Source organism: Bombyx mandarina, chromosome 07 (assembly GCF_030267445.1).
Source record: "Bombyx mandarina strain Sakado chromosome 07, ASM3026744v2".
Taxonomy (NCBI): domain Eukaryota; kingdom Metazoa; phylum Arthropoda; class Insecta; order Lepidoptera; family Bombycidae; genus Bombyx; species Bombyx mandarina.
This window is the reverse complement of record NC_143214.1, coordinates 9,670,396-9,742,484: the sequence shown is the minus strand read 5'-3', so window position 1 is coordinate 9,742,484 and position 72,089 is coordinate 9,670,396. Positions and strand designations below refer to the sequence as shown.

At 41.8% G+C, this 72,089-nt stretch overlaps 2 protein-coding genes and 1 long non-coding RNA gene across 4 annotated transcripts; 1 reads left to right on the top strand and 2 right to left on the bottom strand.

The window, feature by feature from the left end:
* Positions 1-38,770: 38,770 nt before the first annotated feature.
* On the bottom strand, positions 38,771-61,291 carry LOC114239320 (apyrase-like). 2 transcript variants are annotated; one of them, XM_089728742.1, is made up of 11 exons: positions 61,006-61,291; positions 58,284-58,506; positions 56,205-56,402; positions 55,482-55,612; positions 54,746-54,893; positions 53,803-53,929; positions 52,735-52,889; positions 51,606-51,696; positions 48,417-48,563; positions 47,040-47,206; positions 38,771-38,925 (listed from the first exon to the last, which is right to left on the bottom strand). In XM_089728742.1, exons 1-11 carry the CDS (start codon positions 61,101-61,103, stop codon positions 38,788-38,790), a joined length of 1,623 nt encoding a protein of 540 aa, XP_089584868.1. In that variant the 5' UTR covers positions 61,104-61,291; the 3' UTR covers positions 38,771-38,787. The 2 variants fall into 2 exon arrangements, with proteins under 2 accessions (XP_089584868.1, XP_089584869.1); XM_089728743.1 differs by lacking the exon at positions 47,040-47,206 and adding an exon at positions 45,028-45,194.
* On the top strand, positions 51,612-52,969 carry LOC149502668 (uncharacterized). Its single transcript, XR_016323334.1, has 2 exons — positions 51,612-51,947; positions 52,656-52,969. It is a non-coding gene; the product is annotated as an uncharacterized LOC149502668 (long non-coding RNA).
* Positions 61,292-62,679: 1,388 nt separating the features above from the next.
* On the bottom strand, positions 62,680-70,682 carry LOC149502667 (apyrase). The gene is made up of 11 exons (XM_089728744.1): positions 70,519-70,682; positions 69,462-69,684; positions 68,536-68,733; positions 67,643-67,773; positions 67,225-67,372; positions 66,665-66,791; positions 65,956-66,110; positions 65,347-65,437; positions 64,676-64,822; positions 63,718-63,884; positions 62,680-63,010 (listed from the first exon to the last, which is right to left on the bottom strand). The coding sequence occupies exons 1-11, from the start codon at positions 70,614-70,616 to the stop codon at positions 62,873-62,875; spliced, it is 1,623 nt and encodes a 540-aa protein (XP_089584870.1). The 5' UTR covers positions 70,617-70,682; the 3' UTR covers positions 62,680-62,872.
* Between the last annotated feature and the right edge of the window lie 1,407 nt (positions 70,683-72,089).

Below are 72,089 nucleotides of genomic sequence, written 5' to 3'. Positions count from 1 at the left end.
CGATATAACAGCTATCTATACCACATCACCACAGCCTTAATATCCTTCGAAGAAATAAACAGGATATTGAATCTGTTAAAATCACGTTAAATACGTTAATATACGGTCTATTGCCAATAAACGCCAATAATCGCATAAAAGATTATATAAAAGATAGAGAGCAATAATAGGGTTAATGATGTAAACATTGTCGCCATAGTAATATTGCGACGTGTGGCCACGCCGCAAAGTCAAATAAAACATAATGAAATTTTGTTATTGCATAAAGATGCGATCACACTGTACTAGTTCGCCGAAAACGAGGACAAACAAAAAATTGTTCGAGTTGTTTTTGCCTGTACACAAAATATTTATATCGTACATACACAAAAAGACAGAACATAGAAATACAGAAATACCAAAACTGCCCCTGATTTGAGTTGAAAAAATCACTACCAAATCATAATTTGCACTTTTTTCAAGTCAAGCACTAAGATTCCCTATGGGAACCAGATATCGGCTTATGTATGTACATACATAAATTCGTTTGTTTGTATACACAATTAAACATTAAAAACCCAAAAAACAACCAAACCAGCTCAACGATAAATAAATGGCGAATACCTTAATAACTTAAAACTAATTTTACGGAAGTTTCTAATGCTTCACAGTTTTTGTAGTCAAACAGATTAAGCCATTAAAATAGTTCTACATATATCTTCGACTTCGACTTGCGAAAACCGGAATTTATTATTCTACTTTAGACTGGTAGATCTGATGGCCCAACTGGTCGGTTTTAGCCATCGACTTTGCCCACTACAACCAGTTGAACTCGACTTAAGAACTCAATTGATACAATATATCCCGTTATACAATAAAACCGAGACTTCGATATCATATGAGATTCTCTAGAGAGCTCATCTATTGTAATAATAAAAAAGATTATTTTGTCATTTAGCTGTATTGAAAGTAGTGTAGAAAGCGGCCTCACCCTACTGAAGGTTACGGGGTGACCTGAGTTTCGCCACCGCCACGCGCCGCGCTGCCTGCAGAAAAGCAACTGGTTCCGACCTGGCAGGCTGGTTCAAGTCCAGCGGAATATTACGAAACAAGCTGCAACGCCTATTGTGGCCTGAAAAGCTACCGTACCGTGATGACCGACTATTGTCTCGACAAATCCGCGGGCCAGGCATCATTGGAGCCAGCTGCGAGATAGGTCCCCTACTTTGCCCGGGTTCTATCTCGAGTGAGGATTGGGCGTCGAGCAAGAGTGCAGGGGAATCAGTTAATGGGTGGGCCTTTAAGCTCTTCGGCCACCGAGTACCACATATACAGCGCGCCCGCTAAGAGGCTCGGTCCCCAGCCCATAAAAAGGATTGAAAATCAGGCAATTTTCTCCCAACCGAAAATAAAACTAGACGATTCACAGCTGATTTAATAAATTCTGCTTAATGATACTATGTACTTAAGATAAAGTAGTATTTACTCCCTTCTACGCTATTGTTCTATATATAAGGATATTTCTAGATAAAATAGATAGCAATTTCGTGTGTTGATGTGATCTTAAAGTTTACGGTAGGAGGTTAACCCTTTATTTTACCAATTCGGTTCCGGAGCGAGAGTAACTTTGCCAGAAAGAACGTATTTAGAATATGAATAAGGAACTAAAATATTTTATGAAGGTCTTAAAGTTTTTGTTTCGAGATATCTGCACAAATGGGATCTTGAGATGCTCAGTCGTAGTGATTTTAATGTACTTTAGGTATAGCTATAGCGCTTAATGGATTTTTCATGACTTGTCAGTTTCCAAGTCGTGTTCACCTTATACTGTTAATGCTATACCTGCCAGTCTGAATGTTGCTTTCACTTACCAAATGAGGTTGAAATCTGATTTTCACTAGCATGTTTAGATACTCAAAGTGTCATAAGAAAAGCACTTGTTGATAACTCGTCTAAGCGTTAAACGTATAAATTGTTGCTTTAAAGCATCCATCGCCTAATCAGTGAAAAGTTGTACTTATGACGCAATGAAATTGTAAATCGGATAGAGGTATTTATATGATGAAGGAATAACTACCTACATCGTCTAACAAAAAGATCCAGTACAAACAGAGGACCGATAAGGTATCCCATATATTTTTTAGGTCTGAACGAAATTGTCGGACAGAGTTGAATCCTGTAAAAACCCTTGTCGCTCAATAACCGGCATCTGGACATCGGACGAGACGAAATTCATTCGCCCTGGCCCAGATTCCGAAATAATTGTCTCTTAGTTATTTCTAGGGTTTTTATCCCCTACAATTTCTTCTGCATTCATCCTTTCTTTCTCAATTATAAATTTAATCAAACACTAACTTCCTTTCATTCTTCCACTGGTACCCATTACATTTCCAATTCCGTCCCTATGCTACACAGAAATGAAAACATTGCAGTAGACCGTACAAGGTTAGCACGGACCCGTAACGAGCAAGTTACCAACTACGTGACAACAAGTCTCGCATTACCTGAATTCTCAATATACGGGAGATGGCTACTCCGAGAGGAAATTTACCGACAGCGAGGTCAGGTTAATTTGTTTTTATTTTTGGCAGGTTTTTGGGAAGTCGTTTTGAAATCTTAGCTATTGAATTTATGTCAGAAAATTTTATGGATACAAACTCTGCAAGGTATTTTGAGCGATTTTACTTGCAACTTCGCTCACAAATATGTAGCGTAATGTATGTATATATTATTTTACTGGATGGTAAGGTTTTCTATGACCTTATTTGTAATTGCGTATGCAAATTTTAAGGGTAATCGGTAATTAATAAGTTCACTTTTGCACTTCTAATACTGTAATAATATTCCGGGCCAAATAAAGTGGGTTCGATTCGCACATTGAATAAGAGCTTTGCTCTTTATCTGTGTGCTTATTATCTTTAAATGTATATTGAAAATATATACATATGTAAGTATGTATGTATATCAGTATATAGTTCCCCTACTACATGGTATCCCAGTTTGGGGCCACATGACCGCGTGTCATATGTCCCAAAATTAAAGCGAAACGCATTACTGCTTCACGGTAGAAATAGGCAGAGTAGTGGTAGCCCGTGTGGGCCACCATTATCTCGTATCAAGCGATGTCGTCCCGTTTGCGAGAAGCTGGAATAGCCCCTTAGGCTACCACCGAATTTCATCTTTCTTTCCTATTACCCTCGGGGTGTAGGGCTCGAATCAAATCCTTCCGTTTACATTGGTCTTGGGCAGTTTGTTTTAACTCCTCCTACGTCATGCCCAAGGCGCCCAGCTCTTGCTCCACCGAGCAACGCCAAGATATTCTGGGACGGCCTGTCTTCCTTTTGCCAGACCCTTTTCAGGTCAGTGCTCTCTTGGATAGGCGGGCTTACCACCAAATGGGTAGGTGAAAAAACAACTAATAACATACTACTAACATACTAATAGCATACTAACAAGATATTTTTCTTGCTTTTATTAGCTGAACCCGTTTCAATCTATATAACCGAATATTTCAAAATAATTTTCACTAACTTCGAGTTGTCTGATTAAACTGAAAATTGGCACGCGTATCACTCCCGCTCCCAGGCTGAAAAAAGTAAAAACTCATTTTAGTTCTTATACGGTATACGGTACGGTCACTCATATACGGTAGGCAGTGGCTTGGCTCTGCCCCTGCCATTGCTGAAGTCCATGAGCAATGGCAAACTCTCTTTTTTTTTTCTTAGATGGTAAAAAAAAAAGTGTTTGCGAGCTCACAGCCTACCTGGTGTTAAATGGTTAGTGGAGCCTATAGACATCTACAACGTAAATGCGTCACCGACCTTGAGATATAAGCTCTAAGGTCTCAATATAGTTACAACGGCTGCTCCGCCCTTCAAACCGAAACGCATTGCTAGGCAGGGTGGTGGTACCTACCCGCGCGGACTCACAAGAGATCCTACCACCAGTAATAAACTCACCGTCACTCACCATCACGTGGGCCGTATGCTCGTCCGGCTACAAGGGCAATAAAAAAAATAGTTTTAATTTTATCTGTAATCAAAGCGTGCTTTTCTTGTTTTTAAACTAGATTTCTACTAGTAAAATATCAGTACGAACGCCTACGTCACTAAAATAGCAATATCGTAACAGCGGCTGCATTTTAAATTCAAAATCGATACAAATCCAATACCTCGGATTGCCGAGTTCGTTTGTGTACGTTCCGTAATCGATTCAAGCGAGATGAACGATTTGTTTCCTCTGCCCTGTGACAATTCGAATTGCATGATTCAGATATAGATGGAGGTGGATTAAAAAAAAAAGTATGCCGTCACGGGACGCCTGGCAGATGTGAAACATCGACATTATTTTGTAAAAGTAATATGCAGAAAAGAACAGATTGTGATAGGAACTAAATATGTCATAATGATAAAGTAAAATGTTACGAAAAAATAATTTGTTTTCAAGTAAACACACAGGTTATGTGTACTGTAGTAAAGAACACTATATACACTACGGAGTATACACTATAGGTATCCGAGCTCAGTGTAGCGAGAGAGATGGCTTAACGCCGGATCAAGTGGGAGAGAATCGCACAGTCGATTGCGCATGGCGACGCGTCGCCACACCGTACACACTACTCCATATAGACTGTATATATATACCATAATATTTTTTTTTTTTTTTTTTTGGTCAGGAGGAAATCGCCGGACTTCCGCCCTTTTCTGGGGATACTGGGCGGGGTATGTCAGAGTCGAACTGACTAAAACCTCCTGTCGCTCAACAACCAACGTCCAAACCTCGAATGAGACAGAACTCATGACAAGGCAAAGGGGGGAAAGTGAAGCGTTTAGTGCGGAGCACATCTCTCCCATCACCCTCCCCCTCGGGACGCCGGACTGGCGGTCGTCGGCGCCACGACCACCAGCCCTCTCGGTCGGCAGACTGTCCGAAGCCCGCCTAGATGGCGCCGGTTAGAGTGGGTTACCCTACGGAATACCCCGCTGGGCCAGAACCAGCGTGGGTCGAGGATAGCCGGCCTTCCATCACCCGGATGCTCTTGCGTAAAACGCGTGCAGAGCAGCTTGCACGTCGTCTTCTTAGGCCCCCCTCGCCGGTCCCCAGACCGACATGTGAGGGGGACCCGAAACACTTAGAGGGCCAGGGCTTGGGCGAAATCCGCCTCCCTGGCCCCCGCTCGACGGCGGCGGGATTGTGCGTCTCTCACGCGCCCCGCCGCCTCCTTCTGCGAGATGGTGCACTCGCAGAAGTCGAGCATCGCCTTCCACGACTCGTCGTCGCCGAGCATCGATGCCACAACACTCGGCAACGACAAGTCGGTTCCTATTTTTGCGACGAGGACACGGCGCCACCCCTCCCATGCGGGGCAGGCGACGAGCGTATGCTCTGCCGTGTCCAAGTCGCAACCACAATGGTGGCACTCTGCCGTCGGCTCGGCTGTGATCCGGTGCAGGAACTCACCGAAACAACCATGCCCAGTGAGCACCTGCGTAAGCCGGAAAGTGAGGCGTCCTCTGTCACGATTCACCCAATCCACAAGGACCGGGCGAATCGCCTCGACGGTCCTACGACCAGCCGAAGGATCAGCCAGCCGTCTGGACCACGACTCCAGCACGGACCGCCGAGATTGGGCCCTCCGTGCTCTGACCACACTGGGGCTGGGACGCGCCACGCCCCGGGCACGAAGTTCAGCCCGCCACCTATAGTCAGCGGCGAGCGCCTCCGCTTCCAGAACCCAAGGCGGCGTCCCAGCTAGTACACACGCCGCCTCAAAGGAGATGGTGCGATAACCACGGATGACCCTGACCGCGATGGTGCGTTGCGGCCGTTGCAGCAGCTTCGCCACCCCCACGGCCAGGGACTGGCCCCACACGGGCGCCCCGTATAGGGCCATTGATCGCACCACCCCCGTATAGAGACGGCGCGTCACCTGGTCAGGCCCCCCGATATACCATAATATAGCGTGGAGACGCGTCGCACTGTATGCGTCGCCACGCCAGAAATCGGTTTTACGTGCGGCTATAGATGTTTCACATCAAAAAAGCGTAAATAAAGTTAAGTGGGTTTCATCATAGTCGGTTGCTCTTGGCAGAGCAGTCGTGGTCATCTGAAATTCTTGTTTATTAAAGCTGTGACAGATGTTTTCCATAGTTTACAAACTGAGGCTTGGCGCACGCATTCGTTAAGTGGGGTTTCAGTAAGGTCTTTCACCTGATCAGTTCAGCGTATGCGGATTCGTCCACGAGATCTCTTACCATTTACCCTACCCTAAGTGGGCTTACGTGACTTAAAAGATAAAAAACTTAGTTTATTCGTATCGCGCGATCTGACGTGATTCCAACTGCATTAGAATCGCAAATTTTATAAATTAGCATTATTACTACGATCTGTTTATACCTTCGCGGCTTTATATATATTATGAACAGTACCTACTATTTAACTGTTTGCTGCCATAATTTTTATATTTAATTTGCAGAGGGTCAGACTTCGCATACCCGATTCTGCGGACCGAACGTTAAACATCGTCGCCCTAAGCACGTCATTTCGGATCCACCGATCCATTACTGGTACCTCAAGCACCGGTCACCATTAGCCCCCAAACACAGCCCACTGAGTTTCTGGCTGGATCTTCTCAGTGGGTCGCATTTCCGATCCAGTGGTAGAACAATGTGTGAAGCACTGCTTTTGCTAGGGCTAGTATAAGCAACGTCATCAGGCTAGAGTCTCGTGAGGTCACCTACTCGGTGAATTTAGTATGATCCCTCGAGGTCACTAGAATTGGGAGGAAAAAAAATGCAGTTACCGCTATTTCCGAACCGCGACCCAATGAGAAAAATCCGGCGAATAATGAATAGCGGTGAATCTAAAGGCTAAACATCACGTTGCTCTGCAGGGAATTTGACGAGTGCGGTGACCTGTGTTTTGGTTTTTGCGACTAGTATAGTCCAGCGCACTAAAAGTGAATAATCAGTTATAGGATTTGTTCCTTTTTTCAACAGGATTACAATTTAAATCATGTTAATAGTTTGGACAATTTATCGTACGCGCAATTCATCACATTATGACCGATAAACTGTTTCTTATTTATTTAGATTTATGCAAAAGAGTACAGTGGCAGACTTAATGCCTAAGGAATTTTGTACCAGTCAACCAAATGTGGTCTAGAGAGCCCTGTGCTGTGTTCATTCCTTTATGAAATTAAGAGATAAATAATAATGATAAAATATTATATACATGTTTCTTCTAGTTCAAATTAATATTTTTATATGAATAGATTTAGTAAAATTTCTCAATTTTGTTTGTCATATATATTTACATATTTGGGAAAGGTACTTGATGGTAGTAACACAACATTCATATACCTTAGTCGTTGATGACCACGAAAACTGTAAATTATCATCATAATGACATTAAGAAAACGAGAGATTTAACCGTACAAATATGTAGTTTTAATTATGTCTATGACTCGTGAAAATCGTGAAATAATAAATACCCTAACTATCGTGTCTTGATATGAATATACAGTCCTTATCTGATAAGCAAGTATTTAATTAATTCACCTTTAACCAAGAAATTCTTTAGGGTAATGCCCAAGCTAAACCAACCAGCTAGAGCTTGGCTACAAAGTTAAACTATATCTATACTTCTATACTAATATTATAAAGAGGAAAGATTTGTTTGTTTGTTTGTATTGAATAGGCTCCGAAACTACCGAACCGATTTGAAAAATTCTTTCACTATTTGGAAGCTACACTATTCCCGAGTGATAGAGGCTATAACCTTTTTTGAAAAAAATTACGGATCCTTACTAAAACTCCAATAATGTAACCCAAGGTGTAAAAAAATTACCTAAAATATTCTGTACATCATGTGCCCTGCGAAAACTATTGATGACAGAATAAAATAATGTACTACGACTTTGTAGAACACATTACTATTTACAAAAAGTGTTGCGACAGCATAATTATGTCTAACTATTATAGTTATGTCGCAATAAGTATTATTTTATTTAAAAACATAAAAGAACGTCAAATACCTTTGAAATTTTTGTTAAAGACCCGAGCGGAGCCGGAGCGGGCCGCTAGTATATATATAAAACTCTTTTCACGAAACGGAATGGTGATCCATAAAGGAGACGTCATGCCCTAAAATCACAGTTCAGTCTTAAAACACGTGAAAGGTGAGTGATTTATTACGCGCGGTACATGCTCTATCAAATGGACGGTGTTAAGCCAACAGAAGCCACACAAAACCATCTTAAACTATTTTCTAATGCTATTTGACGAGACGTAGACAACACAAAAAAAAAAAATCTGTGTAATTTTACAAAAAAAAAAGAACGTAATTATCTACGCTACCTAGCTATTATCTAGGCTACGATAACCACTCACCATTAGGCGGGCCATATGCTCGTCTGCCTACAAGGGCAGTAAAAAAAAAAAAATATTGAACAATATCCAGATGTCGATGACTAAATAGGAACTTAGTCGTCCCAGACCACGAATATATTCGTTCGGACTACCAAATTAAAGAGCAAATGGTCTTAAAAGGATTATGTAGGTATCTTTTTTATTAACACATTAACGCTGACAAATGTAGGAAGAATCGAAGCAAACTTTAAATTACAGTTTCTTAATATTCTATTACGATATAGAATGCTTAGATGTAACGTACAACAGTATATGAAAGGTTAATACAATTTGACCAGAATTTGACGAGAACCGACGATTCGCTTACAACAAACTAATTGAATTTTAGTCTCACTACAATCTGAAATGGATCAGCCTATTCCAGAGGCAAACTTTTTAGGGAAGATTAAAAAAGTGAAAAAACGTTTTGACAAACTAAATAATATTAATGATAATATAATCTCAGATCTATAAGCTTCCGGGTACTTTCTAGGGTCGCATACGCAAAATGTGAGTGCATGAGAAAGGGATGAAATTTAACAGATATCTCTGAATATTTTACACCTTGTTTGGTTTCCGGGTCGGGACCGCTCCTCCTACGAGGTCCCCGCGCCTAGGAGACGCGCGTGGTAACTGGGACGCACTGCAACATACCTGTCGTATCTTGTCAGAGTTTCCCTTGAAGTGCCTGGTTGTACTAGGCCTCCAGCCACTCGCAGTTGACTGTTTTGTACCCTATATAATATTCAAAACAGATCTGACGGGACGCACTACACGGAAGACAAACAATGCTGATTTTTATCACTTGTTTGAATGGAAATAATGACAACACGCACTTATATACAAAAACTAATTGACAATAATACTGGCCGGTACAAACAGCAGGCGATATGACGTTGACGTGATTGTATGTCATACGATGTAGAGCTGCGTTTAGTCCATGGTTTAGTCGTGTGCGAGTACTTGCTTACTTGCTACATCATAGATAAAACCAGCTGTCTAGAAAAGATCGATTTTACCCGATAGGTAGCCGATAGACAAGACCGTTTCTTCTAAAAATAAATTATGTCTACCTGTTGATTTATTTTCAATGTTAATTTTATTTTGGTGCACAATAAAATACTCTCCGAGGTGAAGTAAAAGTTATACACTCACCTTATGGTGATGTTAGACCGACTATATTTATAATTAGTTTAAACAAATAAAATTTTAGCTACCGTTTTGTTGTTGGTTTCTTGCGGCATAACTACATCCTAATGCGACTTCATTCGTTTCGTATTGGGTGAGTTTTTTTTTCTGTCTTTAATTAAGTTGATTAATACCCTGCGTGTCTAAAACTTCGGATCTATTAATACGCCTAAATAAAATAAAAACTGATGGTTCTGTTAATGGTATAGAACAAAAAAACTGTTGATCATCTCTCATTATCAAAACTAAGCAGACACAAGAAACATGTACCTTAAGCTTTTTATTTCATAATCTATTAAGAGCGGAAATATTAAACTCATATATATCGTCGAATAGATAATTAAAAACAAAACTTAATCTACAGCGGCAAACATGTTTACGAATAATACACCTTCACCCTATAAGACAACAAATTCAAATAATCACTACAGCGAATCCAAACTAAAACGCTGAGATAAACCCAATCTTGTCACCTCGTTTTAAAGCTTAAATTCGCCCGCTAACATGATCTCATCGTCTAAATTTCCACGTTAATCGGGGTTCATGTAGTTAAAGATATTATCACTGTCCACGTCACTAGGTTAACATAAAAGTTAACAAGACGGCATATTTTACGAAGCTTACGGTTGATTCACACGCAGTTTCAAATTATTTTTTTATTGCTTTGATGGTTAGACGAGCTCACAGCCCCCCTGGTGTTAAGTGGCTACTGGAGCCCATAGACATCTACAACGTAAATGCGCCACCCGCCTTGAGATGTGATCTAAGGTCTCAGTATAGTTACAACGGCTGCCCCACCCTTTAAACCGAAATGAATTACTGCTTCACGGCAGATATAGGCAGGGTGGTGGTACCTACCCACGCGGACGTTGTGGCCTAAAGGGTAAGACTTCCGGTGCATTCGTATCTAGCGATGCAGCAGTGTTCGAATCCCGCAGGCGGGTAACAAATTTCCTAATGAAATATGTACTTAACAAATGTTCACGATCGGCTCCCACGGTGAAGGAATAACATCGTGTAATAAAAATTAAACCCGCAAAATTATAATTTGCATAATTACTGGTGATAGGACCTCATGTGAGTTCACACGGGTAGGTACCACCACCCCGCCTCTTTCTGCCGTGAAGCAGTAATACGTTTCGGCTTGAAGGGTGGGGCAGCCGTTGTAATTAATAGTAGTAGTAATAGTAATTGTATTGAGAAGTGTTCTTAAAACTGACTAATCCAAAGGCCATTGCAACACATCTGATGAATAAACACTCTATTCGTTCCCATCGACTGCGTTCTCTTTATCTCCTTAGAAAGAACAATCTATGGCACATCCACTTACAGGAGCATTTTTGTTTGGACTTGTTTCTCCATTATTTCCTATCCTCTGCGCAGTGGATAGGGCATTGATGTCCAATATAGCCTTGATTTGATCGGACCAGCGCATAGGATTACGCCCGCTTGCCCTCTTTTCTTCCACTTAGCTGGTGATGAGTAGTTTTGAAGTGATCCTTCTTACTAGTAATAACAAACATTAAATTCATGAAGTTTGCTGAGAATTACTAATCCGTCCTCACGGCAACACGTCAGTCACCGATGAAATAGCATCGAATCTGCGAATGTTTTGGGGTTTGAATCATAAAAGCCTGATGGCTCATAATTTAGGAGTGGCGTAGGTAGATTTCTTCCATAAACCAAGCCATTGTCTGACACTGACGTGTAGTATCACACGTTGGCGATTGACTGTCATTGTTTTTTTACCCAAGTCACAGTAGCTTTAGTTTTTGGGGGTTGGTGCTTCCCGCTTCCGTAGGTTTAACCCGCGATTCCCTACAAGTGACCCCTGGGTGGTGCTAAACGGGAGCCGAAAACATAACCGGTGGTAGGACCTAGTCCGACTGGCTGGCGACCACCCTCCAACTAGAGTCCGCCGCCAAATAGCCTAGCTGTGTTCCGGCGTGTGGGTTGGAGAGCCAGTTCTATCCCTCCCCTTTCCCCTTCCTTGTTGGGGGTGAGTCTTGGTGACGCCTGGAACTTGCGGAGCAGACGTGCGTGCGAACTCACGGGGCGTGATTGTTTGACGGGGGTATAGGGAGACCCAGTGAAACGGTACCCGCTGCCGCCCGCCGGTCAGTAGGGGACCTGAACCCGGGTGTCTCTACTAAACTCCGCCCCGGGAAGCTGTCCCGCCAACCGGTGTAAAATCCTGTCGTGCGGTCGTCGTGCCGGAGTCGGAGACCGGAGTGGATCCCGGCGATCGCACGCAGAGTGGACTGGGGGCCCTTCCATGCCCTGCGTCGGTCTCTCACGCAATCCGTGGTCGAGCGCGTACTATGCTCCGCGCTTCATTCAGGTGTTGCCTCGATCTCACCTCCAACATCCTACCTCTCCTAATCCTACTCTCCGAAAATTTAACAACTATGAAGTCGACAAAAAAAAAGAAAAGGGTTTCACAGGCGGTTCCCCATTCCACATTTAATGTGGATTTCAGCAATGTCAGGGGCCTACATAGCAACCTTGACGCCGTACACCACCACCTTGAGACGGCGCAGCCTGCCCTGCTTTTTTTAACGGAGACGCAGATATCTGCTCCGGATGATACCTCATACCTTGAGTACCCCGGCTACGTATTGGAGCACAACTTCCTGCGTAAAGCCGGGGTGTGCGTATTCGTCCGGGCTGATGTCTGTTGTCGCCGTCTTCGGGGCCTCGAACAACGGGACCTGTCCCTCTTGTGGCTGCGCGTAGATCACGGGGGTCGTAGCCGAATCTACGCGTGCCTGTACAGGTCCCACAGCAGTGATGCAGGTTCAGCTCTGTTTGAGCATGTGCAAGAGGGGACTAACCGCGTGCTTGAGCAGTACCCATCTGCGGAGGTGGTGGTTCTTGGAGACTTTAACGCTCACCACCAAGAGTGGTTGGGGTCCAGAACCACTGACCTCCCGGGTCGGACTGCCTACGATTTCGCCTTGGCCTACGGCTTCTCCCAGCTGGTGACACAGCCCACCCGTGTCCCAGATATCGAGGGGCACGAGCCTTCTTTGTTGGACCTTCTGCTAACCACAGATCCGGCCGGATACAGTGTGGTGGTCGACGCTCCGCTTGGATCGTCTGATCACTGCCTTATTCGTGCTGCCGTACCACTCTCTCGTCCTGATCGTCGAACGACGACCGGGTATCGAAGAGTTTGGCGGTATATGTCAGCAGATTGGGATGGATTGCGTGAATTTTACGCATCCTACCCATGGGGGCGGTTCTGCTTTTCCTCTGCTGATCCTGACGTCTGTGCGGACCGTCTTAAAGACGTGGTGCTCCAGGGGATGGAATTGTTTATTCCCTCCTCTGAAGTGCCCGTTGGGGGTCGCAGCAGACCCTGGTATAACAATGCCAGCAGGGATGCTGCACACCTCAAGCGGTCCGCATACGTGGCATGGGATAATGCCAGGAGACGTCGGGATCCTAACATCTCAGGGGAAAGGCGGAAATATAACGCCGCTTCCAGGTCCTACAAGAAGATAATTGCCAAGGCGAAGTCGGAGCACGTTGCTAGAGTTGGCGAGCGATTGAAGAGCTATCCCTCCGGGAGCCGTGCTTTTTGGTCGCTCGCCAAAGCTGCAGAAGGAAACTTTTGCAGGTCTAGTCTCCCACCACTGCGCAAGTCCGATGACAATCTGGCCCACAGCGCGAAAGAGAAGGCTGACCTTCTGGTCAAACTCTTCGCCTCGAACTCGACTGTGGACGACGGGGGTGCCACACCACCGAACATCCCCCGGTGTGATAGCTCCCTGCCGGATATCTGCTTCACACAGTGTGCAGTCAGGCGGGAGCTCCGACTCCTGGACGTCCATAAGTCGAGTGGGCCAGACGGCATCCCCGCAGTGGTTTTGAAAACGTGCGCCCCTGAGCTGACACCTGCGCTAACGCGTTTGTATCGCCTCTCTTATTGCACTAACAGGGTTCCGTCTTCATGGAAGACCGCCCATGTCCACCCTATCCCCAAGAAGGGTGACCGGTCGGACCCATCGAGCTACAGGCCTATCGCGATAACTTCCTTGCTTTCCAAGGTGGTGGAGCGAATTATAAATACACAACTCCTGAAGTATCTTGAAGATCGCCAGCTGATCAGTGACCGACAGTACGGTTTCCGTCACGGTCGCTCAGCTGGCGATCTTCTTGTATACCTTACTCACAGGTGGGCTGAAGCCTTGGAGAGCAAGGGCGAGGCTCTTGCCGTGAGCCTTGATATCGCGAAGGCCTTCGACAGGGTCTGGCATAGGGCACTTCTGTCGAAGTTACCATCTTACGGAATCCCCGAGGGTCTCTGCAAGTGGATCGCTAGCTTTTTGGATGGGCGGAACATCACGGTCGTTGTGGACGGTGATTGTTCTGATACCATGACCATTAACGCTGGCGTTCCACAAGGTTCGGTGCTCTCCCCCACGCTTTTCATCCTGTATATCAATGACATGCTGTCTATTGATGGCATGCATTGCTATGCAGATGATAGCACGGGGGATGCGCGATATATCGGCCATCAGAGTCTCTCTCGGAGCGTGGTGCAAGAGAGACGATCAAAACTTGTGTCTGAAGTGGAGAACTCTCTGGGGCAAGTCTCCGAATGGGGTGAATTGAACTTGGTTCAATTCAACCCTATAAAGACACAAGTTTGCGCGTTCACTGCGAAGAAGGACCCCTTTGTCATGGCGCCGCAATTCCAAGGAGTATCCCTGCAACCTTCCGAGAGTATCGGGGTACTTGGGGTCGACATTTCGAGCGATGTCCAGTTTCGGAGTCATTTGGAAGGCAAAGCCAAGTTGGCGTCCAAAATGCTGGGAGTCCTCAACAGAGCGAAGCGGTACTTCACGCCTGGACAAAGACTTTTGCTTTATAAAGCACAAGTCCGGCCTCGCATGGAGTACTGCTCCCATCTCTGGGCCGGGGCTCCCAAATACCAGCTTCTTCCATTTTACTCCATACAGAGGAGGGCCGTTCGGATTGTCGATAATCCCATTCTCTCGGATCGTTTGGAGCCTCTGGGTTTGCGGAGGGACTTCGGTTCCCTCTGTATTTTATACCGTATGTTCCATGGGGAGTGCTCTGAGGAATTGTTCGAGATGATACCAGCATCTCGTTTTTACCATCGCACCGCCCGCCACCGGAGTAGAGTTCATCCATACTACCTGGAGCCACTGCGGTCATCCACAGTGCGTTTCCAGAGATCTTTTTTGCCACGTACCATCCGGCTATGGAATGAGCTCCCCTCCACGGTGTTTCCCGAGCGCTATGACATGTCCTTCTTCAAACGAGGCTTGTGGAGAGTATTAAGCGGTAGGCAGCGGCTTGGCTCTGCCCCTCGCATTGCTGAAGTCCATGGGCGACGGTAACCACTCACCATCAGGTGGGCCGTATGCCCGTCTGCCTACAAAGGCAATAAAAAAAAAAAAAAAAAATTTGCTCTTGCAATTGTCTACTCCAATTGCAACCTTTTAGGAGTATTCAATAAATGAGTTTGCGTAGTATACTAACACAGCCTATCAAATGGTTGGATGAATACTTAGAAACCAAAAACCTCATGTGGCATGTGTAAGTAATAATAAATTAAGATACACTGTGCATGAGGAGGTTTTAAGTATTCCGAATAATTTCTACTATGACGATGTGATAGTATACAGTAAGATGGCGAAACCCCAACAAATTTATATTTATTTAAAGATATGTTTATTTATTTGGTATCATACTTAGAAAAGAGTCTTCTAGTGTGGATTAGCCGTTAGCTGCTCAGGTGAGTCCCGGCTCTAATTAATTGTAAAGATAATCTTGATTTAGTGAGGTCGGCTTTAGGAGTTTATAGCGGGAACTTTGACCTGTATTAGCTTTTAGGAAATTAATTGTTGTCCAAATCGTTGTAAACAAAAGTATCTTATCGTTGCTCTAAATTTGCAATGGAAGATGGTGCTGCTAAAATGTTTGTGTTAAGTAAGGTTTAAAGCTATGATAGTTTTGAACACAATCGTAGCAATGTGTGTACGTCTGGTACTACCAACGCCCATAAATACACAGCACTGTAACAGACGACCACAAATAGAATTGAAATGTACCCCGTTTTTATAATCTGTATTTAATACCATATGTATTTAATATCATATTTATATGATGAATATTATATGTAGTAAAAACAGTCAACAAAGGGCCAACAGGTTAATGGCACCAGTCCTTCGGCAAAGCGATTGAGGCAAGCTATAATTGATGATTACTTTCTTCGACCATTACAATTAATATTTTTTAAAGATATATTTTTTTTTATGACGGAAAAATCCCGAAGATCGTTTCAAAAATGCGTACAGCGACATTCATTGACGAAAAACTAAGAATTTTTTCTTAAAATATATCACCTTTTTACCAATACTTTATAAAACTATACTATAGTACATTTTTAGATACAATATCTGAGAAAACACAGTGCATTTCCCTGCCAGTCTCTAAAAGAGCCATAAAAATATACTGAAGTCGAACTTCTAACAAAACCAGCAGAATTCAATACCGTGAGCATAAAAATGCATAGCGTATTCCCGTGGCTTTTATGTAAAACAGCTTTCAGAACTTAAACGGCGTCTTTTTTTTCTTTCGTCCGAGGAAATTCTAAAAGCTTTCCCTAAGAAATTTGCTTTGCATCTCTCTTGATTTATTCATATTTTTTTCTACTTTTCCGAGATGATTTAGATAAATGTTGTTTCAATGGATTTAAGGTGTTCTTCTGAAAGCATGAAGAAATTATTTTTCTTTGATTGTTGATGATAATTTTTTTTTTCTGAAGCTGGAACTCTCTTACCTCCTTATTTTAATATATTAATGAGTCCATAAACATCATAACGTGAGTGCCACTACTAACCTTGAAGTCAAAGTTTCAATTGTATTGAGTTTTTTGTTGCAAAATAGGCAAGTGGTGATATTCACATGTGTAGGGCCTACCAACATTAAAATTGATATCAATTATTTGATGATTTCTAGTTAGAACTAGGATATACCACAAAAGATCGGTATAATATGATATTATGGCGACAAAGCCCTCTTAACTATAGCGCTATAAACGAATCTCTTAAAAGGTGCATTATGAATCTTCGTTTTAAATGGCCAACCGGATTGTCGATAATCCCATTCTCACGGATCGTTTGGAACCTCTGGGTCTGCGGAGGGACTTCGGTTCCCTCTGTATTCTGTACCGTATGTTCCATGGGGAGTGCTCTGAGGAATTGTTCGAGATGATACCGACATCTCGTTTTTACCATCGCACCGCCCGCCATCGGAGTAGAGTTTATCCAGACTACCTGGAGCCACTACGTTCATCCACAGTGCGTTTCCAGAGATCTTTTTTTCCACGTACCATCCGGCTATGGAATGAGCTCCCGTCCACGGTGTTTCCCGAGCGCTATGACATGTCCTTCTTCAAACGAGGCTTGTGGAGAGTATTAAGCGGTAGGCAGCGGCTTGGCTCTGCCTCTGGCATTGCTGACGTCCATGAGCGACGGTAACCACTCACCATCAGGTGGGCCATATGCTCGTCCGCATATAGGGCAATAAAAAAATAAAAAAAACCATTTATTAAGAAATTGTTATCATAGAAATATGTATATAAAATTAAAGTTCCACGGGAAGCTTAAATAGATTTTAATTTACCGATTTAATAGCTTTGCATTTAGGAATGCTCCGGAATTTAAACCAGGTGGTTACAAATGAACTTGTTACACAATAGTTTGTTTGTTGGCGGCTAATAACGTAGAGAGCAAAGCACAAGTCAACAGTTCGCACCGCCAACTAAAATCAGACTAATGCCACCATGATTTTGGTAAAATTTAGATAATACTATAAACTATAGTGGAGGAGGCCTTTGCCAAAGTTGGGCAAACAGACGAATTTGTCGATGTCATCGACTCGGCAGAGTCGTTAATTTAAATTTATTATTTGTAAATATCCTTTGCGTCTGAATAAAGGCTTTTATTATTATATTATTAATATTATTATAAACTAGCGACCCGCCCTCGCTTCGCTTCGGAAACATTAAAACACACATGAAACCAAAAAAACAATTTTTTTTTTTTAAAAAGTAGCCTATGTTCGTCAGGGACCGGGCCTCCGTGTTATTTGTTACGCGGACGACACTTTGGTCGTGGCCCGGGGGGATGATTATAGAGAGTCTGCCCGTCTCGCCACAGCGGGAGTGGCCCTCGTCGTCGGGAGGATAAAGAGACTGGGCCTCGACGTGGCGCTCAGTAAATCCGAGGCCTTGTGGTTTCACGGGCCGCGGAGAGCGCCACCTGTCGACGCCCACATCGTGGTTGGGGGCGTCCGGATAGGGGTCGGGGTGCAGTTAAGGTACCTCGGCCTCGTGTTGGACGGCCGGTGGGCTTTTCGTGCTCACTTTGCGGAGCTGGTCCCCCGGTTAATGAGGACGGCCGGTTCTTTGAGCCGACTGCTCCCAAATATCGGGGGGCCGGATCAGGTTGTACGCCGCCTCTACGCTGGGGTGGTGCGATCGATGGCCCTGTACGGTGCGCCTGTATGGGCTGAGCCGCGCAATCGGGCTACTATGGCTCGGTTCCTGCGCCGGCCGCAGCGCACCGTTGCTATCAGGGTCATCCGTGGATATCGCACCGTCTCATTCGAGGCGGCGTGTGTGTTGGCGGGGACGCCGCCATGGGAGTTGGAGGCGGAGTCGCTCGCTGCCGACTATCGGTGGCGCAGTGAGCTTCGTGCTCTGGGCGTGGCGCGTCCCTCCAAAAGTGAGCTGCGGGCGCGGAAGGCCCATTCTCGGCGGTCCGTGCTCGAATCGTGGTCGAGGCGGTTGGCCAACCCCACGTGGGGTCTATGGACCGTCGAGGCGGTTTACCCAGTGTTTTATGACTGGGTGAATCGTGGCCGAGGACGCCTCACCTTCCGTCTGGTGCAGGTGCTGACTGGGCACGGATGCTTCGGAAAGTACCTGCACCGGATAGGAGCTGAGCCGACGACGAGGTGCCACCATTGTGGACACGACCTGGACACGGCGGAGCATACGCTCGCTGTCTGCCCCGCATGGGAGGTGCAGCGCCGTGTCCTTGTCGCAAAGATAGGACCGGACTTGTCGCTGCCTGGCGTCGTGGCGTCGATGCTTGGCGGCGACGAGTCTTGGAAGGCTATGCTCGACTTCTGCGAGTGCACCATCTCGCAGAAGGAGGCGGCGGGGCGAGTGAGGCAAAGCTCTCCTCACTACGCAGAAACCCGCCGCCGCCGAGCAGGGGGTCGGGACCGGGGTCCCGTCCGTAACCCGGCCCCCTAAGGGCTTCGGGCTCCACCCGCTTTGTGCGGGGAGCAACCTAGGCGTGGGGCGGCGTGGTAGGTCGCGTTCCCCCGACCGCTCCGGGGGAAGGTGTAGCGCGGCGCTATCAATCGGGCTCTTGGCCCGTCGACCGAGGGAACCGGCGGTCGTGTTGCTGGCGGCCGCCGGTCCGGCGTCTGGGGGACGGCGGGATGGATGTAATGTGCACTGCGTAAACCCTGTCCCGCCGTCTCAATAGCTCCGACTGGGTTCCCACCCGGTCCGGGGTAGGGCGCCGGCTGTGAGCGGCAGGAGTTTTTAGTGAGGTTCGACTCCCACATACCCCACCTGCTGTGCGGGTGGGGATCCGGCGATTTTCTCCTGTGAAAAAAAAAAAAAAAAAAAAAAAAATGTTCGTCAGGGACAATGTCGGCTTCTAATGGAAAAATAATTTTTCAAATCGGTCCAGTAGTTTCGGAGCCTATTCGAAACAAACAAACAAACAAATCTTTCCTCTTTATAATATTAGTATAGACTATAGTATAATAATTAAAGCACTTTTATTAGCTTGACCTGTATCTATATACTTTGTACCTGAAATTTTCAACATAAATTCCACATATTATGACGACCGATCATATTAACATGCGTGATTGTGATAGTCGCGCCCCTTGTCTGCCTATTTAGAGTAATAAGGAAACATTCACCAAATATCACTGGTGGTAGGACCTCTTATGAGTCCGCACGGGTAGGTACCACCACCCCGCCTATTTCTACCGTGAAGCAGTAATGTGTTTCGGTTTGAAGGGTGGGGCAGCCGTTGTAACTATACTTGAGACCTTAGAACTTATATCTCAAGGTGGGTGGCGCATTTACGTTGTAGATGTCTATGGGCTCCAGTAACCACTTAACACCAGGTGGGCTGTGAGCTCGTCCACCCATCTAAGCAATAAAAAAAATTAAAAAACATTCATCATCATCATTCTCCTGCCCTTCTCCCAGTCACCTGGAGTCGGCGCAACATGTTTTCTCCTTCCATACTCCTCTATGATCGTCTTTCACGCAATCCATCCATTTTTTTTAGGTCTACCTCTTCCTAGAGTAATAAACAAATATTGTTTATTTATTTAATCCGCACGTATCGGGTCTTTGCGGGGCTACCTACTTATTCAGAGTAATGATCACATGTAGCAGTATGATGTGGCATATCTTTCCAATACAATTCACCCATAGACACAGCCCACTGAATTTCTCGCCGGATCTTCTCAGTGGGTCGCGTTTCCGATCTGGTGGTAGATTCTGCGAAGCACTGCTCTTGCTAGGGCCAGTGTTAGTAGCACCCCCGGTTTGAGCCCCGTGAACTCACTTATTAGCTCAGTGAATCTAGAATAACCTCTCGAGGTTACTAGAATAGGTAGGGAAAACAAAAGATATATACGTCAACGGCCTTATCGTCTGGTGTTAAACGGTTGCCGCAAAAGCTGAATCGCGCTATCGTTGTGTTACCCACGAAATTATATCACATATTTTGATAGTACATAAATTGGTGTTTAGACTTCTTACTTTAAACACTACACAAGCGCAACGTGTGAATGTGTTGAACGCGAGCTACTTAGTAGGCGTTGTGAGGGGTGGAAGGTTTTTTTCGTTACGGAATTTCACGATTCCGCTCTCAAGCCGCGCTCAAGGCCCGCGATAAAATCTATGCAATAGCTTAAAAAAAAACAGCATTCCAAATTTCAATCAAAATATGGTCACACTGTAGCAAATTAAGCAACACGTACGAAATTTCCGAAAACTCACAAAATCCGGTAATTGTTAAAGTTTTAAGGACCGCACGTTGCTGTACTAACGGATACTTTTCAATTAAATCCAATGCGGTTGGCGTTTGTTTGTTTATTTTTCGACGAAAATAGCTATTCTTTCCCAATTTTTTTATTATTATTTTTCATTATACTTAGAAACGCAAATAGAAACAATTCAATTGTAAGTCTGATGACTAACTGTAATAATAGAATGGTTCATTGACACTTCACCGAGTTAACAATTTTGTTTGAAGGTTAAATGAGCCATATTTAAAATTTAACTAGTCATAAAACTACAATCTTATTTCTTTTTAATGACGATATTCAAGTTACTTTGATTATAGTAAAAAAGGTCTTTATTCCATGCAATTACAGGTTTTTTAAGTATAATTATGTTATATGCATGGAAGGGTGCAGGTCTCATGTGAAGGCCTCCTCCAAAGATTTTCATAATTTTTTTTCTGGCGTCGTCTCTCAATCCAGTGTGGTCCAGCAACTTTTCTAACGTCGTCCTCCCAACGCGTGTACGGTCTATTGACGCGCCGCTTGGTCTGTGAACCGTCCCATACAGTTACGTTAGATATCCATCTCCCATCTCCGAGTCGTGCTACGGGCTTTGATTATAATCTGCGGTAACTACTCCACACTAGGTGCAATCCTAGCTGTACATAGACAGAATTAATCTTGTTAAGTTCTTATCTTGTGAATCTAAGTCAATAGGCCATCAAAAATATACGTTTTTCTCAATTTAAAGATTCGAAGCTCGATGATATACTTATCGATTATGAGCGAACACAACTTTTTAAATTTTTATTCCTTTTTAAATGATTTTTTTTATTTAAGTACGGAAATAGTCGCAGTCTTTCTTTAAAATGTGTTCATTAGCATATACACCGTTAAAAGTAAAATAGTTTGTGGTATATTCAAGAGTTCGGTCTTATCTTGTATGGCGGGTCTGGACTTAAATGAGTATGACACACGAACCCTTAGGGATCTCTTGTCTCATCTACGATCCTTGCTCCACAATTATAAATACGGTCGCATGAAATCTCCTATGGTATTAGGGAACGAGAGTCCGTAGACATCTTGTTACCCAAAACCTAGGAAATTCAATAGAATCCTCCCAAGGCTGTCGTCCTGATAAAGTCCGCTGTTTCCACCTGCACCTTACAGATCTGAAAGTTGCATTACCCCAGTTCACATTAAATATATGCTCTCTCGAAGGAATGATGGTTTTACTTTTGAAAAGAGGCTTCATCATTAAGAACATTGAGAATATTAAAAAAATAGCTATACACTATTCTATACTGGTACATCTTAGATCCACAAAGACAGTGTTCAATTGTAAAAGTTTCTCTACAAAGTTTCTTGTTAAAGTAATTGCAGCTTTGAGCTTTTATTTTCTACTAAGTCAATAGCCACTTTGTGACTGAATTGAAACTTATTCATTGAATGCAAGCACGAAATTGGACTTATGAAACTTTGTAGTCTTTCAATCAGTTTCAAGTCATTAAAGCTCTATAAAATGAATATCTTCAGGGTTTTTATTATGTGAATTGAGCATTTATCTGTCATCACAAGGACAGAATGGCTTATAAGATAAAACACGCAGTGCAAGCCTATCAAGTGATACGATAATACTGGATTTCAAATCCAGCAAACGGCTACCATTTTTTTATATAAGGAAATAAAAGGAATATTAACGATATAAATTTAAAAGCTTAACATATATTCACGAACATACTCACGAATGATATATACATATAAATAAAATTGGAGTGTCTGTTTGTAATATTGAAATAACTGCTTTTTACCACATGCATATGAATATACACGGTACGTACACCAAACTAACATTTTTTTACCATTTTTGTCTGTTTGTTCCGGTTAATCTCTGGAACGGCTGGACCGGTTTTAACGCAACTTTCACTGATATATAGCTGATGATATAAGGAGTAACTTAGGTTACTTTTTTTAGACTAGCTTCGCCCCGCGGCGTCACCTACGGTACAACAATAACCACGGGTAACATCGCGGGACTCAGCTAGTAGTAAATAAATGTATAAGCCCACACGGCTTTGTACTACAATTCGTATTTCTATAGTTACCACAGTGTAGTCACCCATCAGCTTAAGCTATAGTTTAAAATATATATCTGTGGTTATCTACGTTGCCAGCAATGGAAATAATGGATACAATTTCATTTTTAATATATTACAAAAATTACTTTTCGGTTTGAAGGGTGGGACAGCTGTTGTACTGTAAAAACTGAGACCTTAGGACTCATGTTTTGAGATGATCGGCGGCATTGATGTGGTTGAAGTCTATGAGCTCCGTTGACCACTTAACACCTGGTGAGCCGTGAGTTCATCGAAAAATCTAAGCAATAAAAATACAAATATTCATTCCGACGCTTATTTAAATTATTTATCCGTATACACATTTATTACACATTTCAATTGCCAATCATCGCAGTTGTGTATACATAAAAACTTTGAAGAGCCAAATTACAGACGTCTAGTTTGAATTAGAGCATGAAATGATTTCAATTCAGCAACCATGTTCAATAGCCTGGGAAATCGATGTTACGGCGTCTTGATAGCGTGTTGTAAGTACTCGCTTACATTGTATCATACAGTCGTAGAGTCTATTCAACGATATCTATACATATGAATAAAATTGGAGTGTCTGTTTGTAATATTGAAATAGCCTCTTTTTACTACATGCACATGAATACGGTACATACACCAAAATAACATTTTTTACAGTTTTTGTCTGTCTGTCTGTCTGTTTGTTCCGACTAATCTCTGGAACGGCTGGACCGATTTTGACGGGACTTTGACTAATAGGTAGCCGATTATAGAGTAACTTAGGTTACTTTTTTTAGACAAGCTTCGCCTCGCGGCACTTAGCTATCAATAATAAAATTAATTGTTTTCGAAGCGAAGCGAGGGCGGGTCGCTAGTATCAAATAAAGTTAAGAAGAAATTTAGACGCTTTTTCCTATTTTATTTTTTTAATCTGTTCGCTGATTCGCTTCGAGTAGAATTGATTACTTACTGCTTCCATGTCATCTCTGCAACGCCTTTTATGCTCGACACGACAATTCTAGAATTATCGAGAACATAACAGTTAAGGCGAGTCGTTTCGATATTTGTTTCCGCTATTATTATTTTTTGCTTAGATGGATGGACGAGCTCACAACCCACCTGGTGTTAAGTGGTTACTGGAGCCCATAGACATCTATAACTAAAATGCGCCACCCACCTTGAGATATAAGTTCTAAGGTCTCAAGTATAGTTACAACGGCTGCCCCGCCCTTCAAACCGAAACGCATTACTGCTTCACGGCAGAAATAGACAGGATAGTGGCACCTACCCGTGCGGACTCACAAGACCTCTTACCACCAGTATACTATACAACAAATTTGTAAACCCGTAACCACATGCGAAGCAATGATAAGCTAAGATGACCCGCTATTCTCAGTGTTTGATTTTCAATTTTAATACATTGCGTGCCGTCTACCACGCGTCTTCGTTCTGGACAACCGTTCGAATACACAGTATAATATTATATTGTCCGAACGCCACGGCAGTGTGTTCATGCGCTCCGAAGCTCGCAAATTAACGCGTACATACTTTGCAATTAGTTCGCTGCCGGTTTTAGATTAAAGGCCGTGTGTAACATGTAGACTTGATTATTTAATTCAAGTTCTATTTTGTAGGTAGTTTTATATTTAATACAGATAGTGAGTGTTTCGTAGGAATTACTTTGGTGCGTTAATTATTGTAAATTCTTGCAAAGATAGTTATTTCGTTCAAATTTAATATTTTATTTTTAGTTTTTATTATTGCTTAGATAGGTGGACGAGCTCACAGCTCACCTGGTGTTAAGTGGTTACTGGAGCCCATAGACATCTATGACGTAAATGCGCCACCCATCTCGAGATATACGTTCTAAGGTTTCAGTATAGTTACAACGGCTGCCCTACCCTTCAAACCGAAACGCATTACTGCTTCACGGCAGAAATAGGCAGGGTGGTGGTACCTACTCGCGCGGACTCACAAGAGGTCCTACCACCAGTAAGATAGAACAGAACCAGTAGGATAGAACAGAATATATAAAAATATTCACTTTGTTAATAATTTCTAATGTTCGCAAAATATAAAATGTTTATTCAATCTTCATTTGACAACTATGGCTTTCACAAATCACCGTGACCACATTGGTTTCCCTTTGCGGCGTTGACAGGATCGTGAGTTAAAAAATTATCTAGAATCTATCTATCTTTCAGCCTACAGATGTCCACTGCTGGACACAGACCTCTCCCAAGCTTCGCTACAACGCTCAGTTCTGGGTTATTTGCATCCAGCGGATCTCCGAGAATCTGAATAGGTCTTCGGTCCACCAGGAGGCCTACCCACGCTACATCTTCTGTATAAATCTAGAGTCATCGCATTAATATTAATCACTCTACATAGGTATTGGCTACAAATAACTTTGAATGCGATTAGTCGCATTATTTGCTAGAAAATACTGTCATTCGCACTGCGTACTACAGGGATCTCTTCTTTTTTTTCCTACCTAAGCTAATAAATAGCCTAGAGAGACCATGTCAGCGTCGCCGGGCTAGTAGATGAGCTCGCGGGGCTCAAACCAGACGATGTTGCTAACACGAACCCTAGCAAGAGCCGTGTATCGTAGAATCTACCACCGTATTGAAAACGCAACCCACTGAGAAGATCCGGCGAGAAACTCAGTGGGATATGTCTGCGGGTTAATTTACTCGCCGAGCCCTTTGTCGTAAGCGACGGTTTCGACGAGACCGATGCCGGTGCTTGGGGTACCTAAAGGCACTGTTATTGGATCGGAAGGATCCGAGATGACGTGTTTTGAACAACGTCGACTGTTTACCGTTCGGTCCACATGATCGGCTATGTAGTTACCGGCGGCCACGATGAGAGGGTTCTCGTGTCGTGCCGCTTTATCGAAATGGAGGAATTTCTTCAAACCTTACTCGAATAAGAACTTTTTTTTTAATGGTTAGATCGGTGGACGAGCTCACGGCCCACCTGGTGTTAAGTGGTTACCGGAACCCATGAGGTCTCAGTTTTCACAGTACAACGGCGGCTGCTCTACCCTTCACACCGAGACGCATTACTTCACGGCAGAAATAGGCAGAGTATTGGTAACTACCCTTGCCGAGTCACAACACGTCCAACCACCAATAAACTTGTTATTGCGCCAAGAAACGTAATCTTTAGACTAGAAATTTATAATTACGGAACATCGTGATTACAGTAAACAAAACAAAATATCACCGAAAATCATAACATAAAAACCGACAAGCATTTACTTCGAGCCACCCGGATAACGGGTTAACCTTAAAAACCTTGTAAAAACGCTTCACGTTCCACATATGACCGGTAACGTTTGGACGAAAAGACACGTGCCGACCGCAGTCGTTACCGTCCTACGTGTCCCGTGCTTGCGGCACATTACAACACCTGCGTACTTGGTAACAAACTATTTTCCTTTTCAATTACGCTTACAACCAAATGTATGTAAAACCAGCACAAAAATGTATGTTTGAAATAACATTAGGTCAAGGTGCTAGGCTATATGTATATAGGTCCCTTGTTGGGCTTGTATCGAGTAATGCGACTATATTCTGCTTAAAATGCTACAGCCGGTGAATAGATACGTCTGCCGTAAAATATATGTATCGTTACACAGGTATAGTAACGCCATCTGTTGCCGAATCGCAGAGACGAAAAAGAACTAGTGTTATCGAGAAGTGTAACTCCATCTATTATCAATAAGTCGTTGTGGCCTAAAGGATAAGACGTCCGGTGTATTCGTATGTAGCGATGCACCGGTGTTCGAATCCCGCAGGCGGGTACCAATTTTTCTAATGAAATACGTACTTAACAAATGTTCACGATTGACTTCCACGGTGAAGGAATAACATCGTGTAATATAAATCAAGCCCCCAAAATTTTAATTTGCGTAATTACTAGTAGTAGGACATTTTGTGAGGCCGCACGGGTAGGTACCACCTCCCTGCCTATTTCTGCCGTGAAGCAGTAACGCGTTTCGGTTTGAAAGGTGGGACAGCCGTTGTAACTATACTGAGACCTTAGAACTTATATCTCAAGGTGGGTGGCGCATTTACGTCATAGATGTCTATGGGCTCCAGTAACCACTTAACACCAGGTGGGCTGTGAGCTCGTCCATCCATCTAAGCAAAAAATAATAATAGCGGAAACAAATATCGAAACGACTCGCCTTAACTGTTATGTTCTCGATAATTCTAGAATTGTCGTGTCGAGCATAAAAGGTGTTGCAGAGATGACATGGAAGCAGTAAGTAATCAATTCTACTCGAAGCGAAACAGCGAACAGATTATCTGAAGTTAAGAAATGAATTACGAATTGTAAAGTATTCTAAGCGTTTTTTTTTTTTTTTTTTTCCTACCTAAGCTGAGAGCCTTGAGAGGCTATATCAGCGTAACCCTAACTTTTGTAGGTGAGCTCACGGGGCTCAAACCTGATGACGTTGCTAACACGAACCCTAGCAAGAGTCGTGCTTCGCAGAATCTACCACCGGATCGGAAACGCGACCCACTGAGAAGATCCGGCGAGAAACTCAGTGGGCTGTGTCTGAGAGTTAATTTACTCGTCGAGCCCTTCGTCGCAAGCGACGGGTTCGACGAGAACGGTGACCGGTGCTTGAAGTACCTAGAAGCACCGTTAGTGGATCGGGAGGATCCGAGATGACGTGTTTTGGGCGACGTCGACTGCTTTCCATTCTGTCCGCAGGATCGGGAATGTAGTTACCGGCGGCCACGATGAGAGGGTTCTCATGTCGTGCCGCTTTATCGAAGTGGCGCATCGACGCCGACTGCATATACTTACTGGTGGACTCTAAGTCCAGGTCGTCATGGAGGTCGACGTTCCTGACGAACCACGGGGCTCCGACGGCTATCCTGCAAAAACGGGATTGAATGACTTGGAATGATTTCAAGTGTATGCGGGCCGCGTGAGCGAACACTACACTTGCATAGGTCATGACGGGGCGTATGCAAGTTTTGTAGAGTGTCACCTTATTTCTAAGGGACATTTTACTTCGCCTACATATCATCGGGTAGAGACGTCCTAGAATGAAGGCGGCACGATCGCGTACCGTCTTGATGTGTGGGCGGAATGTCATCCTACTGTCGAGGGTGACGCCTAAATATTTGACCTTCGGGGCCCACGATATGGGCTGGTCGAACATCGTGATTGGGCGAACGGCGGGGGCGGAGGTGTTGACGCGCCTAGTCGGGAGGGGGATGCTCAGCGTGGTGTTCGGAGGGCGACCCCTTTTGAAGAGCACCGCTGTGCTTTTCGTGGGGTTGATGTCGATGCGCCACTTCCGGAACCACTGTCCCATGGTGGTGGCTGCGGTCTGAAGTCGTCGATGAAGCAACGCCTTCTTCCTACACGAGTAGTAGATGGCGGTGTCATCGGCGAAGAGCGCCAGATGGGTCTCCGGAGACCGGGGTATATCATTGATATACAAACTAAATAGTAACGGGGAGAGGGCGGAGCCTTGCGGGACTCCGGCTGTGACGTGACGGGGCCGGGAACGCGTTCCCTCGACTCTATATCGGAACGAACGGTTCGACAAGTAGTCTCGTATGATGAGCACGAGTCTGTCTGGCACTCCCATGTTATACAGTTTGTATATCAAACCGTTGTGCCAGACTTTGTCGAACGCCTTCGCTATATCGAAGAAGAGGGCTCCTGTCGGAATGGGTTTCCGCCTGTTCAGCCCTAGTAATATGTGCTCCGTGAGGCGGTGCACTTGATGGACGCACGAGTGTCTGGCGCGGAATCCAAACTGCTCGTCTATAAGAATTTTATTCGCGGATACGAAGTCCCAGAGGCGTTTACGAAGGAGCCGTTCGTATAGTTTGCCTATCGCCGGGAGGAGACTGATGGGGCGGTAACTCGCGGTTTCGTTCTTCGGTTTGCCCGGCTTGTGTATGCCGATAACGTCCGCTTCTTTCCACGCCGCGGGAAAGATGCAGTTCGTCATAGGAGCATTTAATATGGTGGCCAACATCGTTATCAGTTGGGCTGGTAACAATTTAAGCGCGCGGTTGCGGATGCCGTCGGAGCCGGGAGCTTTCCGTGGTTGTAGGCTATCGATCGCCTCCTTAACCTCGGAAGTGGTAATGGGGGGTAACGCGTCCGAGGGGGGCAGGGAAGCTCTGCGCTCGACCTCCCTGTCGACGAACTCGGTGTGTTCGGGGTCTGCGTGTTGAGTGCTGGTGGTGCACTGCTCTTGCAGTGCATCGGCCAGCAACTCTGCCTTGTCATCGTCATCGTAAGCCGGTGGTTGGCCTGAGGGGCGTACGAGAGGCGGCATAGTGACGATAGTTTCGGACTTGAGGGTCCTAGCTAGTCGCCAGTATGCTTGGTGAGTGGGCGCGAGTTCTTTTAAATAACTATCCCAGTTTTCGTTTCGGGCGTCGCTCAAGCGGGATTTGACCTCCCGCTGTAAGCGACGCATCCGAGTCCGGTTTGAATCCGTGGGATATCGATCGTAGGCCCGGATTGCCGCGTTCCTAACTCTTACGAGGTCCCTAAGATCGGGGGAAAGTCTGATGCGGTGGAAGCTATCCTCCACATCGACTTGCTTTGAAGATCTTGTGATCGCCGTCGAGACGTGATCAGTGAAGATGTTTATGGATTCGACGGTGTCCTCGGGGGATGGAGTTGAATCCGGGCCGCAAGGGAGGATTGGTGGAGCGGTGTCAGCTAAGCACGTGCCCAGCTTCTTCCAATCCACCATGGTCCTCGTATCTGGTTCGCGGTTGAGGGGGCGACCGAGCTGCATGACGACAGGTCGGTGGTCTGAGTCGAGTTCTGACATTGCCTCGATGGAGCGCAAGCGCAGAGTTACGTTCCTCAGCAGTGCCAGATCTATTGTGCTCGGACGACGCGCGGCGTTGTACGGATAGCACGTGGGGGTCGGGGGGTTGAATATTTCGAATGTGAGGTCGTCTATGAACGCGTCGAGACGCCTACCGTTCACATTCGTGCGATGGCAGTTCCACCTAGTGTGGTGGCAATTTAAATCGCCTGCCAGAATGACCGAGTCCCCCATACCGAGCAGTGTCTCGAGGTCACTGCTCAGGAGGGGTTTGTCAGGAGGGAGATATACGGATGCGATGACGATCGGCTGGTGTCCCGTCAGCGCGATGCGGCACACTGACGCCTCGATATGTAAGAGCGAGGGAGTATCGAGAGGGACGCAGTGCAGGGCCCTCCTATAGTAAATGACAGTCCCGCCCTTGCGGGTGGAGAGTCTGTCATTCCTAACCATGACGTAATTCGCGACTTTGGGGTCGCGACGCGAGGGCTTTAGGAAGATCTCCTGCACCAGAAGGATGTCGATGAGATTGTCACGTAGAAACTCATAAACCTGGTCGCGCTGACGCGCGAGTCCGTTAGCATTGTAGAATGCTAACTTCAAGGAATGGGGTTTTAATCTCGCGTTGCACGCCATTGATTACCGGTAATCAAACCAGCGTGCGCTGGACGGACTCGATGACGTCTATATATTCGAACGTCGCGTTTAGGCGGTCTTCGGCCGTGACTGCTCTCCGCATGGCGTCGGCGAATGCACGCATGCGGTCGATGTTTATCGCGGCGATGTAGTCGCGAATAATCGTAAAGTCGTTTGAGTGCGCGGGGCCGGGGCGAGGCGCGGGACCGGGTGCGGGCGCGGGGGCGGGGCGCGGCGCGAGTAGAGGTTGCGGCGCGTACCGCGGTTGGGGTGCCGGTGTCGTTCCTGCCTTCGTGAACGGCAACGGTTTCGCCCACTCGGAGACGGTGGGCACCGGAGCCGGTACGAAAGCCGGTTTCGGCGCGCGGGGCGCCGAAGTCTTTGGGCCAGCGGTTTTGGGGGGCGCGTTTGCCGGGCGCTTCCGTGGAGCCTTGGGGCATCCACGGTAGTTGGCCGTGTGTCCCTGCTTACGGCAGAGTACACAGCTCGGCGGTTCCGTCGCTGTCTCCTTTACGCGAGAGCAGTCGGTGGTCGCGTGGTCGTCTAAGCATTTTACGCAACGCGGTCGCGCGTTGCAGTTACGAGCTGAGTGTCCGTACAGCTGGCAACGGTGGCACTGCCCGGGAGCACCACGTTTGTAGGGGGCCTCTACGGTGACCCCCGATAAGCCGCACACGGTGCGGAGACATGAGGCAATTTTCTTGCCCTCCGGTGTGGGTTCCAGTGCTACGAGCACCATATCATACGCGAATTTGTCGCGCCCGCTGTGCATCCGGTGCACACTTATGACGGGGTAGGACTGACCTACCAGGTCGTTCTTAATTTGCTCGACGTCGAGCTCTTTCGGGACTCCGCGTACTACGACGCGGAGTTCACGCTCCTCCTGGAGCGCATAGGTATGATAACCTATGCGTTCCTTGCGGAGGTATGCGGTGACCAACCTGTGGTCGTCGGGCGTGGCTACCTTAATTTGTATTCCATGCGGGATATTCCTCGCATGGACTACATTTATCTTGTTGGCCTTAAGGGCCAGGGATACGCGATCCCAAGAAGACTTTTCCCGCAGTATGACCGGCGGCGGCGCGGGAACTTTTCGGACGGGCGCGGGCCCGGGGCGCGGCGAGGGGAGTCCGGGGTTGTGACGGTCTTAGGCCGCGAGGCGTTCGCGGCCTTGGGTTGCTTGGGCGCCGTGGGCGGATCCACAGCGCGGGCGCGTTTTTTGCCGCGCGCGACGGTTTTGAACCCATCCGAGGGTCCGGGTTCCGGGCTGGCGGCCGACTCGAACTCCATCTCCGACTCGGAGTCGGAGCCGGAGCTCGATGCCGCGATCGACGCGGGTGCGGGGGTGGGGGGCGACATCGGCGAGTCGCGGAGTTCCGGCGCGGGGGGCGATAGCGGCGAGTCGCGGAGTGCCGGCGCGTCAAGGCCGGCCTTGTAGGCTTCGAATTGTGCGATGATGTCCGGACAAAAATCGCGGACGAACTTAAAAAAGAGCGCGCCGTTGGCGTCACTCATGGTGATTGTGCCCGGGGGGGGCGTCCCCGGGACTTAAGCAAACTCGCCGAAAGGCGAGTCCCCTGAGTGGGAGTTATACCCCCTGCGCTGTACTTGCCAGCAGTGATTTGCAGGGGGGGGATGCCTATGCCGTGAAAACGGCAGTCAGCTGGGATTGGGGTGGAGAGTTTGGGAAGGTGGGGCCCCACTGGGTTGTGAGTGCCACAACAAGCGGTGATCGCAGTGGGGGTTAGTCTCGAAAGAGACTGTTTTTTAAAATGATAGATAAATAAAATTAATAATGACAATGAATTGGATGTTTTGGTGATAATATGAAATTGTCGTTTTCGATTGCAGAACTACGAACTCGAAATACGCTTTTCTGATTCAAGGTCGCGATGGCAGCGACAGAGCGTCCGGAATGCAAAACAAAGTCGCGATCAAAGCGACAACGACGATGTCGTGCAAACCAAACACACAATCGCGACAGCAGCGACAATTTCTCAGGAAAACGCGTCCGGGCTCAACAGCGTTGCGATCGGAACTGATCTAAGTGTTAAATAGAGTTTTAATTTGTACTTCGATGGAAGTTTTATTTATCTAGAACCCCAGCGCGTAATAGTATAAAACACGTATTTATAAGCAACAATGAAGACAATATCGCGCTATACAAATAAAAATAGTGCAGTCTAATAATTAGAGCAATTACTAATGGCACGGCGTTTTGAAAACCCATACGGGGCAGTTATTTCCGTCACGTATATCTCTGCCAATATGCAGTCAGCTGTGCCATGTGTGAGCCAAACAGATGGGCACTACCCTGCTTATTCCTGCTATGAAGCAACAATGCGTTTCGGTTTGAAGGGTGAAGCAGCCGTTGTATTGAATTTGAAGTTGTCGTGGCCTAAAGAATAAGACGTCCGGTGCATTCGTATCTAGCGATGCAACGGTGTTCGAATCCCGCAGGCGGGTACCAATTTTTGTAATGAAATACATACTCAACAAATGTTCACGATTGACTTCCACGGTGAAGGAATAACATCGTGTAATATAAATCAAGCCCCCAAAATTATAATTTGCGTAATTACTAGTGGTAGGACATTTTGTGAGGCCGCACGGGTAGGTACCACCTCCCTGCCTATTTCTGCCGTGAAGCAGTAACGCGTTTCGGTTTGAAGGGTAGGACAGCCGTTATAACTATACTGAGACCTTAGAACTTATATCTCAAGGTGGGTGGCGCATTTATGTCATAGATGTCTATGGGCTCCAGGAACCACTTAACACCAGATGCGCTGTGAGCTCGTCCACCCATCTAAGCAATAAATAAAAAAAAACCTGAGATTTAGAACTCGCGTCTGAATGTGGGTGGTGGCAATTACGTTGTAGATGTCTATGGGCTCCAGTAACCACTCAACACCAGATTGGCCGTGTGCTCGTCCACTCATCTTAACAATAGAAAAACCACGAAATTTCACATTAAATATCAAAATAGTCAACCTAAACGCAAACCCGCATACAACGTTAAATATGTACATAATTTTTCACATGATATATTTATATTGGAAAACATTACGATATTTGATTAGACATTAGAACGTTACGTTTATTCTCGCGTAAAATTTCCTTGTGAAGCCTCCAGAAGTCCTAAGTAAACACCATTTAATTTTATGTTGATAAAACAATATCTCGTAGCGATTTCGTTCACAGAACCAGATGCTTACATTTAAATTGTTTTTATACGTGGCGTGCTTGAGGAAGCTTTGAATAATTTAATCTAAAATAAAAAAAAACATAGCAGCGCTCAAGAAATCTGTTAAAGAACAGTCGTCGTGGCCTAAAGGATAAGACGTCCGGTGCATTCGTGTTGAAGCGATGCACCGGTGTTCGAATCCCGCAGGCGGGTACCAATTTTTCTAATGAAATATGTACTCAACAAATGTTCACGATTGACTTCCACGGTGAAGGAATAACATCGTGTAATAAAAATCAAACCCGCAAAATTATAATTTGCGTAATTACTGGTGGTAGGACCTCTTGTGAGTCCGCGCGGATAGGTACCACCGCCCTGCTTATTTCTGCCGTGAAGCAGTAATGCGTTTCGGTTTGAAGGGTGGGGTAGCCGTTGTAACTATACTGAGACTTTAGAACTTGTATCTCAAGGTGGGTGGCGCGTCTACGTTGTAGATGTCTATGGGCTACAGTAACCACTTAACATCAGGTGGGCTGTGAGCTCGACCACCCATCTAAGCAATAAAAAAAAAAAATATATTTATTCTTACCATATTAAATAAAAGTATGTCGGAGGAGAAACGCTGAAGGAATGTTTTAAAAAGTATGACGTCACCATTGCTGACGTCACGGTCATTAAGCTCCCGACGATGACTCATGTCTGGGCTTCCGAAACAAAACTTCACGAGAACTTTGTGCGTGGCGTACATTTCACGAGAAGCGTAACAACATTCCACAGAGATCCGTACTGTACTACGGCTCGGACACGAATGAATCCGCGCTAGACAGCACGGCCGTATTTATAGAGCTCTGTACACGTCACTTTGACGTCTGTGTATCGTTTATATTCCGAACTATTGACCCGGATGCGACACGGCCATCCTGTGTTACACACGTCCTCGTGTGTTAATCTGAAGCAAAAGCAAATACCGCACAGTATCATTCACGCTCGGCCATATCTGACCACTCTACTAAAATAAAAGCCTTGTGTCATCACAAATTCTATAACGACATTGAAAGATTACACAAACGAAAATAAGTGATTTACTACAGCTGCAAGTTCTCCCCGTACAATTCATGTACACAGTAACTAAGTCATCCCTGTGACTCCTGATCAACAGTCATCCCTGTGACTCCCGATCAACAGCCATCCCTGTGACTCCCGATCAACAGCCATCCCTGTGACTCCCGATCAACAGTCATCCCTGTGACTCACTAATCAACAGTCATCCCTGTGACTCTAATCAACAGTCATCCCTGTGACTCTAATCAACAGTCATCCCTGTGACTCTAATCGACAGCCATCCCTGTGACTCTAATCGACAGTCATCCCTGTGACTCTAATCGACAGTCATCCCTGTGACTCTAATCGACAGCCATCCCTGTGACTCTAATCGACAGCCATCCCTGTGACTCTAATCGACAGTCATCCCTGTGACTCTAATCGACAGTCATCCCTGTGACTCTCTAATCGACAGTCATCCCTGTGACTCACTAATCAACAGTCATCCCTGTGACTCTAATCGACAGCCATCCCTGTGACTCTAATCGACAGCCATCCCTGTGACTCTAATCGACAGCCATCCCTGTGACTCTAATCGACAGCCATCCCTGTGACTCTAATCGACAGCCATCCCTGTGACTCTAATCGACAGCCATCCCTGTGACTCTAATCGACAGCCATCCCTGTGACTCTAATCGACAGCCATCCCTGTGACTCTAATCGACAGCCATCCCTGTGACTCTAATCGACAGCCATCCCTGTGACTCTAATCGACAGCCATCCCTGTGACTCTAATCGACAGCCATCCCTGTGACTCTAATCGACAGCCATCCCTGTGACTCTAATCGACAGTCATCCCTGTGACTCTAATCGACAGTCATCCCAGTGACTCTAATCGACAGTCATCCCAGTGACTCTAATCGACAGTCATCCCAGTGACTCTAATCGACAGTCATCCCAGTGACTCTAATCGACAGTCATCCCAGTGACTCTAATCGACAGTCATCCCAGTGACTCTAATCGACAGTCATCCCAGTGACTCTAATCGACAGTCATCCCAGTGACTCTAATCGACAGTAATCCCAGTGACTCTAATCGACAGTCATCCCAGTGACTCTAATCGACAGTCATCCCAGTGACTCTAATCGACAGTCATCCCAGTGACTCTAATCGACAGTCATCCCAGTGACTAATCGACAGTCATCCCAGTGACTCTAATCGACAGTCATCCCAGTGACTCTAATCGACAGTCATCCCTGTGACTCTAATCGACAGTCATCCCTGTGACTCTAATCGACAGTCATCCCTGTGACTCTAATCGACAGTCATCCCTGTGACTCTAATCAACAGTCATCCCTGTGACTCTAATCAACAGTCATCCCTGTGACTCTAATCAACAGTCATCCCTGTGACTCTAATCAACAGTCATCCCTGTGACTCTAATCAACAGTCATCCCTGTGACTCTAATCAACAGTCATCCCTGTGACTCTAATCAACAGTCATCCCTGTGACTCTAATCAACAGTCATCCCTGTGACTCTAATCAACAGTCATCCCTGTGACTCTAATCAACAGTCATCCCTGTGACTCTAATCAACAGTCATCCCTGTGACTCTAATCAACAGTCCCTTTATGAGAACGATCGCATAAAATTCCTGAGTTATGAAGCTATTACTAATAGATTTCTCGACAAGAGAACATTCGGCACCAGATTCCAAATAAAAATAAAACGACTCACCAGATTTTTCTCATTTACCAAAAATACCCGACACCACGCAGCCACCGGCACGTCGCTCCGTTGCTGCGTTGCTCGCGGCCGTCGATAACATCGCGCCATCAATTTGCCTCGGCGGCAACTCGTGGCAATGTTTTTGCTTAGATGGGTGGACTATGGACGAACTCACAGCCCACCCGGTGCCATGTAATTATTGGACCCCACAGACATCCACAACGCAAAAGCGTTATCAACCCCGAGATACAAGTTCCAAAGTCTCAGCATAGCTACAACCACTGCCCCAACATTCAAACCGAAATACACCACCGCCCCACGGCAGAAATAGGCAGGGTGATGGTACCCGTGCGGTCGATGACACTATACGGAGCACCCGTCTGGTGCCACCGTCCTTACCCACAAGAACATCGCCGCGCTGTGACGCCGGCAGCGCGCGATCGCAGTCAGTCATTCAAGGATACCTCACAGTCTCCTACGAGGTGGCGCGCCCTAGCGCAAGTGCAGCTGGAGCGCGGGGGCTCCAATCTCGGCAGTCCGTGCTGGAGGCGTGGTCTCGTCGTTTGGCGGACCCGTCGGCCGGCCTCCGTACCGTTGAGGCGATCTGCCCGGTTCTCGCAGACTGGGTAGGCCGCGACCGCGGAAGACTCACCTCCGGTTACTTGTGAAATCCGCGACAACATGATAAGGCACCGCCTTTCAGGTCCTCACTGAAGACTACAATGAGCTATTCACCATCCAGTAGACGTTCATCGAGGTACATATCAACCGTAGCGCACCAAGCACATGGATCGGCATCTGTCTGTTCCCGAATAATTTCTGACCCGTGATCGTAGATACCGTTACTGGTATTCTGATCTGCATCATGTTTTTCCGCTGTACTTCGAACACGTTCAAACATGTCACGCCAGTGAGAGTAGAGTCCTGATCCCACTTCTGATGTCGGAGGAGAAACGCTGAAGGAATGTTTTAAAAAGTATGACGTCACCATTGCTGACGTCACGGTCATTAAGCTCCCGACGATGACTCATGTCTGGGCTTCCGAAACAAAACTTCACGAGAACTTTGTGCGTGGCGTACATTTCACGAGAAGCGTAACAACATTCCACAGAGATCCGTACTGTACTACGGCTCGGACACGAATGAATCCGCGCTTTTTTTTTTTTTTTTTTTTTTTTTTTTTTTTTTTCCTACCTAAGCTGAGAGCCTTGAGAGGCTATGTCAGCGTAACCCTAACTTTAGTAGGTGAGCTCACGGGGCTCAAACCTGACGATGTTGCTAACACGAACCCTAGCAAGAGTCGTGCTTCGCAGAATCTACCACCGGATCGGAAACGCGACCCACTGAGAAGATCCGGCGAGAAACTCAGTGGGCTGTGTCTGAGAGTTAATTTACTCGTCGAGCCCTTCGTCGCAAGCGACGGGTTCGACGAGAACGGTGACCGGTGCTTGAAGTACCTAGAAGCACCGTTAGTGGATCGGGCGGATCCGAGATGACGTGTTTTGGGCGACGTCGACTGCTTTCCATTCTGTCCGCAGGATCGGGAATGGAATCCGCGCTAGACAGCACGGCCGTATTTATAGAGCTCTGTACACGTCACTTTGACGTTTGTGTATCGTTTATATTCCGAACTATTGACCCGGATGCGACAAGTATATATATTTGTATAATATATTATAATATAAAGAAAGTATATGTGTGTGTGTGTTTGTGCGTATTTGTATGTATATATATTGTTTTGTATCTTCTGATATCTATATATTATTATATGTAATGTTTACTGTATGCACTAGGTTTGTGTCCCTAAATCTTCTTTCGTTTTGCGGGCCTACTGGAAGAGATTTCGACATGAAATAAGTAGTGCCCTTGTACTCTGTATCCTTATTGTCGTGTTTTTTCTAACAGCTGTGTGTACAAAATATATTAAATAAATAAAATTTGAGTTCCTATTTAAAAAAGAAAAAAACACGATGGAAAATTATTATTTTGTACGGCTACACTCACGTCGCGTAGTTAATTATTGCAAGTACTCTTGTATGAAAAGGGTTGCCAGATGCGCGGAATATCCGGAACAATTCCGGAAATTTTATAATCAATATTAAATAGTAGTGTGGTGTAGTAGGCAACAGCTTAATAATCAGAAAACGCTGCTGAGACCATTCTCTGGTGAATCACATTTTTCGACACCCACGAGAATAGATAGGAGGACTTAATACTTAATAATTATTTTTTACTGGTGGTAGGACCTCTTGTGAGTCCGCGCGGGTAGGTACCACCACCCTGCTTTTTTCTGCCGTGAAACAGTTATGCGTTTCGGTTTGAAGGGTGTGGTAGCCGTTGTAACTATACTTGATACCTTAGAACTTATATCTCAAGGTGGGTGACGCAAATGCGTTGTAGATGTCTATGGGCTTCAGTAACCACTTAACACCAGGTGGGCTGTGAGCTCGTCCACTCATATACGCAATAAAAAATAATAATAATAATATTGGAAACATCACAACTAACCCTGTAAGAAATGGCATTGAATCTATAGTGAACACTTAATTTATTACGAGTAAATGAAACCAAAGCATTCGAATAAAAGTTATAATATATCACTCCGTACATTGTACTCAGACTATACATGGATTGTCGATGTGTATCCTTCCATCCACGTCCGCGAAAACTGGAGACTGATGTCTCACGTACTTCATCAGCAGGTCATAGTCGACGCCCACGACTGTAACGTTCCTACGGTTGTTTGAAATCATCTGGGAACACACAGGGAAATTGAATGGTTAGCTAAGCGTAAATACTGCTCGTTTGGTAAGCAATGGTCATAGAAAGTTCAACGAACCCGCGCGTTCGTGGGGCCGTTGACCTCGCGCTTCAGTTCGTTATTAATTTGAGAACATTGCGGGTATTCGTTAAACATTTATATGTCGGAGACTGTCAATAGTTTGGTAGCTAAATGAAGTCGGAAACGGTCATTAGTTTGGTAGCTAATGCTATAGATTATATAGATATAGATGCTATAGATATGGAATGTTGTCTTTGACGATCAGTACTGCCCCTATTGCAGTGGGTCCACGGAACTCTGTTCGTGACAGATAGTACTGCCCTATGTGACCGTTATCATTCACGATTGTAATTTAATTAGTTCAGTCTCCATTTTTATAGTTCATTTCAATTAGTGGGTCACGATCGGTGATTATTGAATAGTAATAAATTCCTGATGTCTGAGTCTTAATCTGACATATATTTTAATGTCAAAATGTATGTTAAAATTCACGGTAGGCAACGGTTTGACTCTGCCCCTGGCATTGCTGAAGTCTATGAGCGACGGTAGCCACTCGCCATCAGGTGGGCCGTGTGCTCGTCTGCCTGCACGAATAAATAAATAAATAAAAACTTTTATTTTATCGCAATATGTTTTCTCAACAGCAACACTACAACTGGTGTTCGACGAATATCGATTAAATGAAGGTACAAGAACAAATAGCATATTGTAAATTTCGTTTTAAACCTATTCAGTAAAAAAAAAGTATTTCGTTACGTGATTTTACTAATAACAAAGAGAAGTTGAAGTTTGAAGTCGTCGTGGCCTAAGGGATAGGACGTCCGGTGCATTCGTGTTGAGCGATGCACCCGGTGTTCGAATCTCAGGCGGGTACCAATTTTTATAATGAAATACGTACTCAACAAATGTTCACGATTGACTTCCACGGTGAAGGAATAGCATCGTGTAATAATAATGAAACCCGCAAAATTATAATTTGCGTAATTATTGGTCGTGGACCACTTGTGAGTCCACCGCCCTGCCTATTTCTGCCGTGAAGCAGTAATGCGTTTCGGTTAGAAGGGTGGGGCAGCCGTTGTAACTTAGAACTTATATCTCAAGGTGTGTGGCGCATTTACGCTGTAGATGTCTATGGGCTCCAGTAACCACTTAACACCAGGTGGGCTGTGAGCTCGTCCAACCATCTAAGCAATAAAAAAAAAAAAAAGAGAATTGCAGTTATCACGTTCAAACTGATTCCCAATACCAAATTTTATAAATGGAAACTTTTATGAGCTTCTAAAATTTAAGAGCCGCATAAGGAAGCGTTGGTATTATTTATGACTAAGTTAAGCATCTTGGCCGGGTAATGCAAAGTTTGTTGGTCAATTTGTTGAAACTTAAGGGAATGTCAAAGTTGTCATTTACGCTTTGTGAAATCGTTTATTTAGTAAACCATTCTAGTAGCTGAGTGACTTTAAAAATATAATCATTATTTAATTGCTTGTATATTATTTAATTTACAAAAATGTTATTTGCATAGCTTAGCTAGATATCTGCATAATTTCGTTTAATGATTATTCTTAATTATCAATTCTATATTAATTTAATAAATGTGAATGTGTGTTTGTTTGTTTTTTTGTATTTGTTTGTCATTGCTGTCATGTCGAAACGAAGCTATGGATTGACAGTTTTTTTATGAGGCCAGAACAGTAAATTAGGCAACTTTTTATCTCGAAAAAGCATTTTTTTATTATTATTATTATTATTGCTTTTGTTTTATTCCGAGATTGTAGTTATTGTTTTAATTTAATTCTGGTAAATATATGAAATGTTAATGTTAATGAATATATATGCAAAATCTGAAGTAAATGAAATAAATTAAAAAAAAAAACCTACCGCGGGTAACAACTAGTATATATGGGCGCAAACGCCACTGTTGGCAATAATTAACATAATAATATATAGTTTAGTTTATTATATGTTAATATTTATTTATTATTAGCAACAAAACTGTTATTCTACCATATTTAATAATTAGCAGACACTGTTTTGATGTGAAAATGTTCAGAATATGTTTAATGTTTATATTATTGTTTAAAAACACAAATGACTGTATAAATGATTAAATATGAATAAAGCATAAATATTAATAATAATTTATATTATAATTAACAGTACTAATAATTTAATTAAGTATTGTAATTGTTATGCAATGATGTTGTTGGCGCCATCTATTATTAGGCTGGATAATAACAATGTTAGTTAATATTGCTTAAAAGTAATTCATGTACAGTAAATTAAATGTGAGTCATGTAAAATCACTAAAATATGTATTTTGAATATTAAGCTATGTTTTGTGAATTGTTTCGCAGTAATTACATTTGTTTGTATAAAAGAAGTTGTAGTTGCTATAACCATCACAAAATGGCTAATTGTGTAAGTGGCTTTTTGTTGTAAACAAGTAATGTTAAAGTTTTATAGAATTGTATTGTATTTTCATTGTAAAAGAACTTATGTGTGTAAATCCTGGCTTAACGCCGACATCAGAAGTGGGATCACAGCCCCAAAATTTATCGTAAGCCTCCGAATGAAGTAACCCACTGTTGAACAAGTGATGGGTCTCTCAACCTGTATTAAAAAGGCGAAAAGTGATGATAGCTGCAAATGCTGTACCCTTGTGGTGGCATTATAACTTTTATTTGCCGCCGTTCAACTCCGATGAGGGCGTGACATCAAGACCGATACGGAAATGTGGACGAAACTATCATGAAGCTAATTGTTTCATCGCATGAACATCCAGTTCAAAAGAGCAAGCAAGACATAAGCCGATATTTGGTCTTTGTATTGAACCGTATTGGAGCAAGTGAGGGACGAACTGATCCATGCATTCAGTAAGGATGTGGATATTTAAAATGAGTTCTAGACCGTGGATGTTTTGGAAAAGCTACTGACGCTGAGATGGTAAAAATACTGATTTCAGGTATTTATCTTAAATTTATTCGATCCAAGTTATTGAGAAATACGCTGTGGTATGTATTTCGCTTCCTAAATAATATCGATTCTAAAAACGTTCCGAAAGCGTCAAATATAAATATAATGTTAATAATCTAAACATAACTCAGTTTTATCACAATCACATAATGATTCCTTCAGTTTTCGTGGCACTTTTAGTAACACTAAGGTTTTAAATGTGGCTACTGCGTCACTTGCGTCATTTCGAGAAAACTTGTTACCGCCGTCAAGATGACAAACGTATCACCACAAATAAGACTTAAATCATTGCAGATCTAGTTTAGTAAGCTAAACAACTTCATGTAAAGTTGTTTAGTAAGCTAAACAACTTCATGTAAAGTTTTTGCATAAGGGCATTAAGCATAAGGGGTCAACTGATTTCAAAACAAAGCATTGTGACTTTTAATGGAGAAAAATACTAGAACTATTATAGAATTTCATATGGTAATCATAATCATATGGTAATACTGACAGTCTTGCTGACATCCTAATAGGTTTTAATCTTTTAAAAATAACTTCTCAGTGTTGCACTCTTTGAAGAGAACTTATCTATTTTTATAAGTTTCTATCTAGTGAACGCTCAACTTTGGAGTCATTATTCAATCATCATGTAACTTTTGCAAATCATGTCTCATAAATGGTGATCAGGCAGATAAAAATGGATTTGAAATAATTAATTTGGATAGGAAAGTACAACGCTGTACATACTGTATGTCTCCAGTTTATTGTGAGGAGTTCAAGCATATTACAATAAAAATAAAAATAAACTTGTAATAAAATGCCATAATAAGAGACAGCTCATCCTTGTTCAGTATTACTTTTCCTTTCATAATTATTTATTTTTGGATGAGTGATTAACTCTCTGCACCCTAGGTTTCTAGTGGGGATGCCACTTTATTATTAGTCAAGAAAAAGGATTGCACATATATTTATATATTGATTTCTGCTTTAAAAATCTTAGTTACATTTTTGGAACCCTGTCACTTTTATAAAAATCACCAAGGTAAAAGATAATACAGGAGTTTCAAAAACTTGGGAACAGTATGAAATTCAGTACCACATTATTGCAAAGAGAGAGAGCATGGTCAACAGGCATGCTGAACTATTGATGGGTCATAAATGTCACATGTTTATAAAATATAATTTAATAAGCTCTAACAGGCAGCTTTAAGAATTACAGTTGATTAAAAGCTACAGCACAAAAATAAAACAAAAATGCAGAGGCATTAGGAGGATGTGTTCCCTACCTGCCATTAAAATAAAGCAAATTGGAAATGGTCCGCTGAATGATGAATTAGGGGAAGTTGAATCAGCTGGTGAGAAATGGATGGACGAGCGGTCTCTACCATCGAATGTGTTTTGATAAAGGTAAAGGTAAAGGTTTGGTAATGGTAAAGGTTTGATACAGGTAAATCTATCCTCTTAATGTCAGAGGATTCTGATAACTGAAAAATTGACCGTATGGGCAGAGAGATTTGTTCTGCTGTAAAATGATTGATAATTTGTTAAAGTGGCTACTTTTATTTTCCTATCCAATTATCCTTCCTAAAACGCTGGCGGGCCACCATGCGAATCCTTAATCCTGGTCTTGTTGGCTAGATCCCGTATGGGTGATGCCTTATGAGTTGGCTAGATCTCGTATGGGTGATGCCTTGAGAGTTGGCTAGATCCCGTATGGGTGATGCCTTATGAGTTGGCTAGATCCCGAATGGGTGATGCCTTATGAGTTGGCTAGATCCCGCATGGGTGATGCCTTTATGAGTTGGCTAGATCCCGAATGGGTGATGCCTTATGAGTTGGCTAGATCCCGAATGGGTGATGCCTTATGAGTTGGCTAGATCCCGAATGGGTGATGCCTTGTGGGTTGGCTAGATCCCGAGAGGGTGATGCCTTGTGGGTTGGCTAGATCCCAAGTGGGTGATGCCTTGTGAGTTGGCTAGATCCCGAATGGGTGATGCCGAGTGTGTTGGCTAGATCCCGTAAGGGTGATGCCTGGTAAGTTGGCTAGATCCCGTAAGGGTGATGGCTTGCGAGTTAACTAGACCCGTATGGGTGATGCTTTGTGTGTTTGGTAAATCCCGTTGGGTAATCTTCTTGTGTGTTAGCTAGATCTCGTAAGGGTGAATGGTGCTTTGTGTGTTGGGTAGATCCCAGTAGGGGATATGCCTTGTTTACTGTTATGTGAAATGCTAAAACAGCGCAAGGGACGCGCTGGAATCAGTATGGCCGTATGGGCGCAAACGCCACTGTTGGCAATAATTAACATAATAATATATAGTTTAGTTTATTATATGTTAATATTTATTTATTATTAGCAACAAAACTGTTATTCTACCATATTTAATAATTAGCAGACACTGTTTTGATGTGAAAATGTTCAGAATATGTTTAATGTTTATATTATTGTTTAAAAACACAAATGACTGTATAAATGATTAAATATGAATAAAGCATAAATATTAATAATAATTTATATTATAATTAACAGTACTAATAATTTAATTAAGTATTGTAATTGTTATGCAATGATGTTGTTGGCGCCATCTATTATTAGGCTGGATAATAACAATGTTAGTTAATATTGCTTAAAAGTAATTCATGTACAGTAAATTAAATGTGAGTCATGTAAAATCACTAAAATATGTATTTTGAATATTAAGCTATGTTTTGTGAATTGTTTCGCAGTAATTACATTTGTTTGTATAAAAGAAGTTGTAGTTGCTATAACCATCACAAAATGGCTAATTGTGTAAGTGGCTTTTTGTTGTAAACAAGTAATGTTAAAGTTTTATAGAATTGTATTGTATTTTCATTGTAAAAGAACTTATGTGTGTAAATCCTGGCTTAACGCCGACATATATTATGATATTATTGTTGATTTTTCAGAATGCGTTTCGATTCACTAAAATAATGATTCAATGAAACTACGATCTGTGTTATGTGTGCATATTATCTAATGTTAAATTCCACTAGAGACGACAGGTACCGCGACTGTTGTCCTCATAAAATAAATTCAATTTTTTTATTATTACTACGTATAGTTTACTTTATTTAAATATATTTTCCATAAATTACTCACATAAAATCCGCCTCCACCGTTACCAATGAAATCCGGCGTGACAACCCTATAATAGCGATCTGGTATCAGCGGTTCGTATACCGGAACGCTGCATTCAATGCATCGAATTGTCACACTGATCAACCGGCTGCCTACAGGTCGAGAGCCATCGAAAACCGGTCGAATCCCTAGAATAACCGGGAACTCAGTTATAAGGCGGATCAAATCAAGGCGATTGTTTTTATCAGACGTTATGTTGCGTACTGATTGATTGCTAACGAACTGGTGGTAGGACGTCTTATGAGTCCACACGGGTAGGTACCACGACCCTGTCTGTTTCTGCCGTGAAGCAGTAAGGCGTTTCGATTTGAAGGGTAGTGCAGCCGTTGTACTGTACTGAGACCTTAGCACTCACATCTCAAGGTAGGTGGCGGCATTTACGTTGTAGATGTCTATGGACTCCGGTAAACACTTAACATCAGGTGTGCCGTGAGCTCGTCCATCCACCTATGCAATAAATAAACAAAAGAACTCTGTGACGAAGTTAACTCAGGCAGGCTTGAAATTTATACACCCCTATAAAAAAAACTTGATATAATACGATAAAAGTACCAACTAAAACGAACTGATCCCGAGATAGAAATAGTTATAAATTCCAACATAAATTCAGTTTCCCATTCGTAAGTTTAACATAAATATTTGTCGCAATACCAAGCAGTAATCAGTGATTTCCTATTTGCACCCGCAATGGATAAAGAAGGTGAGCTATTCATTAGAACCGCAATACATTACGTGTCATTAAAAAATTAAAATAAAAACCGACCGATCTTTGCTTTGAATATCGTATCAAAAGTGACCACATTAATTTATGGTGTTTGTTTTAAAAGTAATGAATGCGACAAAGATTTTTTTTACTTGTCGTAATGCCGATCAAACACTATCACAAATAAAATACACATTAAATAATTATTATGAATAAATAAAAATACATCTATATAAACAGGAATTACATGTAAATAATATAAGGTTTTGATATAAATATCATTATGTTACTAATAAAAGTGCTTATAAATAATAATATATATAAATTGTAGGTAACGAAATTATGCAGATATTTCACTAAAAGAAGTAATATCTAACTTGATCTTTTAACAATTAACAAACAATTTCAAACCACAAACAACCAAACTATTATAGTACCTAGATAACTACCTCATGAATTCTAGATTGCTGCTAAAAGTTTGCCAAAAACAGAATCATAATACATCACGTCATCATACACCCTACAAATTTGGGACCATTGACGTTTCACTGGACTAAATCGACGTCAACATAACCAATGGGAAGTTATATTAAATTAGTCCCGTACTGCACTTATAAAACCACGAAGCCACTTAAAGCCTTATATCATGTTATTTATTAAATAACCAACCGCTTGCGACCAATTGCTATTCCAATTGCTATTAAAAACTTCTGCTCAGCTACGACTGCTACCGTTGAATCATCATCATCATCAGCCTATAATAGTCCATGCACAGCTACGAATGCTACCGTTGAATCATCATCATCATCATCATCATCATCAGCCTCTAAAAGTCCGCTGGACAAGGGGCCTCTCCAATTGCTCGCCACTGAGCACGGTCCTCGGCTTCTCTCATCCAGCTCCTGCCAGCCACCCGGTTCAAATCATCACTCCACCGAGCGTGAAGGTGTCCTGCACTATTGAATATTAACTACTAACCGATTGCGTTACTTTGAATATTGTCGAAGGCGACGGACATTGGTTAATTGACGTCTTCAGCTCTAACACAAGGAGTAGGCTTAAGAACCCCGGTAACCGTACTCGTCGAACTCGACAAAGAGGTCGACTTGCAACCTAACCCATGCATCAGGCCTCCTTCGGAAGCGCTTGGGTAGTTGTTAGCAAATCCCACCCCTCCTGAAACTGGAAAGGCCTCCGGGCCACCAGTAGTCTTTCAGTCATAAAAAAAACATTGGTTAACGCGATACATCATCGACCAAACATCACTCACAGAGAATCCATCGCCACCGGTTCCAATGAAACTCTGAGAGACAACTCTGTAATACTTGTCAAGCCCCAGCGGCTCGTATCTGGGGACGTCGCAGGCGATGCACCTGACGGCCACGTTCAGAACGCGTTCGTTAACCGGCCTCGACCCGTCGAATGTCAGCAACAGTCCTGTTTAAAAGTGGAATATCCGACTCGTAGTCCTTGATTGCTATTTTGTCAATGAAAAATGTGTTTTCGTGGATATGCCGATTGAGACATATCCATGAAATTCCATTTTTGGATTGGAATGGAATTGGATTGGAAATAAATAAAACTACAAAGCCGATATTAATAATGGACATCCATGATATGTGAGTACGAAGATTATCTATTATTATTAAGACTAATTAATTATTATGACATTGTCGCTTCAAATCGCAACTTAATGAATTTACTAGAAAAAGTGATTTTAAACGTTCGGATTCAACTTTTAGGTGTGAAAATTGTAAAATGGTATTACTTCTCTCAACATATTCCTATCAACAACACAATATCACCCAATGCAGCCTCTAATGCAAATCTTAATATCAAGAGGTACAGTTTCAAAGAAAAAAAGATAAATTAATCATCTATGGATACTCTAGGCCATTGAGAAAGACAACAAAGTTAAGATTAAGACCCAAACTATTTTAAAACAGACAAACACATATTGTTATAATGATAAATGATAAACATAAATTTGATAGACATAAATAGATGTATATTTTAAAAATATTTATAAATTTAAATGGATAAAAGCATGATCTGTAATATTTTTTTTATATATAACCAAACGGAACAAAATACGTTTAAAAATGAACTACCATTTCATTTTATTTAAAACGCCTCTCATTAAAATGATTATGAAAAGAATAGAATTAATTAATTGTAGCTCCATCATTAAGCGTGCGATCAAAACGAACAGTAAACCGTTTTATCTTCATGGACTGTTAAAATCCGAAAGCAATTAACGAAATTAAAATACTTTTATAACATATTATAAAATGCAATTTACCAACAGTACGCTTAATACAACATTTTCCATACAAAATTCCGTAATTATAAATGAAATTTGGATCTAAAAATGCTATGGGAAATACCAAGCTTATTTATACATTGGGGAGCTTGCGAGTCAATTTGACTTTGATTGATTTAGGAGCAAAAAAATTTTAAGTTCCCTTTCGTATATAAAAGAGTTTAACCTAAATCTTCCACTATGGCCAATATGGGCCGTATGGGTCATTTAGTAAAATAAGTTATAGTGAAATATAGTGAAAACACACTTAATACTAATTCTCTCAATCACTTACTCATAGAAGTTTGAAATCTTAATCACACAGCATTAGTCTAATTTACTTACCAGAGACTTGCAACATTCTCGCACCAGCATAGGGATCATTAGCGACAGAAAACTCAAGCATTTCCATAATGTGGTCTCCTCTTAAATCGAAAACCTCAACGCTATTTTCGAACGGTGTCGATGAGATCACAGATTCGAACGTTATTTCTGAAATTAGAGATATTTGTTCATTAAACATTTCACATCGCGAACCGCGAAAAGGTAAGGGTTTTTTTTGTATTATCGGTGCCGGAGATTTAAATAACAGAAACAAGGACACTCAAATGGTAATAGTACAATGCCAATTACCATTAAAAATGGCAAGTTAAAAATAAATACTGTTACCGAATCCAGGCAACCCCCGACCGAGAGCCAGCGCTAAAACTATAAAAACGATCCCTCGCTGCGCCTTTGCCTCTTTTTTGTGAGTGGCGTTCGCGTGTGCGGTTCTTGTTGAAACATGTTTGGGACTTGTGTAATTTTAACAGTTTTCGTCAATAGTAAATTGAAATCATTTTGTTAGAAGTTTTGTTAATTCAGTGAAACATAATTAGGCCAGTTCTGTGTTATTTATTTCTTTTTGTTAACTACCTCACTTCTGGTCGATAATATCAGAATTGGGATAAAACCACGTGCTTTTGAAAAGTGACGGGACGTCGATGTAGAAAATACAGGCGCGATCATTCTCATCGACGCTGTCATGACCGCTCGAATTCTCGATTTAGGAGTTTGTTGCAATTATTATCGTCGCGATCGTGCTGTGTGTAGGAAGAGCAAGACACTTACACCGCAGGATGTCTCCTGGCATAATTCCGTGGAACCGTTCTTTGGAATATAATTATACTCGTGAGATCGTGAGATTAATGACCACTTTATCTGTACCGTCTACTCGCACTCTTGTACCGAACGCCACGCGCAGTTATTTTTCCCACCAGCAGCAACGGTTTCCGTCGAAGGGGGTGACGCATGTGCACCTGAGTACCCTGGAACAGCGTCATGCAAATCGGCGGGTGTGTGTAGCAGTGCTGGTCAGCAGATGGACGGCGTGACGAACAGGATTATTGGAGCATTGCAGGTGCTATCTAAACTTTGACAATGGAGGCGCCTTCTGTCTGATTTGTTCACAGACGCAGGGCGTTGTCGCCGACGTGTGAGGTCAGTAGCAAGTCGGGGTCGTGCTCCAGCAGGAGAGCGCAGAGCCGTGCAGACTGCACGTGTTGCTCGCGTGCCGCTACCTGCGCGCGCTCACCTGCTTTAGACGTGCATACGGCGCGCACTGCTCGCGTGCCGCTGGGTGCGCGCGCTCATCTACTTCTGGCGCGCACTGCTCGCGTGCCGCTGGGTGCGCGCGCTCATCTACTTCTGGCGCGCACTGCTCGCGTACCGCTGGCTGCGCGCACTGCTCACGTGCCGCTGACTGCGCGCGCTCATCTACTTCTGGCGCGCATACTGCGCGCACTGCTCGCGTACCGCTGGCTGCGCGCGCTCATCTACTTCTGGCGCGCATACTGCGTGCACTGCTCGCGTACCGCTGGCTGCGCGCACTGCTCGCGTGCCGCTGGCTGCGCGCGCTCATCTACTTCTGGCGCGCATACTGCGCGCACTGCTCGCGTACCGCTGGCTGCGCGCACTGCTCGCGTGCCGCTACCTGCGCGCGCTCGCCTGCTTCAGACGTGCATACTGCACGTGTTGCTCGCGTGCCGCTGCATGCGCGCGCTCACCTACTTCTGACGTGCATACTGCACGTGTTGCTCGCATGCCGCCGACTGCACCGTGCTGTACGACTGGCAGTGACGCAGAGGGCGATGTCGCTTAGTCTGCGGCCTGCTGCTGCGGACTACCCAACGGATTATCTATCAGGAAGGTCGAGCGGGACGTCCGCCACACGTGGTGCAGCCTCGCATCGTGGGAGCAGACTGGAGCTGGGACGGCTGCCCTGCTTCCACATCATCCTTACGAGTGGACCCCGGTGACATGCAGCCTTTTCTTCGAAATTAATATGTGAAGGTCGAGGTGGGCACTTCGGTGCTTTACTTCCCATTTTTGAGGTTGAGGTGGGCACGACAGTGCTTTACTTCCCATTTTTGAGGTTGAGGTGGGCACGACGGTGCTTTACTTCCCGTTTATTTTTTGAGCAGTATGGTTAGATGCGGATTCGGCCGGATTTTGCGTCCCTACTGTTTAGCTGTGTTGTGTCTGTAATGTTCAGTATCTGTATCGGTGAATATTGCAGACAACAGCGCGCTACTGTTTTAGACGTTTCCTGTACGGGCTAACTCAGTAAAGGAATCGTGCAGGTGTTTCAAATTGCGCAGTTTGGGACAGTTGTGCGATATCCATTCTTCTCACTTCAAATGTTTATTTTTGGCTCGTCCTCGCTGCAGATGTAAGAGTGCACGCTTGCGTCTGTAGTAGGGATTCTAAATTTTAGAAAGTTTTAGAGCATTAAGGTCTGGGTGTAATTTTTTTTTGTTACGTTACAGAGGGTGACCTTGTTGATGCAAGCTCTGACGTAGCTGGAAGAGATATGCTTCTGCTGAGAGATGAAGCGGTCGAGGACGCCTCGCCATCAGGAACGGCCGTGTTACCGAATCCAGGCAACCCCCGACCGAGAGCCAGCGCTAAAACTATAAAAACGATCCCTCGCTGCGCCTTTGCCTCTTTTTTGTGAGTGGCGTTCGCGTGTGCGGTTCTTGTTGAAACATGTTTGGGACTTGTGTAATTTTAACAGTTTTCGTCAATAGTAAATTGAAATCATTTTGTTAGAAGTTTTGTTAATTCAGTGAAACATAATTAGGCCAGTTCTGTGTTATTTATTTCTTTTTGTTAACTACCTCACTTCTGGTCGATAATAATACATATATTTCTCAGTTAGAATGGGTAGCTGCTGGGATCAGATCGATGCCTCCAATGAACACTACTCTAACTCAAAATTTTGAAATTTTCGTTTTTCACGCCAATCGCTTCACTATTTCAAAAGTATTACAAATTATTATTGATGGGGTTCGAAGCAAGAGTAAATCAGCTAGTTACACAAAAAAAAAACCATAAATATATCTGCAATAATAAAGATTTTATCAATTTTTTTCGTTTAAGCGCTCCTCCTGTAAATCTACGAATTTGGTGTTAGCGTAGTATTTATTGGAGGCATCGAGATGGACGCTATAAAAGATTGCTCGTTGATCAGTGTACGCTAATATCATAACTAACTTCCAGGTTCGATGTCCACTCTGATACCGCCTTGGTTGATAACGCAAAAATGAGCATGATGCCAATTGTTACCCTGAGCTCTGTCCATGACCTGAAACATGACTTATATTAATCATCGCAATCTTTACATTAATCGCAAGATGAAAGGAACTTCATAAAATCTTTACTGATATTTTTTAATAGATGTCACTCTTCCATCATTGACTTCAATCGGGCTTCCCATTGTAAAGCTCATGTCAAATCCCTATGCAGCACGCTAAGTAGATTTTACGCAGACCCCGCATAATGTGGGATAAGTTCGAAGAAGAAGATTCTTCCATCAAGTGGTACATGAATTTTGAGGTACTTGATTATTGATTACCTAAATTTTTGTAGACCGGAGGTTGGCCAATGCATAATATTTTTTTTTTATTAGCACCAGACTATGATATCGTACCTATTTATATAGCCTCAAACGCGTGGTGTTTTTTTAATTTTTTTATTGCTTAGATGTGTGGACGAGCTCACAGCCCACCTGGTGTTAAGTAGTTACTGGAGCCCATAGACATCTGAACCGTCGAATGACTACTTGAACGGTCGAAGGTCACTTGAACGGTCGTTTGTTCTGTTGTTGTCTTTTATGAGAACGGTCAATTCGTTCTTTTCGTCTTTTTGTCCGTCTTTTTCGAAGTCAAAAAATGTACTGCCGTGCCGCCGGTCACGTACGCCCTCGTTCCATTTATTTTCGAATTATTTTCAAATCTCTGTTTTAGTCTGTCTATGTCTAGTTATTATAGGTCTTATGTCATGTCAAAGAGGTTGCACGCCACGACAACATCTATAACGTAAATGCGCCACCCATCTTGAGATATAAGTTCGAAGGTCTCAAGTATAGTTACAACGGCTGCCGCGCCCTTCAAACCGAAACGCATTACTGCTTCACGGCAGAAATAGGCAGGGTCCCGTGCGAACTCAGAAGAGGTCCTACCAACAGTAATATTTAAATTTTCTTTACCTTTTTTTTATTGGCTATGTTTTACACAAAAAAAAAAACAATTTATCTCTTTATAGGCAGGGTGGTGGTACCTACCCGTGCAGACTCACAAGTGTTCCTACCGCCAGCAAAAGATTACATAGGCGCCGTACTCACTTCGTGCATGAAAGCATCGCAGATAAGACTGCCAAGATTACATTCACCGCAAGCACACCTTGAAGACAAGTGCACGAGCGATGAACCTACTTCCACTGAAGCTTGTTCTTCGATCAATGGTTGGTATACTTTAATTTTTTCTAAAACATCGGGCGCTGTGGATAGAATACTGCTACGTTAAATCATCTATACGTACATATAAATAAAATTGGAGTGTCTGTTTGTAATATTGAAATAACCGCTTTTTACTACATGCATATGAATATAACGGTACATACACCGAAATAACATTTTTTACAATTTTTGTCTGTCTGTCTGTCTGTTTGTTTGTTCCGGCTAATCTCTGGAACGGCTGGACCGATTTTGATGAAACTTTCACTGATAGGTAGCTAATGATATAAGGAGTAACTTCGCCTCGCAGCGTCACCCGCGGTAAGACAATAACCGCGGGTAACATCGCGGGACTCAGCTATCAATAATAACATTTTGTATTTCCGAAACGAAGCGAGGCCGGGTCGTTAATATAAAATAAACAGTAAAAGCTCGTCCCAGATACTAAAATGCATTAAATTGAGAAGTTTGTTTCATCATCAGCCATCAGACATCCACTGCTGGGCCTGCTCTTTCCCAAGGTCCGCCAGTGATCGGTCTGGCACTGCCCACATCCACTCGTTTGACTTATATTTTAATATCGTATCTTATAAGTATGTATGCAATACGATGATATTTTAAGATAGCATGGACTGAGGCTTAGACTTAGATTTCATAAGCTTAAATTTTTTGAATTTCGTCTCGACCACTCCATTTGTTTTTTTTTTCATGAATCACACTATAAATTCCATATTAAAATTTCAGAACCGATATCGGTGAAACGGAAAAAAAAACGAAAAGGCATCTTAACAAAAAAATATGAAATACCGTACCCTTTTAAAAAAAATCCTATCAAATGATTCCCCAAGTCACTTCATATACAGCTGCACTCCATTATACTCCCGAATTGACTATCTCATGACAAAATCGCATTAATTTCCCTTAGAACATCGTATAATTTAGCGAAAGGTCAAATACCTTGTTCGATTTCATTCCCAATGTAATGAGGATGACCCTCCCAATCAAGTAGATTGCCTGAGTCATCGAAAAACAGTTTGATCTCGCCAAGATACTGTGTGTGCGCGGCAGCCTGGACGATCAATACCTAAAGAAATGTGGAATGAAAAAGTATTAAAATTGACAAACATCTTCAGAATAACACCGGACTACTTACGTTTTTGGAGGCAAATATTTAGCAATAGTAACGTTGGATTTTACAATATGCCAAGTTGATACTAATAGCCCTGACTGTGGTGTAACGTTTTCATCTATTGAATCTACTGATATTTACTACTTCAAAATGCAAAATGTAGTTTGTTTGTAGCGTTTTCCCGTTTTAAATACTGTATCGATCACGTTAAAGTACAGAAAATGACATAGGGTACCTTTATCCGGAAAAATGGAATTTATCTCTATAACTATAATTTTACACATTAACAAGAAACATCTTAGGGATCATTTTCTCTCTCACATTAGATGCTATTTGATATATGCCACTCCACTAAATGTAATTTTTTTTTTTATTGCTTAGATGATTGGACGAGCTCACAGCCCACCTGGTGTTAAATGGTTACTGGAGCCCATAGACATCTACAACGTAAATGCTGCCACCCACCTTCAGATATAAGTTCTGAGGTCTCAGTATAGTTACAACGGCTGCCCCACCCTTCAAGCCGAAACGCATTACCGCTTCACGGTAGAAATAGGCAGGGTGGTGGTACCTGCCCGTGCGGACTCAGAAGAGGTCCCACCAACAGTAATATTTAAATTTTCTGTACATTTTGTTATTGGCTCTGTTTTACACAAAAAAAAACAATCTGTCTCTTTGGTTTTCTATGGGATTTTATTTAGTATTTCCGTCCACCTATAGAAAAAAACCTCATCGAGAAGGAGGGTACTAAATACTTTAGATTACAATTACCGGTCCGCCGTCAGTATCCACTACGACCGGATAGGGACCACGAGGGACAAACCCGCTGTTCTCTGGAGGCTCACCATTAAAGAGCAGGGTGTGACTATGACCTCCTACAACGATGTCGATGTGAGGACCACCATTAGCCGCTATTTCTCTGAAAAATTATTGTTACCTTTAATTGTAGGGTGCTCAAAAGCTCAGTGAATTCGAATTGTATACCCACCATAGATTTTACATTATCTCGGTTTATACACAATGTTACCTTATTATATGGCATCTAAAATAATAGTTGACGATGGCTACTGGTAAAAGGCTTTTAAAAGCTAAAACGATGAACAACATTTACGTGCACCATTAAGAATCATGATTCTTTTGAGTTTGATCGTTGATTTAGTATTAATTACCTCTGATCGCTCAGTGAGGTGCTGCGTCGATATTAGTATGAGGTAGAGGGACCCAGATCTTCGAATATTTAAATACAAAAAAAATTCTTTGTTCATTGAAAATTGACCAAGCAACCAATTTGCCAAACTTATTTTTCAGGTGAGAAAAATGTATAAGCTCTTGATTGCCATTAATTCCATTGATTAATATTTTCCCCCTCTGTACACACTCTGCGCGATCTCGTGGTGTTAAGTGCTTTTATAATACATGGCTGCCCTACCTTTCTTACAACGCCTGCCCCATCTTTCTTACAACAACTGCCCCACCCTTCACATATCATGCATTTCTATTTTCTTACCTATCAATATCAAGACCGCAATGTGATAGTACTATAATGATGTCGATTCCTTGTTGGTGTAGTTTCTCCGCTTCTGCTTTGACTGTTTCAACTTCATCGGTGAATTGTAGTTTTCCAGTAGATGCCAGTTGCTGAAATTTATGATTATGTTAATAAGGTATATTCCTAATATGATTAGAATAATTAGTTAGTTTGTATAGCTTTTTTCGTTTCTTTTGGAGTAAATCGGCAGTCGAGATCTTGGCCTATATGTTATTGAGTGTTTACTGGAGCTCAGGAGGCATTAACAGGTGGATGCTGCTTCTCACCTTAAAAAACGATGATGAAATATCAATTTTATTATATATTAACTATGCTAATCTTCAAATGCGCGTAATTGCTTTACGATAAAAGTGGCCGAAATAGTAATATGTACTACGCATTAAAAAAACTTATAAATTCAGTTGTTAAGATAGTAATAAAAGTCCTAATTGCTCTCTGTGTAGTAGTTTATCTACAGATTTTTCTGAGGACACTGAATTGGTTATCGCATCTACTATAATTGGCATGGCAACAAAAAAAAACAAAAATTGCAAAGCTAAAGTACTTATTTTTCCAGTAAGCTATACTTCAACATTTAATTTCGAGGTTATCAATATTTACCGCCTTGTTGTATCCGGAAATGTGCCCATATGAACTAAAAATTTACCTGAGGTAACCAATAACTAGTAAAACATAACTCACGTCGGTAATGGCAATAATAACACCGATTATACCAATCTTCCGGCCTCCTCTTTCTACGATAATACTTGGTTTGTACAGCCCTTGGATAGTTGGTTCATCGTCATCAATAATATTAGCAGTGACTACAGGAGAATCCAAGTGCTCAAGATAAGGTACTACGCCTTCAATACCATTGTCGAACTCGTGGTTTCCTAAGACCTAGAAAACAACAAGGTCCCAAATTCTTCGACTTTTTAATTTAGATTTGGATGACACAAGTGAATGGTGAACAAAACAAAAGGTAAGCGAAGTTAAAAAGAAACACATGTAGTGGGTAAGAAAAACGTTAATGGAAGCGAAATATTACGGAAATTTAAAAGAAGTAAAAGAGTATAAAGAAAAAAAAAACTCTGCTCACATATTTTAAATATATATAAACATATCCGCATATTTTCATTGCTACTAACAAGGTGTTCGTCCTTCATTATTTATCGTAATTTAGAACATTCTTATCTGAATTGAGATAATAATACTTATATATCATATATGAATTACATTAATATAATTGTTTAGATAATCTTCTATAATTTCGTGTATTTATAAAACGTGACGTCATAAGAGTAGTTCTATCTGTAATTATCTGTCGCTTTGTGGTTACCAAAGGGAATAAATTCGTTTTTGTACAGTTATTGAAGTTATACTTCTTTAGGCGCGTTATGAAAAATTGATGAGAGTGAAATTTTACGTTGCGCGCTCACCGTGATACAAAATTAACAGAAATGAAGTTGCCCACTAAATCGCTCATTACAGTACGACCGACGTAACTTGGCGAGTCTGAATATAGCCGCAGGTGAACTTTCCGAACCGTACCGAGAATTACCGAATTTAAACGATGTCAAGAAAAGGGATGTCCAATATGCGTGTTTGAGGATGTTGTTTAATCGATTTTTTTTCAAATTGATTAAAATTTAAATAAAAAAAATTAAAAAATTAATAAAAATAAAGTATAACTTCTTACGCGCGTACATAAGTACACGCACCCTTTTTTTTCGTTGATTGTGTGATAAATGGTATAAGTATCTAGTAGATATCTATATCTATACTAATATTATAAAGAGGAAAGATTTGTTTGTTTGTTTGTTTCGAATAGGCTCCGAAACTACTGGACGGATTTGAAAAATTCTTTTTCCATTAGAAGCCGACATTGTCCCTGATGAACATAGGCTACTTTTTTTATTTTTTTTTTTATTTTTTTTTTGGTTTCATGTGTGTTTTAATGTTTCCGAAGTGAAGCGAGGGCGGGTCGCTAGTAAATGATATTTATGTTTAAATTCACTAAATATCTTTATCTTTAGGGTAATTAGACTCTCTTCCATCTACTACCACCACTTCACCATCTACCATCCATCATTCGCCATCGCGCTTCTTTGAAGTACATATTATAGCTTCTTTCAATACCCAAACGCACTGCTAATTCTAGTTCCGTGAACACTTGTCTAGGTCATTTGTGTGTGTGGTAGATTATGTCTTTAAAGTCACTGTCTGGCACATAAGGACATTCTGATTTGAAGGACAATGTCTTTATAATCATTATCTGGACGTTATGATATGAAGAATGGTGTCCAAAATTGGATATTGGCACTTGTGTTGTGTTGACTATTGACTCTACTGGCTGTAGAATACGAGTTACCCTATTAAAGGGCTGATCAAATAATTGTTCGACATTTAGTCCCTTGAGATTTTTGAGATGCCAAAGTTAATTCTGACTACCTGGAATCACTGTGTTTATTCAGGCTTTTGAATGTACTTTCCTTTCGGTATTTACTGAGCTCAATGATGTACATATGTTTCTTCGAGATGATAAAATAATCATTTGCGATAAGCAGTGATTTAGCTATTTTCTGGACATTGCCGGTCTCCATAATCTCTGGCAATCAACATAAGATGGCCTTTAGCTTTATCAGCTTTCGCTGTTAAATTCTACACAGATCTACTTCTTGCCAAAAAAATGAATAACAAATAATAATCTATCTTGAATATTCGTATCCTACCTACTAAAATTGTCATTAAAAAGAAAAAAAATAGCTCCAAGAAACTTACATGAGCATCATGTTTGAGCATGTTCATGAACTCTTGAGTGACATTCCATCTAAAGATATTGTACCATATGGTACCCTGGAAGCTATCTCCTGCATTTAGTAGCAAGGAGTCTGGTTCAGCTGCTTGTCTCTCCCTTACTTTAGTAGCAAGTCTGGCAAATCCTCCGATACATGGTGCATTGGTCGGATTACAAAGTGTGCCCGCTGGGCTGGTTTCTACGAATCTTAAGGTAAAACAAATTTAAGGTAAAAATTTATGAATAATCTATCTATCTATCTATATTGTATATAAAAATGAATTGCTGTTCGTTAGTCTCGCTAAAACTCGAGAATGGCTGGATCGATTTGGCTAATTTTGGTCTTAAATTATTTGTGGAAATCCAGAGAAGGTTTAAAAGGTAGATAAATATGAAAATTCTCGGAATTAAATAAAAATAGCAATTTTTTTTTTCCTTTGATGTGTCCCCCGTCGGACGGATTCCTTTTGTTTGTTTTAAGTTTATTTTATTCAAACGTTTAGGTCTTTTATTTATCGATTGAGGCAATACGAAGTCTGCCGAGTCAGCTAGTAATAAATAAGTAAATAGTTTTTTTTTATTGCTTTGATGAGCGAGCTGACAGCACACCTTGTATTGAGTTACTGGAGCCCGTGGTCATTAACAACGTAAATGCCGCCACCCACTTTGAAGCATAAGTTCTAAGTCTCAGTTTTAACAAACGCGACAGTGAAAAACTACAAGTCTAAGAAAAAAAGAAAAAAAAGAATGAATGTTGAAAGAATGTCGTCGGGTAATCTTGATCACACACCCGTACTACGCACATTTCACGCCAAATTCACGCGGGTAACAATCAAGATAAATCGTTATAAACATTCGTTGTCGTATCTTCATATCTGTATTGCGTCTGATACAAGATGGACTATCAAAGATAGCTCGAAGGTCGCGAATTAACAATATTTGAAATAATATATTTGTTCCGGATCAAATATCTTTCTTTTTTTATTGCTTAAGATGGGTGGACGAGCTCGCAGCCCACCTGATTGTTGAGTGGTTACTAGAGCCCATAGATATCTACGACGTAAATGCGCCACCCACCTTGAGATGTAAGTTCTAAGGTCTCAAGTTTAGTTCAACGGCTGCCCCACCTTTCAAACCGAAACGGATTACTGCTTCATGGCAGAAATAGGCAGGGTGGTACCTACCCGTGCGGACTCACAAGAGATCCTACCACGGTGCTCCAAGCTAACTAATCTCAGGGTCTTTCAAATATTATGTTTGAAATCAATGAAAAATTTTAAGTTAGTTAAAACTGTAGTAATATTTTATATTAGATATTTTTTAAGCCAAGGATCTTGGTCATTTCATTATTATATTTTATTTTATTTGGAAGACAAACAGTGAACTTAAACTATATGAAATCAGCTAACCTTACAACTAAACACCATTTAAATGTCACCGCATTTAAATAACTTCAAACGAGTGTGGCGTCGCATCGCCTAGAATTAATTATTTAATGCAAAAATAATGCCTAAATGCAAAAATAATAAAAAATAAATGCCTAAATTATTTAAGTAGGTACTTTTTAATTTTTTTTTTTGGGTCAGAAGCAGAGTCTACATCACACCTGAGTGCCATGTTATCCGCATGGACATTAATAGTGTTAACGTCATAGCTGCTATCTATGCCTTTTTTAGGTTTTGATACTACTTACCAAATTCTGTTCAGTAGTAATAAATCTCTCGAATTTTCCTAATAAACACTCCCTTACAACTACTTCAACATTATTTCTATCGTATTTGTTTTTCGCTGTACGTTCCTGGAAGAGGATCTTCCCCGGTAACCGTACTCGTCGAACTCGACAAAGAGTGCGCCGTGCAACCTAACCCATGAATCAGCTCGCTGAGTTTCTCGCCGGATCTTCTCAGCGGGTCGCGATTCCGATCCGGTAGTAGATTCATTCGTGAAGCAGCTACTCTTGAGCTGTTAAGTCTCCTTCGGAGGCGCTCAGTTAGCTGTTAGCAAATCCCACCCCTCCTGGCTGAGCCTTTGCTCGCCCACTTGTCCTGGTGAAACTGGAAAGGCCTCCGGGCCACCAGTAATCCTTCAATCATAAAAAAAAAAAGGATCTTCCCAATTCCTACTTATCTTAAGTTCTATTACCAGTGCGAGCTGGGAACTGAACACGTGTTTTGGTATAAGGGCGCTATAATCGTTATCCGAACACAAACGAGTATTCGTCTCATCGTATCAAGCCATTAATTCGCTTTTTTCATGGGCAAACGAACTCACGGCCCTCCGGGTGCTAAATGGCTATCCGAATTTATAGACATCCCAATTAAAGTATCGTCACTGACCTTGAGACAACGCTAAAGTCTCAACTGTAGTTTTGATGAATAAAAATGGTACCCATCCTTGTTATGCCCTAAATAGGATAATAAAAAACGGGGTAATTCAATAAACAGAAGTTTCTAATTGCGACCTTATGAAATTATTTTTAGATTTAAATTTACACGCACATAAACTATCTCTGTATAATAAATATATATATTTTTTGTACACGTGGGTTTCCTGGACCATATATCCGATATTGACGAACCTACAGTTATCCTTGGTATTCTAGACTATTAGATAGTCACAAAATATAATAGCAAAGCGTCTACTCCTGGTTTATTACTTTAGTTCAGTTACATACAAAATTCAAGAAGACTTAAATCAGGCACTCACCTCGCATGAAAATCATTATAATGCAGGATATTCAAGGCATATCTATTATCATGAGCACTCACGACCACAAGCAATGTCAAAACACAATACCAATTCATTTTCCGATTAAAATCTGATTAATTAAATTCAAATTGGGCACATGTTAACATTCGATAAGACATAAAAGATAAAATGGGATTATGTGAACATTATATTCGTTTGATAATGTAAAATGATAAATGATACAACGTGTCTTGTATGCTCAAACACCCGCAGTTTTCTGATAGGACACTTCGGAATGTTTATATCTCGACTTCAGTCCTGTAACTGACATGTTTTTAGCGATGACTTATTTTCTAGGTCTGAAGTTTGGTAGTCTGGTTATATCACAGTCCGTTGACATCAAAACCGGATTGATCTTGACTTCTGAGGATAAAGTCTATTCTTCAAACCACGACTTCTTCGCAGTAAATAATGTTATAGGTAAATAGTTTTTTTTTTGCTTAGATACCTGGCCGATCTCACAGCCCATCTGGTGTTAGGTAGTTGCTGGAGCCCATAGACATCTACAACGTAAATGCCGCCACCCACCTTAAAATTTTTGTTTTAAGATCTCAGTATAGTTACAACGGTTGCTCCACCCTTCAAACCGAATTACTCCTTCACCAGTAATGCCACCAGTAATTACGCAAATTATAATTTTACGGGTTTGATTTTTATTACACGATGCTATTATTCCTTCACTGTGGAAGTCAATCGTGAACATTTATTGTTGAGTAACTGGCACCCACCTAGGCGCCTGCGGGATTCTAACATCGTTGCATCGCTAGATACGAATGCACGGATCGTCTTATCCTTTAAGCCACGACGACTTCACTAGACCGCGATGACTTTGATTCATTTGTTTAAATTTTATACAAAACTATACTGAAGACAAAGGTCTATAATCAGTGCGTCCTACCCATGCTTACCTACGGAGCCGAAACGTGGACACTGACTGTGCGACTGGTCCACCAATTAAAAGTTACTCAGCGAGCTATGGAGCGAGCTATGCTCGGTTTGTCATTGCGAGACCGAATACGCAATGAGGTTATTCGGGCAAAAACCAAAGTGATCGATATAGCTCGCAGAGTTAGTAAGCTGAAGTGGCAGTGGGCTGATCACATGTGTCGCAGAACCGATAACCGTTGGGGTAGACGTGTTCTGGAGTGGAGACCGCGAACCGGCAAACGTAGTGTAGGACGCCCTCCTGCTAGATGGAGCGACGACCTGTGCAAGGCCGCTGGCAGTAACTGGATGCGTGGAACCGAAGATCGGGTTCAATGGCGAGCTTTGGGGGAGGCTTATGTCCAGCAGTGGACTGCCGCAGGCTGATGATGATGATGAAATTTTATACGAAAATGGCCTGATGTGGCACGATAAGATAATCCAAAAAGTCACAAACTTAATACTAATGGTATGCTTGATGAAATCTTGTGAGTCCAAGTTTAGGAGACGTACCGATTTAAACAAAAATTAGTATATAATAATTTAATCAATATCATTTAAAAATTTCTTTTTACGAAAACAAAAAATAGTTTTAATTACTATACACACATTATATGTAATGTATTTATAGTATATTTTTAAAGTTAAATAATAATATATTTAAAACTCAAGATACATTCATGAATTGAAATAATAAGACCCTAAATTTACCGTCAAATCTTGTTCATCACAAGTCAAAAGCATTCCTAGAAAAAATAACTATGCACAGATTTTGAGATTTAAACAATCCTCAAATATTTATATACATCCAAGAAACTATAATTATTATATCCGCTACTAACAATAAGCTTAACAAGAGTAAATTAAACTACATAATAATCATATAAACTGTGTATACAAGTCAAACTATACATGGATTGTCGATGTGTATCCTTCCATCTACGTCCGCGAAAACTGGAGACCGGTGCCTCACGTACTTCATCAGCAGGTCATAGTCCACGCCCACTACTGCGACGTTCTTACGGTTGTTTGAAATCATCTGGGAACACACCGAGCATTGTGTGTGGTATTGGCCTGGAAAAGCACTACCCCACATCTTCTTGGTAAATTTGCGGGAGAATGGAGCATTTCCAGACTATTTTATCAGTATACTGCGATCACCAATTCGTATTTGTTGGTGAGGTAAGACTATTATGTACCTGTACGGATAAGTATTACTATCTTGCCTATTTCAGCCGTAAAGCCCTCCGGTTTTGAGGAGTACCATAACCATTACATAATATTGTGGGAGTAGCCATCACAGAACACAAGATATTTGACAGATGCCTGAAGATCTTCCACCGAGTGGGTGATATTGCTTGGTAGAACGACGGTCCGTATGTTGTTGTTCGGAACTTGTTTAAGTGGAAATCGGCCATCGGTTCTGCGACACGTGCGTCCGGCCTATTGCCACATAAGCTTGCTAATCTTTAGGGCTATTTCGGTTACTTTGGTTCTTCGACGGATTTCCTTATTTCTGACTCGATCCATCAAAGAAACTCCAAGCATGCCTCTCTCCATAACATTCTGAGTGACTTTGAACTTACAGTCAATGTCCACGTTTCAGCGTCATATCATGACTGGTACTGGTGGCACACAAGTATTGAAGACTTTTGTCTTAAGCATTGCAGGATTGTTGCGTTAAAGATATGTGCCGAGTTAAAGATGTGGCTATATATGATATATAAAATATGAAACGTTACTCACTGTGAATCCATCTCCGCCGGCTCCGATGAAACTCTGGGAGACAACTCTGTAATACTTGTCAAGCTCCAGCGGTTCGTATCTGGGGACGTCGCAGGCGATGCACCTGACGGCCACGTTCAGAACGCGTTCGTTAACCGGCCTCGACCCGTCGAATGTCAGCAACAATCCTGTTTAAAAGTGGAATACCCGACTCGTAGTCCTTGATTGCTTTTGTGCCAATGAAAAATGTGTTGAATACAATTTAAAAAAGTCTGTGAAACTGTGTGTACTGGTGGTAGGACCTCTTGTGAGTCCGCATGGGTAGGTACCACCGCCCTGCCTATTTCTGCCGTGAAGCAGTAATGCATTTCGGTTTGAAGGGTGGGGCAGCCTTTGTAACTATACTTGAGACCTTAGAACTTATATCTTAAGGTAGGTGGCGCATTTACGTTGTAGATGTCTATGGGCTCCGGTAACCATTTAATACCAGGTGGGCTGTGAGCTCGTCCACGCAAATAAGAAATAAAAAAAAATCTTCATATTCATAAACTAATTTTCGACAAATTGAACTCCTGAGATATTCCAATCTTGTTTTCGTCACATATTTATAAGCCCTTGTTAAGCCACGGACGCGCTCTTCTCTTATCGTCTTCGTCTCAGTCCTGATCTGGTGTTACCACTATTTAGCGCGGCATCGCTTTTAATAAGGCTATTGTTAACATGTCCTCCCAGATTGAGCCCCGAGAGCTAACCCATAAGTTCACGCGTAGTTGGAAAAGCCTCTTATACTACCAAAGATTAGGATTGAATTTTGATACACTTTAAACTTATAGTGCCATAATTATTGAATATACTGGGTACCTTGTATGATCAAAGTCTCATATACCGAAATAAAGTCTTTCTAAATATATTATTCAAGCTAGATTAATAATTCCGGTGTCTATAGATACGTCATGTTAACAGCTAAGCCTTAACTTACCAGAGACTTGCAACATTCTCGCACCAGCAAACGGTACATTAGCGACAGAAAATTCGAGCATTTCCATAATGTGGTCTCCTCTTAAATCGAAAACCTCGACGTTGTTTTCGAACGGTATAGATACGATCACTGATTCGAATGTTATTTCTGAAATTACAGACATATTTTAAATTAAGAAAAAAAAATAGTTTATGCGATTGAGCCTATGAAGTAATAGCGGTGGCGTGGCCTATAACTTTCTCAATATTCCGGTTTCAATCAATATGGAAGAAAGTTGTTTATTTTATATTGTCGACTATAACATACTCTATGTAAGTTGTTCACTCGAAAAGTATACTTAGAACTCATGTCTCAAGGTGGGTGGCGGCATTTACGTTATAGACGTCTTTAGGCTCCAGTAACCAATTAACACCAACCAGGTGGGCTGTGAGCACGTTCACCCATCTATGCAATAAAAAAGAAAAAAAGTATAGGAAAAAGCCATAAAGTACTCAACGGTAGGCAGCGGCTTGGCTCTGCCGCTGGCATTGCTGAAGTCCATGGGCGACGGTAACCACTCACCATTAAGTGAGCCATATGCTCGTCTGCCTACAAGGGCAATAAAAAAAAAAAAAAAGTGGAGCTGATGGCTAAAGGGATTTCTCTTCTACGTGTGTAAGATAATTACTAACTTCCGGGTGCGATATCCATCCTAACGTTTCCTCGGTTGATAACGCAAAAATGAGCATGATGCCAGCTATCACCCTGAGCTCTGGCCATGACCTGAAACATAATTTGATGATAGCACTTTTCCCCCGACAGTTTCGGCTACGCGGACTAACTATACTTTCTCTTAAAATTAGGCGAGAGAAAATAGTTTTTTTGACATCGTTATAGCTCAGCCAATTTGTCCAAACTATTGTATTGTATTGTAAACAATTTGTACAAATTACATACATAACAAACCTTCGTTTATTGCCTGTTCTATTAGTGAATATGGTATCAAAACCGGGTCTAAAAGAAGGTGACTTTGTTTTATACTATTCATTATCATGATCACCATCATAATATGCACGCTAATAATTGGAGGCAACTATTAGAAAGTATGTTAGTATGTATTACAGGGACTGATTTTTGGAGTTCTTATTGGAATAATACGCGAACCGTTAGGCACAATACATACAAAAATTGGTCTGTTCTAAGGTTTATAACCATGGCATAAATATATGGAAATCTATCTGATATATATATCAGGTATATGCCCAAAGGTATTTTTTTATCTATTCAAATTGAGTACTCACTTCATGCATGAAGGCGTCACAGACAAAACTGCCCAGATTACATTCACCACAAGCGCACCTTGAAGATAAATGCACCAGCGACGAACCTATTTCTACTGAAGCTTGTTCTTCGACCAATGGTTGGTATATTTTTATCTTATCTAGGACATCGGGTGCTGCGAAAATAACAATCATTATTACATTTTTAAAAACTAGAAGGATGTTGCTCCGAATAATAATAATAATAATAGAAAAGAATGTGAAAAGCATAGACTTATACTAACTATAATATGAAGAGTCAGGATTTTGTTTTTGAACAATTCAATTTATACTATCACATTTTTGAATTTTCAAAGCAATTGTGATGGGAAATATATTCAAATAAATAAAATTATGAAGGAAAAAATATTTTTTTTACCAAACTTGTTGGATTTTAAAGTATCGAATAATATAACTCAGATTTTGGTGCAAGCAAGCTTATCTTTTTAAAATTCACGAGAGAAAGCCTCATATCATATTATTATTATGTATGTATATAATTTTAGAATCACAAGTCATACTGGGAATCCTACCCATAAAAATGGCTCCCAGGAAATATTCACTCTGTGATGAAACCTTTTTATTTATTCCCAAACTCATTGTAAGTCAAACTCAATGCAAAAATATTCATAAACTGACACACTCATATGAATATGAAGTTCCTCAAAAAGACGAATATCTTGTCAAATACCTTGTTCGATTTCATTTCCGATGTAATAAGGATGACCTTCCCAATCGAGTAGATTGCCTGAATCATCAAAGAATAGTTTGATCTCGCCAAGGAACTGCGTATGCGCAGCGGCTTGTACGATCAGTACCTAAAGAAAGGAGAATGAAAATTAAAACCGATCAACATTTTATATCTAAGATAACAGATGCTTTGTTAATTTCTGTGAAGGTTTTAGACTGTATTAATCAAAAGGATATCATATATATTTTATGAATACAAAGTCCCAGAGGGTAAAATTAGAATCTTGCATATCAACAAACGAAACACCCCTCACTTATCGCAAGATCTCCAAAATCATCCTTCCGAAATACTTTAAATTTGGCATAGACACTCTTTTCGCAATGTGCACTGACTAAGAACCAAGTTTACTTAAATCCTATTGAGTTTTTTTTAATTATCGTCGCATACATACAAAATAGTAAGGTAGACGTGTGACTAAAAGTCGCCATGGTAATCGTTGCTATAGGACTCGTAGTTTAAGCACCAGAGCAATAGAGCATTGAAAAATAAATCGATATTACCGGTCCGCCATCAGTATCCACTACAATCGGATAGGGACCACGAGGGACAAACCCGCTGTTCTCTGGAGGCTCGCCATTAAAGAGTAGGGTGTGACTGTGACCTCCTACAACGATGTCGATGTGAGGACCGCCATTTGCCGCTATTTCTCTGAAAAATTCTTTAACTGTAGGACGCTCAAATGAAACCAAGTCTCATTTCGTTAGGATTACGTGCTACAGAATTTATTTTGTAATTAGTTCACAAGCTTTGTATACCTAAATTGAAAGTTTTTAGAGTGGAACCGTTTTTCCCGCTTCAATAGATAGACTCATGAAATTAGTGCCGCGTGTAACATGTGTAGTGAACTCCTAATATGTCTTGATTCCTCTGTACTTTTTGCATTTGAAGAAAAACTCGTTGTCATTACATTTTTCTTACTTATCAATATCCAGACCGCAATGTGAGAGTACTATGATGATGTTGATTCCTTGTTGGTGTAGTTTCTCAGCTTCTGCTTTGACTGTTTCAACTTCGTCAGTAAATCTGAGCCTTCCAGTAGATGCTAGTTGCTAAAATTAATCAATTAATGAATCATTGACTCTCATATCTGGTGATATTAAACATAAAATTCTAGTACGTCGAACGTTTTTAGAGTTGAGCAAGCCGTTATCTTTACTGTTTCCAGTAAGGAAAGTAAGGCCAGCATTTCTCAAAGCACAGATAGACCGCTTTTTTTTTGAGCTGAGGCCCAAACCTTCGTCGAGCTCGTAGGCCTAGGGGCGCGAGGGGTATGTGGAATCACGGAGCTTTCGAGGCAAATTGACGGATCTGAAAAGTCGGTCGTCTCAGTAGGACAGTCTGTTAGGTGGCCCAGGCAATGCTTTTAGTGTCCCGGGATACCTCGCAGGGTCATAACCTGTCCGCGTAGGTTGGAACGCAATACGCAGCCAATCAGTCGCTCTTTTCATGATTATGCTACCATAGGGTGACGCGCTAATGCTTGCAGCGCACCGCGTCGTCTCCTGCACCTCAGGTCGCTCCATGACCTTAACCGTAGGAAATTATCACCTATAAAAGCCAAGACATATACTCGTACTGCCTTCACTGGCTTCGAGCTTGCCGATGAAGAATCGGTGCGAAGAGAGAGGGTTATTTCTCTCTCAGTACGCCGATTCGTTTTGCGAGATAATGAATTCGCAAAATTCCAACAACGCCTTCCAAGACCATCGTGGCTACGACGGCCGACCGCAACGGGTCTTCTATGACAAAAACCGCTGCCTGTCTAAGATAATGGACATAAAATAATAAATTGGTAGGGAAACACAACTCACGTCAGTGATGGCAATAATAACACCGATTATACCAATCTTCCGGCCTCCTCTTTCTACGATAATACTTGGTTTGTACAGCCCTTGGATAGTTGGTTCATCGTCATCAATAATATTGGCAGTGACTACAGGAGAATCCAAGTGCTCAAGATAAGGTACTACGCCTCCAATACCATTGTCGAACTCGTGATTTCCTAAGACCTAGAAAATAATTTGTTGCTATATTTTTTTACTTTTAGATTCCGTATGATAGATTTTTCATACAGATTTTTCATTTTCATTTTAGATATTTCCATACGTATGGAACTATTGTACCCTCTGTCGTTTATAACATTGGCGTTTTAGCTCGGAAAGGGACTTATGTCGTAATTTCGTAATTTTTTTTTTATATGTGAGTTTTAAATTGTTCTCTACTCAATAAGAACTGTGATCATATATTTTGTTAATGCCTAGTAATTCAGACATGTTTCTTTCATATCTACTCACATGTACTGACTAAGAAATGTATACAAAATTTTACTACTTCGTTATAATGTACTTTCATCTATATATATAAAAATGAATTGCTGTTCGTTAGTCTCGCTAAAACTCGAGAACGGCTGGACCAATTGGCTGATCTTGGTCTTGAATTATTTGTGGAAGTCCAGAGAAGGTTTAAAAGGTATATAAATATGAAAATGCTCGGAATTAAATGAATTTTTTTTGTTTTCCCTTTGTTGCGTCGGACGGATTCCTTTCACGTCTTTTATTTATTATCGATTGAGGCACTACAAAGTTGCCGGGTCAGCTAGTTTCAAAGAAAAAAAAATTAGAAAAACAAGTAATGCCTTTCTTGTCGATTGGTGAAAATTTAATATCATTCAGTGAAATTTAAATGTTGTTTTGTTTATTAATAACAAAATTACCAATTGAGTTTTAATGAGACTTACATGAGCGTCATGTTTGAGCATATTCATGAAGTCTTGGGTTACGTTCCATCTCAAGATATTGTACCATATGGTACCTTGGAAACTGTCCCCTGCATTTAGTAATAAGGAATCTGGTTCAGATGCTTGTCTCTCCCTCACTTTAGTAGCCAGTCTAGCAAATCCTCCGATACATGGTGCCTCGGCTGGATTACAGGTCGTGCCTGCCGGGCTGGTTTCTACGAATCTAATCAAGAATTTACAAACTCTTGAATTGTTCATGTCTTACTCTTTTTAGGAAAATACCAACTTTGATTTAAAGGATTTTTAACGCAGCAGTTGATGTCCTTATATCTTCTGACATTGACCTGCTTAGTCACAGAATTACGAAAAAGCTATACTAAATAATTGTATTAAGACTTTGATAATAGCAACTAAACAAATCAAACACGAGCTTATCTACCTGAACTGCTTATTTTAGATCCCCTTAGCTCTTATTTAGCTGTGACTTGTCAGTCTTAATTTTAGAACACCGTATTTATTTGATTTAGCATTTATTATTGCTAATGGTATCAAACGAAAATCAAAATGGTAGTTCTATATTATCTATGGATCTAAGTCCAAAACGTTACAGAATCATTATCTAGATATAACAAAACAAGAAAGTGAAGATCGAGATAACAAGAAATACTAAAATATGTAACTAAATTTTGATTGTTGATAAAGTTGTTGTTTTCTTTTATTACTGTGTCTTTACTAACTTATTTTTAAGAAATAACTGTTACTAACATTTATATGGATCATTATCTGAAATAGATAATTTCATAATAATAATATTGATAAAAAAATCTGTGGCTCAGACGGCGCCCAACAAGAATGGACTTAGAAGTTTGGTTAATTTCTACTAATACATTTCAATACCTCAATTTGCTGCTAGTGAAGTTCACACCGTTGAAGACATTGAAGTACACTCCAAGTTTTGATAGAAACGAAGGCTTTCTAGAAGTTTCCTAACCTTCTACACTAAGAAAAATTCTTTCTGTCACTTCACTCTCACGGAAACTTCAAGTAACGCACTCACCTAGCATGAAAATCATTATAATGCAATATATTCAAAGCAAATCTACTTTCTTGAGCATTCACAACCCCAAACAGTGTCAAAACATAATAAAACATCATTTTCTGAATATTTAAATAAATTAAACTTATATGAGGCACGTGCTAACATTTACTACGATGTGAAAGCTGAAGCAGCTTCAAATAATTAAACAGATTTTACTTAATTACTAAATTTTATATCATATTACCAAATCACATCAACAATCTACAACGATAAGTAATTATCTTGAGTTGTAAGTATGCTAATGTATGAATGACGATTTTTTGAGGAAAATATTTAGAATAGTTTTTATTTTTTATATTAGTTATAATAATTTACTGGTGGTAATTTAACTTTATAATTATTTTTCTACAAAAATATCTATGAGCCGTTCAACATGATTAAAGTATTTTGGACGTTTGTATCAAAGTCCAATTTTTCAGTAGACAGACTTTCTGGAGTTTATAGATACCAAAGCATGCAAACATGCACTTTAAAGCATGTTGTCAAAGATTAAATTGAGTTATAAAAATGATTATTCCATCCTTCAAACTGGAGTTATTAGTTCAGAAATAATTTATTAAAGTTACTTATCCTAGCCCATAAATCATCGCCACACTGATCGTCTTAAGAAAAGAGTTTTCATTGCAACACACAAAGCCGGAACACTTGACTCCCTCACAAGCTATGGTACTTTAGATACAAACTTTGAGGTTAAGAGTTCGGGACTTCTCAATGAAGTTGCTATCATTACAAAAAGATAATTACGAAATAATTGCAGTAACTGCAGGTCATCAATTCGTATCTTTTGACCTATTGTCAGTCCAAGGAATATAGGATGGTATAGTATAATTTTTTTTTATTGCTCTTGTATGCAGACGAGCATACGGCCCACCTGATGGTGAGTGGTTACCGTCGCCCATGGACTTCAGCAACGCCAGGGGCAGAGCCAAGCCGCTGCCTAAAAGCTACATGGTTGACAGCATAATCTTTAGTTCTCTACATCGATAATTAGCAAACATATAATTGACTGTATGAGACTTTATGGCTTGTACTCTGCATTTTAGTTTCTTTGCATCTGGTTACATTGATGCCATTAAAATAGTTTGATGTAAAATTTTAAGCAGACGATCGAAATAAGGCAATATATAGTAGTCTTCCAAAAGTCTCGAGAGTGAACTAAAATAGGGTTTTTATTTCTTCGTGATATTTTTCTTGAAGAAACACAAAACCTACAGAAACCTATCACTAAGCTTAAAATCTCTGATAGCATATCAAACGACATTATATTTGCTTTGATAGCAAAATTTGCATGATAATCTACTATACGGAATAATAGTATTTTATTTATTTATTAAAAAATAGATTATTTATTCCAGTAGAAGATGAAGCTATTCAAAATGTACAGTTATTTTTCTTTTTTGTTTGCTGTTTTCTTTAGTGTACTCACGCAGATCTGGATTAGTATTGAGTTAATTTGTCAACTTATTTTAATTGAGAATAAATTGGCGTATATCTACTTATTATATTGTTTATTATCTTTAACGTATTTA

Coding starts and splice junctions, on each gene's coding strand:
- LOC114239320 (XM_089728742.1), bottom strand. CDS start 61,103: ATGAATTGGTATTGTGTTTTGACATTGCTTGTGGTCGTGAGTGCTCAT. Junction 56,403..58,283: donor TGCTCAAACATGATGCTCAT/GTAAGTTTCTTG, acceptor GTTGTTTTCTAG/GTCTTAGGAAACCACGAGTT. Junction 47,207..48,416: donor GAGAATGTTGCAAGTCTCTG/GTAAGTAAATTA, acceptor ACTTTTAAACAG/GACTGTTGCTGACATTCGAC.
- LOC149502667 (XM_089728744.1), bottom strand. CDS start 70,616: ATGATGTTTTATTATGTTTTGACACTGTTTGGGGTTGTGAATGCTCAA. Junction 69,685..70,518: donor TATAATGATTTTCATGCTAG/GTGAGTGCGTTA, acceptor ATTCTTGATTAG/ATTCGTAGAAACCAGCCCGG. Junction 65,438..65,955: donor GTGACGCCTTCATGCATGAA/GTGAGTACTCAA, acceptor ATTATGTTTCAG/GTCATGGCCAGAGCTCAGGG.